Here is a 72,089-nt window from a genome sequence, read left to right on the forward strand (position 1 = left end):
TCTAGCACAGTGCTTGCTAATCATACAAGACAGCACCAATAAATATGTTTTGATCACTTGCCATGGCTGAATAATAGTCTGTCATACATATATGTCACAATTTGCTAATCCATTCACCCATTGATGGATATTTGGTTTGCTTCCACATTTTGGCAATTGTGAACAATGCTGCTATGAACAGTGTGCGTATGTACCCAAGCCTGCTCTTGCTGAGTGAAGCCACTATATTCTGGGGCACCACAGCTTCCACCTCTCAGCATTGTTGTTGCCCTACTGGGCACTCCCACTGATGACCTTGATGGCATCAAGTTTGTGTGGTTCGCCTTTTGTGTTGTTCTTCAGAATGCTGCCTGTTCCTCAATTTCTTACAAAATTTTCAAAGGAAGCAGCCCTTTCTTTGTTACCTTCCTCCCTCCACTAGTCTTCAGTGAGCCCAACAAGGTAAGGCACGAGACTAATACAATGTTTTACTTAGAACTGCTCCTCCTTTCTAAGGCCAAGACATTTTTTCTCTTTTTATAAGAGACAGGGTCTAGCTCTGTCACCCAGGCTAGAGTACAGTGGTGTGATCCCAGCCCGCTGCAGCCTGGAACTAGCCTCAAGTAATCATTCTACCTTAGCCTCCCAAGTAGATGGCACTACAGGTGCATACTGCCATGCCTGGCCAAAGGACCAAGACTCTCTTACAGACCAGTCTGCTCCCTTATTCTTTCAGAGGATGAGTCATTTTCCAGAAAAATCTCAGTCTTCATATACTACCAGAAGTCAGTTTGCCAACCATTCCCATTTATTATAATTCTTAGCCTCAAGCTAGAACTCTAACTACATAGAGATAAAAAGGTTCACAATTAAGTCTTCAGTGAATTCACCAATGGTACACCTTGATTTGAGATTATTTGACTGTAGCTAATACGTGTGTATTTATTTATTCAGGAATGTTTATTCATTGTGGTGATTTTAAAATATGTACAGAAATTTGAGATTTTTCTCTACAAAAGGTAGAGCTTCATTTCCCTTCTGTTGTATATGGGCTAGACTTAGTGACTTGTTTCTGATGAATAGTATACGATGCAAATGATAGTGTGACTTCTGAGCTAAGTCATAAAAGACACTGTGGCTTCTTTCTAGCTCTCCCTCTTATACTTCTTGCTCTAGGGGAAACCAGTAAGCCACTATGCCCTGAAGAAGCCTGCAGAGAGGCCCATATGGGGAGGAACTGAGGCCTCATGCCAACAATCAGCAAGGAACCAAGGCCTTCGGCTGACGGCCACGTGAGTGAGCCATCTCAGAATCTATCCTCTAGCCTCAGTCTTGACGCCTTTGGATGGTGGCAGCCCAGCCAACATCGTGACTGCAACCTCACCCTGAGCTAGGACCACCGAGCTAAGCCCTGAATTCCTGACCCACACCAATTGTCAAATAATTTCTTAAGCTGCTAACAAATCAGAGTGATGTGTTCCACAGAAATATATAATTATTATATTTTTTGTTTCTTCAGGTGGTTTTGTTTAGTGAGTGAGCTGGACTTTGTAGGGCACATACATAACACTATTCTTTCTCACCTTTTCCCCTGTAACTTGTTTGCTCTATTTGTTCTTTGTTATCCTGGGATGAAGTAGTAGGCATGTTGCTTAGTTTTTTTCCGAATATTCTTAGATATGACAAAGTCCATTTTAATCTAAAAGTCTTATAATTTCTATCATTAATTTAAGCTTCACCCCTCTGCCAGGTTAGATCTATTTTAGGCCAGGAAGCCTGTGGTTGGAAGGAAGTTGGCACACCTATTTGTTCTCCATCTCACTTTATTCTCTTTCCCCCAGTCACTAGCCTACGTCTGATACTTCCATGGGTAGAGGGTAGAGGAAGGAGGCCTTGAAACAAGTGGGAAAGGTCTTACTTGACTGGTTTAGTTGTAACCTGGCATTTGTGCCTTCTGGGAATGGTACAATGGTATACTAGAATTTGCTTGTACTGACTCACAGCTGATAGTTAAATTATTAGGAATTTTGCAAGGTGGTTGTTAAATCTAGCCATCGTTAAATTATACATAAACTTATAATTAAATAAATTAAGCACAAAGGTAATAAATATGCATTACCTCCTAATTATTTAACTACATTTTACTATTATCTATGTTCTTGTCTTGAGTTTATGTATATTAACATCTATTATACCTTCATAGTGTAAATATCCCATAATGGTGTCCTACTGTACATATTTTTCAACTCCATGTCCAGTGACATCACATTGGTAGCTTGAAGGTGGCCGTAGTGGGAGTCAGGAAACATGGAATCATACCATGGAAGTCAGAAACACTACAAATCTGGGATCTTTTCCTGGATATCTGGTTGTTAAATGTTTACCAGTACACCAAATGCAGATTTATATTCTCATGCAATGCTTCTCCAGGGAAATATGTTTCCTGTAGTTCCCTTGCCACGGGTCCTGCCTTGTTTACCCAGCCACTTACAAATTCTCTGTTAGGGCTAAGGCATTCCTCTAGGTAGCCCTAGTATATAGAATGCCTTATAAGAAACCCAATATAGCTCCTTCCAATGGGATCCACTTCTGGCCCATGAGAAATTCATCTTCATTTGCCCCGATGGGAAGTATAGGCTATTCCCAAATTCCCCTTTCCTTATCTGGCTGTCAGAGCAGCAAGTCTCCTGCTCCTGCTGTATGCTCTCACCCCCACCCCTGGTACCAGCCTTGGTGTTTCTTAAATATGCCAAGATTTTTGATGCTCTCTCAAAGTGCCCACCTTCTCCCTTGTTTGCCTTGAGAAGAGAAGTACACCATCCAAATGAGTGGAGTGCTGATGGCAAAACCAGTTAGGGATACTCTCTTTGTAAGTCCCACACAGTCAACTACCTCACCTTATACCATGACTGTCTTTGCTCCCTATTGTTTGTTCGGTACTTTGGGGGCCTCTGCTCAAAGCAGGAAACAACAGGAAGAGTACCATCTAACAACCTATTACACATATCATGGCCTCAGTCTATTTTTTCAAATTTTTTATCTTGGGGCTTAAGGCAGCCCAGGATATTCACGGGCCACATGGGCTGGGGAAGTGTTGTGTGTCCAGGGAATATGAGGCTGAGGCTGGGTTGTTCACTTAGTGGCTAAAAGCAGATATGAGCTCAGGTTTTGGTGCAAATGATTAAGAAAGAGCCACGGTCATACTGGGTGAGTGTTATCAGTTATCAGGAGCAAAGGACAAGACAAACATGGGAGATGAGTAAACCCGTTAGAAGCTGAGGAGGTCAAGATCACATTGGGAAGGGGGTGTGGCAGTCATGAGCTTCTCATTACTACGCTCTAGTCTGCTGGCATTGGCCACTCAGCAGACAGGGGGCATGGTAAGCTGTTTGAAAGCACAAGGTGGGCATGGACAGTGCCATTTTAAATTGCTCAGGAGCCAATAAGATGAGCCTTTTACTTTTTAAATCAAATTCCCTACTAATTGTACCTCCAACAATAAAAAAGGAAGTGACACTCAAGTGAGATCATTTTCAAAATAAGCACCAATTTGGTGTCCAGCATGGGACAGAGAGAGTGCTAAGAGGATACCAGAGAAGTGCAATTAGATTTGGTATCTCTAGTTTAACAAATACCTGCCCTAATTAGATAACCAGTTTTGTCTATAACATGATTTCCTTGAGGGCAGGCTCCATACCTTTTGCAGTACTCCCACAATACCTCCACACTGGTAGATACCAAGTGGATACTCAATGATATCTGATTTACTAAAAGCTTTTTTTTTCTTATTTAAAACCTTTATGATTGCATCACATACAAATTAAAAATACAAACTCTCTTGCCTAGTTTCCAAAGCACACTTTAATCTCACCAGAACTCACCTGACCTGTCCTATTTCCCACTGCTTCTCTACATATGTGCTGTGCTCTGCCAAACCAGTTTTATACTTACTTCTGAACACACCTTTTTCTCTTGGTCATAACATTTGCATTCAGAAAAAAATTTCCCTCCCTTATCGAAATCCTACCCATCATTAAAATCAAGCTCAGATTCCACCTCTTTTAAAATCTTCTTTGTCAGTATCTACCTGAAGAGATCATTCCCTCACACTTTGGTCTATGCTCTCAAAGACATGGCAATGAGTGACCATCAAACACTGCCTAGGGAATGCCTATTCCATGGATGTTTGAAACTTGTATTCAAATTTCTGCAAATATCCTACTCCTGTAAGTTGCCAGTAAACCCCTTGAAATCTAGGACTTGATTGTACATAACAACCCTTGATACCTTAGATATCTCAGAAGCTCCCAAAGTTTATGACTTCCATGATAGCATATGATTTATCACATAAAATGTAGTAAAGTTCAAATTCAAAAGAGGTTTCTTATATACAATAATTTTTTTTAATTGTGAGCTTCAATCCATTTAACCACATCTTAGAAGCAAATCAAATCAACAAACATTTATCAAGCTGACCATGTGCCCAGTATTCTGGTAAGTACTGCAGAGAATATGATATACAGTAAACTCTTGTGAGAGTCTGAGTATACTAATGAACAATGGCCAGAGCATATATAAAAACAGAACTCTGATCTACAACCTCTGCACCTACTAGTATCAACCTCAAATGGTCATGATTTGGTCAATACACTGCTTAGTTTTTATCCCATTTCCAACTTAGGATCAACCAAAGAAAGCCAAATATGTACCCCAAACCAACCACATAGGATACCTTGCTTCCAGCAAACCTGCCTCCAGCTTCTCTCCAGGTCAACAACATGAAATCAGCACACACCTGAAGTCTTTTCTCCTTTCCACTATAAAGAATTTATATTCCCCTGCCTGCTGTTGAGTATCCACAAGTGATGGTGGCTGACTGCCTTGCTATAATAAGCTTTGAATAATCTTTGCTTGTTCTCATGTGGGTGTTCTTCACTTATTTCCACTCTTGGAATTTACATTATTATTATAGGTGGTTTCAATTACTAATTTAGAGACTCCAAAGACTTATGATATTGCCATTTGTCATTTTACTAGGGCTTGAATTTGAAATGTAGTCTTTGAGACCAGCATCTGGGAGAGTTAGCTAGTGACTGCCCTATACAACACACAAGTTTGCTTTCACATCCATACTGTGGCATATGTACTTTACCGGGAAATTATATTCTCTAGAGTACATTTCGGGAGAATCTTTTGAAGATGTCAGACTTAATACCTGATGAATGTTAAGGATCTATTATGGAAAGATTTCAAAAGAATGACTGACTTTGAAGAGTAAAAAAGAAAATTAGTAACATTAAAAGATCAAGTCTATGAGACTAAAAAAATAGTGCTACAAACTGACAGAAATGGAAACTCAAGAAAGGAATTAGGTATAAGGAAAAGATCAAGAGAGAAAGCAGGATGTTCAAGTTCATTCAGCAAATACTGATTGCCAAATCTGTGCTAGGCACTATTCTATTAATAGATGTTGGGAATAATAGTGAAGAACAAAACAGACCAAAATCCCTGCTCTTATAGAACTTATATTTTGAAAATGTACAGTTGAGATTTGATGAGGAGAGAAAGGTAATACATGTTTATAAGACTTATGCATATTGAAATAAGAAAGACTTTGAAGTTACTGAAGATTCAGCCTTGGGCAAGATATATACACAGGGACACAAAAAAAGGAATGTCTGACATGGTCAGGATGGTACCACACACAGAAAACCCACCAAGGGCTATTGTTACAGAGCAGTCTGGCGGAATTTCCCTCAAAGAGACCAGAGGAAAAATGCTAATGGAAGATTTAAACTGTTTTGACACTACTTGAAACAGTTTCCTCAGAATTACTTTATCTATCACAAGAATATCTGCAGCATTATCCGTTAGCAGATGGTCTGGAAACAGGTGGTAATAATGGTAACTAACATTTACACACATTTACAAAGTGCTATCATTGCATTATTTTTATTGAGAAACCCATATTTATATTATTATGGGCACAGCAGAGATTAGAATAATCCTTAAGACTACATGACAAATTATAGTCAATAAGAATTAGAACCCAGATTTGCTGACTCTTAGATCTTGAGAGATTTATAATGCTATTATTTTTTCAGACTATGTATCATATATGTACCACAAAAAATTCTTAAGCATATTATTAGCCTGACACCCTAAAGAATGTTGATAAAAGAATAAACTGGTAATGGAATAATTTGATTAATGTCTCAACCAAATTTCCCCCAAGTAGCAACACCAAGTAGATGGTTAGGATTTTTCTACTCTGCGCAATAGGTTTCTGAATGATTTGTTAGCGGTGCTTGACGTCGATAGTTTATTAGACACTGATTTGATCAATTAAAAAATGTTCCTTGGTATTATTTTACTAGTCATTAAAGGGCTACATCGTGACTATAGGAGTAAGAAAATGTAATTTCTTCACACCGTCTAAAGTGATAAACATGCACTTTTGGTAGACAACTCCAGTAAAATTACAGAACCCTTTAGTTTCGTTTTTATTTTCTAAATACAAATCAGGATGACAAGCCTTCTTTCTAATGGAATATTCAAGATATTTAAGGAAAATACCTATAGTTTAATAATTGACAACCCATTTTTAGAGTTCTGACTACATGCCATAAATTGATCTAAGCCCTTCACATATGTAAGCTTATGTAATCTTGGCATACACACAAAAAACCAGAAGAGGCAGGTACTATCTTATCATCTCCTTTTCTAGATAAGGAAACTCAATACGTATTAGGTGAGGGTCAGGGAAGTGAAGTACTCTGCCTAGGACACAGCTTGTAACCCCAAGAGCAGGGATCTAGTTTATTTATTTATGTTTTTGATACAAAGTCTTACTCTGTTGTCCAGGCTGGAGTGCCCTCCCGTCAGACTAGCTCACAGCAACCTCACACTCCTGGGCTCAAGCAATCCTCCAGTCTCAGTCTCCCGAGTAGCTGGGATTACAGGCACACGCAACCACGCCCGGCTAATATTTTCTATATTTAGTTGCCCGGCTCATTTTTTTCTATTTTTTAGTAGAGACGGGGTCTTGCTCTTGCTCAGTCTGGTCTGGAGGTCCTGACCTCAAGCGATTCTCCACCTGTCTCTCAGAGTGCTAGGATTACAGGCGTGCGCGACCACGCCCCGCCTGGGATCTAGTTTATTTACAAAATGCTCCCAGAGTCAAAAGTGCCCAAACTACTTTGCCTTCGGTCCTCTCCTCGAGAAAGAATATCGAAAGTTTCCTCTCCGAACTTTGTAAGAAACGGAGCTGCTAGCTTTCGTTCCAGGCAGTCCATCTGGGAGGTTTGGCTACCTCTTGTCCTTCGCTCTGCCCCAAACACCCCGCTCACTTCCCTCTTCTCCCTCCACCTCGTGCTGCTTCCCTCCCTCCTATCTCCACTGCTCTTTCGCATTACCGCGTTATCTGCTTGCTCGGTGCCCAGCGTTTCGCGCTAGTCCACTCCGCCAGGCCAAAGCACGCCGGAGACGCGCCCAGGCACAGTACCCCGTCGCGTCGCCGTGACGTAATCCGCGCGCCGCCGCCGCCTACGGGTCGGAGGGCGGGACGGCAGGGCTGGCCGGCCGGGGGCGGGGCCGGGGCCAGGGCCGAGCTCCGGGCCTCCGCGGCCATCGCTGTCTGAGCGGTGCCTTCCCCTCGTCCGCTCCCCGCCCCCCTGGGCCGAGTGGAGTTGGGTGGTGTCGGTGGCCTCACCCTGTGGGGCACGGCAGCTTCAGGAGCTGGGCTTCCAGCGCGGCGCGATGGCTCCGTGAGGCCGAGGCCGCGGCCGTGGCGCTGGGCGGCTGCGGGGCCTGGCCGGTTCTGCTCATGGTGCCGCCACGACGCCATCGCGGGGCAGGAAGGCCAGGTAGGCTGGCACGGAAGGGCCCCGAAATCACCCGGAGCCCGGACCGGGACAGAGTGCCCACCAGCAGCCCCACCGCCAGCCCTTGGTGGCAGTCGAAGTTCCCGGACCGAGACGGGGACGGTCTCAAGGGGCGGAGTGAGCGGGAGGCTGACAGAGGCGTCGGAGCCCGGTGCAGACTCGGGCAATTGAGGAAGCTGCCCGTGCGCCGTCGCTTCGGCTTTATCTCCCTGGCGAGGCGTCACTGACTTCAGCTTTTTTTCCTCCCTCTAAAAAAGGAGGCGGATGCCTTTTAACAGCTGTGTGTTCACTCCCCTTGTGAATTACTCTTTCGATCTAAAATAACTCGATGCAGTGACAGGGTCGGGTGGGGGAGAGTGGAGGATTCTTTTCCTTTACCACGTGAGCAGATTGGAAAGGTGCCCTCAAGACCCACAACAAATCGCTGCCTCTCAAATAACAAAATTCCACTCGAGGAGATCAGGGACAGAAAAGACACTTTTAGAAACAGGCGTGTGTCTAGACACTGTCCCTGGGGTGGATACCTCTGGAGGGAGAGGAGAATGGAGTTCTGTATTTGTGAAACCCGGAGAAGCTGTTTTCCAGTAATTAACTATTATTAAATATGCCGTATGTTGAATATAGTTTCCCCCCCACCCCCTGTACTGTGTCCCTCTCTGAGTATTAATCTGAAGTGCGCAATGGATAACATGAAAGTCTCGAGAAAGGTGTCAATTATATTTAACACATTCTGATATTTTCTTTCATTTACTTTCAGTTTGAAGGTGAAGAGTGAAAAAATGTAATGAATCTTACCTCGAGTTGTTGATGTTTTCAGAAGCATCATTTTGTGGTTGTTTTTAGGTGTGCTGAGTTCCTCACCTCCTTTTAGACTGGGATCTGCCAAGTTTTCAGGCATTGCTCTTGAAGATCTCAGAAAGGCCCTTAACACAAGGTAAATTCCACACTTTTATATACTGTGTAACTTTCATACTGAACGTTAGCTAACAAATGTCAGATGTTTCTCTTACACTTCTTTTCTCATTTTTATATGGTTATCTTTTTAAAAAGATTCTCTAATGTGATCTGTATTTTCTAAAAAACAGACTGCAAATGGTGTGTGTATTTATCATGAACCGAATGAATTCCCAGAACAGTGGTTTCACTCAGCGCAGGCGAATGACTCTTGGGATTGTTATTCTCCTACTTGTTGATGTGATATGGGTTGCCTCCTCAGAACTTACTTCGGTATGTACCTCTTATCCACGAATGATATTGTACTATAGTACTAGTATTACTGTTAACCTGTAGTATGTCTAGCCATTACTAACTGATGCTTACTAAAAGCAGTACTTTAAATATTGTTAAATTATGTTTTGTTTGGTTTTGTCTTTCAATTCTTTTTTATTTTATTTCAAGAAAATATGAAAGTATGAACATTTTGGTTACATTTTATATCCTTGCCTCTCTCTAGCTAGGGCTGGAGGTATGCCCTTCACCTCCACAATGCTCACCATATTCATCTGATGTGGGTCTACCCCCCCAACCCGGGAATCCCTGGTGAACACCACCACCCTTTGAGCACCATGGTGTTAATCAGTCAGTACCATGATTTTGAATTAGTGTCACTTTAAGTTAAAACTGAAAGGATGCTCTTTGTTGTCATTGTATAGTTTTCTTGTATCTTTTTAGGGAGGATTACTTAGACTATGTACATGTTTTCTTAATATTTGAAAGTGTTTTGGCTTTTTTTCTAAATTCAGTTTCTTTCTGTAAATATTATTTTGTAGTGAAACAACTATCTAGAATGGGCAAAACAATCTGTCATCATTTAGTAGAAAGTAAGAGTGCATTTAGACAAATGAGTAATAGTAATAAGAGTTTTCATGTACTGGTCATTATGATGTCCATTTCTGGATACAGGCACATTTGTATGTGTGCCGACTCAACCTTTATTATGAAGTGCATGGTATACAATGATAATCTTCAGTTAAATTTTGTCTATTGATGACCTATTGATAATAATGTGATATTTTGATTCACAAGCTAGTTTTTCTTTCCACTTGTATACTTTATTCTGTTTGGTCAGTGATCCCTGTTAAAAGACAGAAATGACTGCCTTTCAGCTTATATGTTGCAATCTTAAGGCAAATGTACAGAAGGAAACTAGCACTTATAAAATGAATTTAAATGTCAAAAGAAGTAGTTTGATACTGCAGGTCTTCTCATATTATAGCTAAGTAAATAGTTGACACTGACATTGTATCCTATGAATAAATAGTTCTTTAGCCTTTCCAAAATTAGGCTCTGGAATACAATAGGTCATTTATTAAATTCTTTGGTATATTCTTTTAGATTAACATTTTGTAGTTTTACCTCAAAGAAATCTCTTTGATTTTGACATGGAACTAAACCTGTATTTTAAATTTTCTTTTCTTTTTTATTTTTCTTTTTGAGACGGAGTGTCACTCTGTCACCTGGGTTAGAGTACAGTGGCATCATCATAGCTCACTACAACCTCAAACTCCTAGGCTCAAATGATCCTCCTGCATCAGCCTCCCAAGTAACTGCGACTATAGGTGTGTGCCACTGTGCCAGGCTGATTTTTCAATTTTTGTAGAGATGGGGTCTCACTCTTGCTCAGGCTGGTGTTGAGCTCTTGAGCTCAAGTAATTCTCCAGCTTTGGCCTCCGAGAGTGCTAGGATTATAGGCATGAGCCACCACACCTGGCCTTATTTTAGTTTTAAATAAATAGATTGTTTTTTTTATTTATCAAGTAATAAAATTTAGGACATTAGCTGTTCCACACAGTGTATTCATATTTCAAAACTATAGGTTGTTCACCATATACATATATACACACACACACAATTTTATTTGTCAATTAAAAATAAATTTTAAAATTCTCATCTTCCATATTAGATAGAAAGTTTATAGATAATGCTTAAAAAATTTATGAATAAAAGAAATAGCATTTTAAGGATATCATTTAGAAATATGAAGGCAAATACTCAAGGAAATATTAAAAGAGTAAAAGCTGGGGATAGGAACGGGGAGGGTGAGAAAGGACAGGGCAAGGTACAGTGTTTTTCATTGTAAGTCTTATAGTATTATTTGATTTCTTAAACCATATGAATGTATTACATTGATGAAAATAAAAATTACTTTAAGACAAATAAGGTTTAGGATAAAAGAGCACCCAATTACATTATAATTTAGCAATCCATATCTAAGCAAGGTAAAAAGAAAACCAACTTGTTATTTGTGGTAATCATTTCACAGTATATACATATATTAATCACCACATTGTACATGGTAAATATACTCAGTTTTTGTCAGTTATACTTCACTATAGCTGGGGAAAAACAACTTGTCTTTATTTTTAAAAAGTAAAATATTTTAATTAGCCAGGAGTGGTGGTGTGCGTTTGTAGTCCCAGCAGCAATTTGGGAGGCTGAGGTAGGAAGATTACTTGAGCCCAGGAGTTTGAGGTTGCTGTGAACTAGGCTGATGTCACAGCACTCTAGCCCAGGTGACAGAGCAAGACTCTGTCTCAAAAAGAAAAAAAAAGTAAAATCTTTAATGAGAGGGTATATTATAATTTCATTATCCAAGAGCATATATAATGTGTCTGGTTCTTCAGCCAGATATGCTCATCAGACTTTTGATGTATTATGTATTTCAAAAAGAAAATCAATCTTTTTATTAGGGAAATTTTCTAATATATACAAAGTGAAGAGAATGGTGTAATGAATCTCCGTGTATCTGTTACTTACCTTTAACAATTATCAAATTTTGCTGATCTTGTCAACCCCTCCCCTAAACTTTTTTTTCCTGGAGTATTTTAAAGCTATGTCATATGTCATTTCACTCATAATTTCTTTCCTATTCACTTTGAACTGAAAACAACTTTTAATTTTTAAACATAATCCTTATGCCATTATTATATCTAACAAAATTAACTGTAATTCTAAGATCATCTGTTATCCAGTCTGTATTGAAATTTCCCCAGGTGTATCAAGGACATCTGGTTTTTTTTAAAAAGATTTGTTAGGATCTATTGCATTTGTTATATCTTTTAAGCCACTGTTATTCCTTAACTGTATTCCTTCTTTTTTTTTTTTTTCTTTTCATGTCATTGTTTTGTTGGAGAAACTTAGTCACACATTCTAGATTTACCTGATGGCTTCCTTGGGATATCATTTAACTTGTTCTTCTTTCTTTCTTATTTCTTGTAAATGGTAATTTGGTGTAAAGTCTTGATTTAGGTTTAGTTTTCAGGAAATACCCTGGTAGTACTGAGTACTTCCTATGTCATCTCAATATGAGGCATGTACTGGCTGCAAGTCTCACTTTGGGTGAAGCCAATTTAAGTACTATAAAGTTCTTCATCAACCTTTAGATAATGTTGAATATCCATGTGATTACTACCCTGATAGTGTATTCATTAGGGGTTAAAAAATGTTGATTTTTCTAAGGGTCATTCCTTCTGTGTTTATTAGCTGAAATTCTTTAAGGAGAACTTTTCTATAACTACTGTTTGGTCATCCTGAAGCATGGTTCATGTAAAGGTTGGCTAAAATTTGGATTTTCTTTTTCTTTATTTATTTTAGAATGGAGTTGCCTAGCAACTTCTGGTAGTAACCACTGAGAGAACATTTTTGAATATCATAATAAATTCATGAATTTTTATATATTTGATATATTTCAAACCATTGCAGTTATTATTCCTTGTAATGCTTAAACTCTTCTGTCATTGACTAGTGAGAGGCCCTTCAAATGGGCTCTAGGGTCCTTTTACTGTGACCTCATTAATCTTTAACATCTTATTTGCTTTCCAGCACAAGATGTCCCAGGCTCATCTTGTATATTATATTTCCTTCCCCATAACTGGATTTGGCCATTTTCTTCTAGGAGCCATTGTTTCTTTTAGTGTAAAATGGTATAGACTTTTCCCTTCCAAGTGAACTTTTAAAGAGTTAAAAATCCTGTAGTAGCTTTATTTTGGAGGTAAGTAGTAAGATTTAAGGTCATCTCATACTTGTCTATGTAACTTTTTCCTCTACAGTATGTTTTTACTCAGTACAACAAACCATTCTTCAGCACCTTTGCAAAAACATCTATGTTCGTTCTGTACCTTTTGGGTTTTATTATTTGGAAGCCATGGAGGCAACAGTGCACAAGAGGATTTCGAGGAAAGCATGCTGCTTTTGTAAGTTTTTAATTTTAAGTGTTTGTTGGGAAGAGGGTATATTTTTTCAGAGTTTAAAGATGTATTAATTTCTTTAAGGACAGTCAAGTTTGAAGTTGTTCAGTTAAGGGAATGAAGATGATATAAGAAAAACATTTTGTCCAAAATTTTAAATTTATTCTTCTGATCAACTTGGTATCAAAATATTTTGTGAGAATTCAAAAGCACATAATCACTTTCTTTGCCTTACCCTGTGACATCCTCTGAGTTGTTAAGAATTTTTGAATTAGCCCAAATCAAATAATGTAGAGAAGGAGATGAAAGTAAGGAATAGAAAGAATATCTAGAGTCTTTGTCATTTGCAGATTGGATAAGTATCATCAAATTAGTTGCTAAGTTGATTGTAGAAACAAAATAATTCAAAGTTTTATATGAAAATGAAAGCATATTTCAGGACATGTTTCAGATGCTTGGCTAATCAAATTATATTTTTTCATTGATGTATTAGGTTATTAAGTATGAAATGTCTGATTTCCTTAAGCATTAAGTTTGACAGTTGATATTTCTGACATTTCGTTTTGACACTTTTTATTGTGAAGATACATCCTCAGTCTTTCAAATACACAGTTTGGCTTTTGATTATCTTTCAAATTCATTTTTAGAGCAATTTTTGTGAAACCACTGGTAAGTCCAAAAAATTCATGTTATTTTCAAATATGAGTTCCATCATGAAACCAGTGCAGTGTAGGTATCAACAAAGTGTTTGGGAAGGATGTGGCTAATGAACGCACAGTACATTAATGGTTTGAGAAGTTCTGTTTTGGTGATTTTAATCCGAAAATAAGCCACTTGGGTGACCTGAGACCAAGGTGAATAATGATGAACTGAAAGCAATAGTGGAAGCGAATCTATCTCAAGCTACATGTGAATTAGCAGCAAGATTTGACATTACTATTTTAATAATATTCGACCATTTGAAACAAATCAGCAAGGTAAAGAAGTTGGATAGATGGGTACTGCGTGAATTAAATGAGCGTCAGAAGAGAAATCATCTCGAAGCTTGCTGTTCTTTGCTGTCAAGACATAAAGGTGAACTATTTCGATACCCCTCCTTGTTACATGTGATGAAAAATGGATTCTTTTTGACAATCACAAGCATTCAGTACAATGGCTGGATAAAGATGAAGTGCTGAAACACTGTTTAAAACCGAATATTCATCAACAAAAGCTAATGGTGTCAGTTTGGTGGTCTAGCACTGGTATTATCCACTACAGCTTCATGAAACCTGGCCAGTCAATTAGATAGTCCCCAACCTTTTTGGCACCAGGGACCGGTTTCATGGAAGACAATTTTTCCCAGATCCAGCATGGTGGGGTAGGGTATTGTGGGTGGCGGGGAGGTGGTGTGGAGCTCAGGTGGTGATACTCAGCCCATTTCCTAACAGGCCCCAAACTGGTACTGGACCGTGGATTGGGTGTTGAGAATTGTAGAATTACAGTAGATGTCTACTGCAACCAGTTGGATGAAATGATAAGGATGTTTGCAATTAAGTAGCTGAGATTGGTCAATAGAGACAGGCCAGTCCTTTTGCAAGATATTATGAATATCTTTCCATGTGAATAAATAAAATTATCATCATATTTGTCCTATTTTATTTAACTAACCCTTGATAGATTGTTTCTACTTTTAATTTTTATATAAGTAAATAGGAATATCGTTATACTCATCTGTAGTTATTTACTTAAATTCTGAAAAGCATGATATTATATAAAAGAGTAATTTTTTTAAAGTTTTTGATTATTACTGCTAAATTACCATCTGCAATGGTTACACTAATTCGTATCTCTGTTAGCAATATGATTAAACACTTATTAAACAATAAATGTTATGATTAAATCCTTACCCAAATCCCAACATTTGGCAAGTTGATAGGTATTTAATTTGCATTTCTTAAATTACTTTTTCATATATTCATTGGATAATAGAATTCTTTTGTATATTGTCTATGTCTTGTCCATTTTTCTACATTGACTCCCTCTTTTTGTTATTGATATATAAAGGTTCTTTCATAGCATGGGCTCTACTATTTGAATCTTGTTCTATCTCTTGCCAATTTTGTGATCTTGGACAAGTTATTTAAACTCTTCAGATTTTCAGCAGAGGTAATGTGATAGGCTAGCTGTTGGTATGAAATGAAATCATACTTATGTAGCATTAGCACAGTGGTTCTCAAAGTGTGGTTTAGGCCCTGAGATCCATTCAGAAGGTTCTTGAGATCAAAACTATTTTCAGGATAATACTGAGATGTTACTTGCCTTTTTAAGTAACTCACTTACCCATTCTTTCCTTACTTATCTGAAATGTTACAATAGTGTTGTAAAAAGGGCATATGCTTTGACATTAGACTAATTTGGGTTTTAATCCCAGCTCTCAGGATTAAGAAATCTCTTAGCCTCTATTTCCTCATCAATAAAATAAAGATAATAATACCTACTTTACATTGTTGAATACTTTGCATTAGCTGCTGCTATTGTTATAAATAATAGTTATATTCTTATAGATTGACTCTGGAGTTTTGGTTTTATTCTTTTGAGTTACATCTGACTAGTCTTATGAGTTTAATTTAATTTTATGTTCCATTATCTGTATTTAGTTTGCAGATGCTGAAGGCTACTTTGCTGCTTGCACAACAGATACAACTATGAATAGTTCTTTGGTAAGTGCTTCTTTTCTTGTCAGGAATGGAGCAGGTGGAGTTGAGCCATGGCAGAAAGAACTGAAACATCTTTGATGACCCCACAACTGTATGATGATACAGATATAGCTCAATATTGGTTGCCGACTATGAGAATTGTAATTTGGTACTTTCTTCTTTTGGATACCTGGGGCCTAGTGGTAACCAATTTAGCTACCTCTGAGAAAAGAGGGAGGGGAAAACTGGTTAAGGAGAGAAAATAGTAAAGGACAATCCTTTGTTTCTTAACAACTCTTTCACTTCAGACACATTATTATTATCATTAAAAAACAAATGTTTTTGTTTGGCACTGAGAATATATAAGCAAATTGTTCTTTTCTTTCCACAGATTTTTTAGAGTACCTAATATGTGTTAAGCACTTGTAGGCTCTAGAAATACAGTTATGTTCTAGTATACTGTGTGTGTGTGTGTGTGTGTGTGTGTGTGTGTGTGTGTGTGTTTGAGAGGGGGCAGGTAATAAGCAAACAAATAATTAACATATTCACTTATTTTAAGTATTTATAATCTAGTTGGAGAGATGATATCTAGAAATCTGTCATTTTTAGACATCACTAAGCCATCTCTTTAAAATGTAATTTTAATGACAATTCTTTTCCTTCCTTCCTTCCACGTTATCTTAGAAAAATTTTAAACTTACTGTAAAATTTAATATCAACTGTGAAGCATTCACTTGTGACCTTATTGACAGTACAGTTTTTTGTTTGTCTGGTTTTTAGGACTACGATTGCATGTAGGGTAGGCTACTAGGTACTACAGTTTCTTTTCTCTGGGATCTTAAGCATTGACAAGATAGTTTAATGTTATTTATTATTTGTCTCTGTCAGTGTGGAAGGCATAGTTGAGATGGCAGCTTACTCTTCTGACTATTCTTCTACTAATTGTTGCTATTATCTATAAGATGGATATGTCAAATTGCTATAGGCCAGATGCTGTAATGAAAAGTTCAATATAACAGAGAGACTATGTATATTTCTGGACTTATTGTCTGTTCATTTACTGAATATTTATTATTGGAAGAATTCTATACTAGGAGTTAAAACACTAATCAAAGAAATAAAACAATTTTTTTCTCTTACTTTTAAAGAAACAGCCTAGTTGGAGATTTGTGCCTTAAATATAGATCATCTGAAAACATTTGCAAAAGCAGTTGAGGAATTTAGCACTACCTAAAAATAAGGACTTTTGGAGAATGGTTAGACAAACCTGGCTTTGATTCTTTTATCTACCACTTGGTTATTTTATGTCTCAACTTCTAGAAAAGTTCTTTAAAATAGCTATTTTATAAAGTTACTGTGAGGACTAATGAAAAATGTATGTTTAACTGCTCTGAACTTGGTACCTAGTACATAGTAAGAACTGATATGTGGCAGCTATTTTTGTTGTTGTTGTTATTATCTATTAATCGTGCAAACGTTTTCAAGAATTTTAGTTTTTTGTTGAATATTCTATGACAAGAGGTAACAATTCAGTAAATATAAATACATGTTATATACCATCTGTTCATCATCTACCTTCCCCGTTAAATTATGTGATCATTGAGGGAGAGACTTTGACTTTATTCACCCTTTTATCCCTAGGACCTAGAACAGTGCTTGACATAGTAGGAGCTTATTATGTATTTGTAAAAAGAATGAATGAAAAGAAATGGGAGATAATCTATTAGCTGAGAGACAATCTGTTAGCTAAGAGAGAGATCTGTTTTTATTATATTTAAATATTAGATATCATAATGTGCCAATGCTATTATATTATATTTCTAAACTTTAAACTGATTCTTTTCTATTATTGTGCCTGTGTAGATCAGTAGAGTTTCCTTTTTAAGTCTTGAAAATGCTTTTGGGAATCTTAATGTTGTTTACATATGGTGTTCAACAACTGTGTTTTTCAGAATATCTGTGTCTACATACTAACTATTTAAATGTTAGCCAGTACATTAGCTTTTATACTTCCTGTTTATATTTATTTCTATTACATTCCAGAGTGAACCTCTGTATGTTCCTGTGAAATTTCATGATCTTCCAAGTGAAAAACCTGAGGGCACAAACATCGATACTGAAAAAAGTGAGCAAAACTTAAAATTCCATAACTTAAAAATGGCTGGAAAATAATTTAGCTTTATTCAAGCTATCTCAAAACTTAGTGATTATGTGGGTTGACTGGAATCATATGATAGTTTTTCTGTTCCATGAGGTGTTGGCTCGGCCTGTAGTCTTCTGGAAATTTGATGGTATTGTGAATCTGATATAATTATTTTTATATTAATTCAACTGGAAATAATTTCCAAATTCCAGAAATCTCTATGGTATAAAATATATATATATAATATATGTAAGATGTATATTTTATATATATATAATCTCTATGGTATGAAATATGTATATATACAATATATATGTATTTTTACAACATCTTCTTAACAATATCCTCTTAAACATGCCCTCAAAGACCCTAATAGCAGTTACAGAAGTTTTGCTGGTTCTGTGAATTTAGTGAAGAATGCCAACTTCAACATTATTTATTTATTTATTCATAGTATTTATTCATACTTTCTCTTGCAAAGAATTGACCTGTAGAGGAATGTTCTGCATGCTTGCCCAGGAAAATAATTCTAATAAATTGTGTATCCATGAGGAAAAATCCAAATAAAGTTTAATTAGAAATACTAAAATAATAATTATACCAAAATCCTGAACTAGGCAGTTGTGTATATGCAGTACACAATTGTAGAAGCCTTGTTTGAATATTGGTCTCATTTTAAACCCTTTAAAACATTTTTTTCCTGTTAACTCTTGAGTGAGCAAAGCTGCCCCAGGTAATAATATAACTCTGGTTTTCTTTGACTGCCTTACTCTGATCATAAATGAATTGAATAATATGCATTTATCAATAAATTAAAACTTGTGACTTTTGTTGGAGGGGACACATTTAATGGTTTTGTACCATGCTTTTCCTTTTAAGCTCCCAAAAAGTCTCGAGTAAGGTTCAGTAATATCATGGAGATTCGACAGCTTCCATCAAGCCATGCGTTGGAAGCGAAGTTGTCCCGTATGTCACATCCTACTGTGAAAGAACAAGAATCCATACTGAAAACTGTGGGGAAACTGACAGCAACTCAAGTAGCAAAAATTAGCTTTTTTTTTTGCTTTGTGGTAGGTCTTCTCTTTATAATATGTTTGGAGCTTGAATTTTAAGACAGTAAATATACCAATAATATAGTATCAAAGTGTGAACTGATTAGATTGTTTAATTGTAACTTTAACCTCTGCTATCTGGCATCATTGGGACGTTAGAGTATCAAAGTTAGTAAATGCTTGTCATAACTTAAGGAGTTAGAACTCACTAAGTGCTATAACACTCGATTATTCATATATATATATACAAATATATACCTGCATGCACATAATTTGGGAAGTTCTTAAGAATTTGGCATTGCCTCAGGGTCAGAATTATGAACAGAATTATTTTACTCTGATCCAAGTGCTAGTAAATATCCAAATAAGAGTTTACTATATGCATTGATTTCTCCAAATAGGTGTTTTTGCAGTTTTATATTAAATTCGTGTGAATGAAGTCAAGTATTATTTTAGCAAATACTCATAGTAAATATTTGTACAGAACTTCTTGTAGTGTTGTTGTGGCTTCTTCATTATTTTAATACAGGAACTGAAAAATGTGCTTAAGATTACACATAGAATAATGATAGAGTAAATGAAGTATTGTTATTTTGGGTTAAGCTGGGATTAGAGACTTGTCTGAGTTAGTTTGAACTCTAAAGTGTAGAATTTAAAAAATGAATGTCAATGCTATTTTAGGTATTTGAAGTAGCCTAATCTAAGATTGTTTAATATGGGCCTTTAAGGTTCAGATTTATACCAAGCATCTTAAAACATTATATAATGCAGTGCTAATGTCAGTATTGTTAGCCTGATTATAAGGTTTTTTTACTTCATGATTTTGCCTCTCATATTCATCGAATAGCCCATTCTTCTCCATCTCCTGGTGGAGAACTTTAGTTCTCTCCCCCTTTAGTGATAACTTAATGAATATATTCTGCTATGCACATTGAAAGGAAACCTTTGGGAGTTGTAATATGATAATTACATATGTAATAAAAGTAGTTTAAAGGCTCATATATTTGGATTATGTTATTAGTTGTGACTTCTGTTTGCTTGTTTTAAATGAATGGTAAGGCAGGACTCAAATTTATTAGCTATATGCTACCCAGTTTTCAAAGGAAACGTGTAAGAAAAGCATCTATAGTTGGCCGCTGAACAATTGCGGGGTGGGGCACCAATGCCCATGCAGTCAAAAATCCATGTATAACTTTTGACCCCTCCAAAATAATAATTAAGCTACTACCTTACTGGTGATCAGAAGCCTTACTGATAACATAAACAGTTGATTAACACATATTTTGTATTTATATGTATTATATACTGTATTCTTATAATAAAGTAAGCTAGATAAAATGTTATTAAGAAAATCATAAGGAAAAGAAAATATATTTACTGTTCATTAAGTGGAAGTGATCATAAAGGTCTTCATCATCATCTTCACTTTAAGTAGGCTGAGGAAGAAGAGGGGTTGGTCTTGCTGTCTCAGGGTGGTAGAGGTAGAAGAATATTTATGTATAAGTGGTTCCACGCATTTCAAACTCATGTTGTTCGATGACCAACTGTATATGGTAAAAGTTAAAAGAAGGGTGAAAAGATAAGAGCCAGATGAAATAGGTAATGGGGTGGGAGCTGGCCATGGCATGTGATCATTATATCAGGAACTTAAGTTTAAAAGAAGAAAGCTACTTCAGGTGAGCACACAACTCATCTGTAGGCAAAATGGCAGGAGGGCAAAAAGGAGAACCTAGGTGACATAGCTTATTGTCTGTGAAAAGGAAGTAACTCCTTTCTTTGGATAAAGCAAACTTCTTCCTAACTTAAAACTCTGAGAGAGAGCCGGGCGCGGTGGCTCACGCCTGTAATCCTAGCACTCTGGGAGGCTGAGGCGGGCGGATTGCTCGAGGTCAAGAGTTCGAAACCAGCCTGAGCAAGAGCGAGACCCCGTCTCTACTATAAATAGAAAGAAATTAATTGGCCAACTAATATATATATAAAAATTAGCCGGGCATGGTGGCGCATGCCTGTAGTCCCAGCTACTCGGGAGGCTGAGGCAGCAGGATTGCTTGAGCCCAGGAGTTTGAGGTTACTGTGAGCTAGGCTGACGCCACGGCACTCACTCTAGCCTGTGCAACAAAGCGAGACTCTGTTTCAAAAAAAAAAAAAAAAAAAAACTCTGAGAGAGATGTGTTACATAAGTTCTTATGTAATTAAGCACTATTCTTTATAGCAGGTTTATAAATATGTGCAGATAATAGCCTTTTTAAGATGTATTTTTGAAATTATAATATATTAATACATAACATAAAATTGACTATTTTGACCATTTTTAAGCATACAGTTAGTGGCATGAAGTACATTCACATTGTCATATGACTATCACCCCATCCATCCCCAGAAGTTTTTTCATTTTGCAAAATAGAAACTCTATCTATTAAATAGTAACTCCCTATTCCCCTCTCTCCTAGTGCCTGGCAACCACTGTTCTATTTTCTGTTGCTATGAATTTTACTCTAAGTACCTCATATGAGTGGAATCATACAGTATTTATTCTTTTGAGACGGGCTTATTTCACTTAGCATAATGTCCTCCAAGTTCATCCATGTTATAGCATATGTCAGAATTTCTTTCCTTTTGAAGGCTGAATAATATTTCATTATACGGATATGCCACATTTTGTTTATTCATTCCTCTGTTGTTAGATATTTGGGTTACTTCCACTGTTAATAGCCTTTGAAAAAAGATCAGCCCGAAATACATTGTGAAAGCAGAAAGCTATGTTAGTCTTTGGTAAAGGCTTTTCTATGGCAAGTCAGAGCAGCATAGTCCAGTCAGCCCCCCTGTATCTATGGGTTTCACATCTGTGGATTCAGCCAACTGCAGATTGAAAATATTTTTAAAAAATAAAAAATAACAATACAACAATAAATATGAATTGAAAAACAATACAGCATAACTGCATAGCATTTACATTGTATTAGGTATGGCAAGTAATTTAGAGATGATTTAATGCCTACAGGAGGATGTGCGTAGGTTATATGCAAATACTATGCCATTTATATCCTTATAAAATAAGGATACTTGAGTATCTGTGGATTTTGTTATCCCAGGGATGGTGGGGTCCTGGAATAGTTTTTGTGGATACCAAGGGACAACCAGCTTTTTGGAAACCTGACAAATAGAGTGTTAAACTTAGATAAGGCCAAGAGCAGTGCTGTTCAATAGAAGCATAACATGAGCCTCGAATACAGGCTACACATGTAGTTTTTTTTTTTTTTTTTTTTTTTTTTTTTTTTGAGACAGAGTCTCACTTTGTTGCCCAGGCTAGAGTGAGTGCCGTGGCATCAGCCTAGCTCACAGCAACCTCAAACTCCTGGGCTCAAGCGATCCTCCTGCCTCAGCCTCCCGAGTAGCTGGGACTACAGGCATTCGCCACCATGCCCGGCTGATTTATATATATATATATATTAGTTGACCAATTAATTTCTTTCTATTTTTATGGTAGAGACGGGGTCTCGCTCAGGCTGGTTTTGAACTCCTGACCTTGAGCAATCCGCCCGCCTCGGCCTCCCAGAGTGCTAGGATTACAGGCGTGAGCCACCGCGCCCGGCCTACACATGTAGTTTTAAATTTCCTAGTGAAAATATTTAAAAAGCAAAAATAAACAGGTAATACTATACTTGTATTTAACCTACTATATGCAAAATATCATTTCAGTGTATCATGAAGATAAAAATTATTAATGAAATAGTTTACATTTTTTTAATACTAAAATCTTCTACATCCAGTGTATATTATACTTAAAACACATTTTAATCCAGACTAGCCAATTTTAGTTACTCAGTAGCCACATGTGGCTAGTATCTAATATATTGGACAGTGTAGGTTAAAGGAGTTAATGATTACTATATTTGCCAGTATTCTTTGTATATCTTTTGCCTTATTAGGATTAATGGTGTTTTTTTTTTTTCTGTAAAATATAATTTAGGTGAAAGTGGCTTTATCAAGAATATCTTTTTTGTTGTTGTTGTTGTTTTTGAGACAGCATCTCACTTTGTTACCCAGGCTGGAGTGCAGTGGCCCAGTCATAGCTCACTGTAATTTCAAATTCCTAGGCTTAAGCAATCCTTTTTCCTCAGCCTCCTGAGTAGCTGAGACTACACACACACACACACACACACACACACACACACACATGCCACCATGTTCGACTAATTTTTAAAGTTTTTGTAGAGTTGGAGTCTCACTGTATTGCCCAGGTTGGTTTCAAACTCTTGGCTTCAAGCAATCCTCTTGCCTCAGCCTCCCAAAATGCTAGGATTACAGGTCACTGTGCCCAGCCAAGAATACCTCTTATTATATATACAAAGAAAATGAAATCAGTATCTTGAAGAGTTGTCTGTCCATTTATTGCACAAAATTCACAATAGCCAAGACACTTATGGGAACAACATAAGTGTCAGATGGATAAAGAAAATGTGGTTTATATATACAATGTAATATTAGACATAAAAAGAGAAGAAAATTTTGCCATTTGCAATAACATGGATGAACCTGGAAGATATTATGCTAAGTGAGATAAGCCAGACACAAAAAGACAAATACTCACAAATATGATCTCACTTATAGGTGAATCAAAAAAGTTGAACTCATAGAAACAGAGAACAGAATGGTAGTTGACAGGGCTAGGGGGTGGGGAAATGGAGAGGTGTTGGTCAAAGGGTACAAACTTTCAGTTACAGGATGAATAAGTTCTGGGGACTAATGCATAGCATGGTGACTATACATAATAATACTGTGTTGTTTACTTGAAATTTCATAAGACAGCAGATTTTTAAGTGTCTTCACCCCCTCACACACACACAATGGTAACTGGGGGTGATGATGGATGTACTAAATAATTTGTAGTAATCAGTACATAGCATACACACACACACACATATATATATCTCAAATCATCATGTACACCTGACATATATAATTTTTGTCAATTAAATGTATTTTTAAAAAGAATATCTTTTGTGATAATTTAAAAATGAATTACTACTCATGAAACAATGAAATATTAATTATTTGATATCATTATTAATGTGGTTGTCCTCAACTCTAAAATAATGAAGGGAGATGTATGGATAATTTTTACTGGAGGATAATTGAGATGGGTCTTCTTTTGCGATAAAGGCTTTTTGGAAACAAGCTAGAGAATGGAGTTTGGGGAGAGGTAGTGAATAGGAAGGTCATTTTGGAAAGAGTTCATAGCTAATGAAGAATTCTTAAGGTCTTTGAATGCCTGTTACCTAAGTGATCTATTTTTATTTCTTTACCTTGCATTATTAACAGGGACCAGTGAGATTGTTTGAAAATGACCCCAATATTTAACTATTAAAGTAGTAAGAGAAGTAGGTCAATAAAGCTAACTATTACCCTATTAGTATTATCTGTTTGGAGAAAGTCTTCAAAAGATAATTAAGGGCAGAGTTTGCCTCTTTTCTAGCACTTCAACTACAGGCAGATTGTGGCTGCTATTGCCATATATGTTTGATATTACCCATTTCACCAGTTGTTATCATTTAGATAGGCAAGCAAAGTCATCTAGGAAGTCAGAGGATTGCAAATGGAATCAGAATCATGTTGCCACAGTCTTACTCTGGCTTAGCTTTGAGTATGATATTGGCCGACTGGAGACCACTAGACCCTCAGCTGCCGTCTGCTGCCTTCTGGTAGTGCTCCATGATCATGTGTCCATGCTGCTGCTTTGCAATGTAAATGCTAATAATCATACTATGCACTTAGCTATGAGAGAGATATGAGAGAGATCGAGAGGTGTCCCTCTTAATAGAGACCAGTCATTGTTCAGTGGAATAACTCTTTTAGTCAATCTATGTAAGTAATAGAGATACCAAAAATGATCAGACTAGCAGTTAGTTTACTTTTAATTCACCCAGGAGTCCACTTTTTAGTATATACTTTCGTGACATGTATGTGCATATGCACCAGGTAGCATGTACTAGAATGAGAATGTTCGTAGCAGCATTATTTGAAATAGTAAAAAGTGTTCATCTACAAAAATAATGGATGAATTATCAGTGAAAATAAACGAACTTTGGATACACACATGCCAGCCTTTTCAACAGAAATCTTATTTCTTATTCCCTAAATAAAGTAGGCACACAATTGGAAATATAAGAAAATCCTAACTGGATGAGCAGAAGAGAAGAAGGAAAAAAAAAAGTCCTCATAGCTGGAAAACTTCCTTCACTGTATCCAAAGTTATAAGAACTCACTGGGTTGTGTCTCTAAACTGAGAATCAGAAAAATAATCATAATCAGTAAATTCACAATTTTCATAGGAGATTTCTAAATTTCCAAAGCGATATAGCCTTTTATCTATCAGTCTGGCTAGCTAACTAGTTCCATCCATCACCATGAACATCATCTGATTTAACAGAGTCCTCATTATGCTAGATTCATCTGTATATATTTTAGTGTTTGAGAATCTTCCCAAAGTTAAATTTGATTATAGATAAACTTAAGAGTGTCATCAGTACTTGGATAAAGCAAATTTTACTTGATTTTATATTCATTTTTTAAAAAACCTGAATGCTAATAATTAACCAACTATTGTTAAAATTTTTAAGGGAAATTGAGTAGCAAGATCTTAGGTCTGATTATAAATATTTGTCCTTTTTGGGAGCTTGTGATTTTTTTCAGCTCAAAACAGTTTTTAAAACCTCTTGTGATGATAGTGTTTAGAAGAAAAACAAAAAAGGGGACTATTAATTGTAATGATAGATGTAAACCTGTTTTTCAATAAGGGTTCACTTTGTTTTCTTTCTCTTTAGTGGTTTTTGGCAAATTTGTCATATCAAGAAGCACTTTCAGACACACAAGTTGCTATAGTTAATATTTTGTCTTCAACTTCTGGTAAGACATTTGTCTTCAAAATCTGCATTATATGTCTATCTGTGTATTTCCGCTCTATATGTATGTACATGTACAAACATGTTTATCTTATTATAACTTAGTGTAGTAAGTTACATTAGTTCTAATGTACATTAGCCTATTATAACTGCCTTTTAATCTTTATAAAGTCATGTTCCACATAACGATGTTTTGGTCAATGGTAAACTTCATATACCATGGTGGTCTCATAAGATTATAATATTATATTTTTATTGTAACTTTTCTGTTTAGATACATAAATATTTACTATCACATTATAGTTGCCTACAGTATTCAGTACAGTAACATGCTGTACAGGTTTGTAGCCTAGGAGCAATAGGTCATACCATATAGCTTAGGTGTAGTGTAGGCTATACCATCTGGGTTAGTGAAAGTACACTCTATGATGGCTGCTGCACAAGGGCGACATATCTAACAACACATTTCTCAGAATTTATCCCTGTCGTTAAGCATGACTGTAGTTTCATGTCTTAGCCCATGCTATTTATGTTCCTTCAAATACTTCATAGTATTTTTTATATAATAATATATTAAAGTTTTATAGGCTAGCTCTTTGTATTATAGTTGTCTTTCCCTTCACATATCCTTTCCAAAGATCTTTTTCTAGACCCTTTGGCTAAATGTAATTGCTTATTTCAGAACTGTAATTTGCCCTATGATAGGTGTTTTATATTTAAGATTAAATCACTTTCCAAGTCTGGAAAATAAAAGAAGTATTTTTGAAGCTATAAAAATAACTTTAGTACACAGGCTTTATTATGATGAGGTCAGAATGTTACTCTGAATTCTCGATTTAACTCATTAGTTTAAAATAAACAGGACTATACTTGACTTGTAAATAAATATGGTTTAGTTTAGAAGCTGTTTTTATGAATGAACTTTGAACATTTCAGCCTAGGTAACTACAGTCTTATTCTTAGTTGTTTAAGAATGACAAAGAGTAGTTTAAAGGTTAGGTATATAATTTACTTATTTAACACATTAACTGCCATGTGAGTTGTATTTAACTTATGCTAGTTTTGAACTGGGGTCTCATGAAGCAAAACTTGCAGTTGGTTAATGAAAATCTTACTTGTTGATGTTCTTATTGTTAAAATTAATATTGACAATTTACTTCTAAAAATATGGATTAAATGAATAGAGGTCAATAACAAATTTTTCATTAAATTAGAAAGGATCATTTTGTTTTTAAAGCTTTCATTCTCTTTTCAGAATAAAACACCATAGCCCCAAGGAAAATTTTTTTTTCTAGTGTGGCAGTCAATGTGTTAAACAATGAAGCTGGTAGTAAACAGCGTTGACAGTATTTAATCTCAATTACCCTTTTTTGTCCTTTTCTCCCTATAGGACTTTTTACCTTAATCCTTGCTGCAGTGTTTCCAAGTAACAGTGGAGATAGATTTACCCTTTCTAAACTATTAGCTGTAATTTTAAGGTAAGAATGCAGCATAATAGCTAGTTTACTCTGCTTGAAAATATGATGTTAAATTTCTGGTACTTGTACAGGATAGTTTATATTATAAAAGCAAAGGAAGATGAGGATACAAGAAGGTTTTAAATGGACATTATGCTACTCAACCCTGCAACACATTCTGAACTAGTTTTCTGAACCTTCCTGGATAGGGTAACCAGATGGAAGGAACCCAAGGCAGCTTTGGTTCTTATTCATGTGTCTGTTGACTCCTTAAGTATTGTACTGATGTTCACATTTTATTTAATGTGGCAGCTTAGTCCTCATAATCTCCCAAGTTTTTATTTCCTTTGTCTAAGACAAATTCCCCCTTTTGTTGTGATTTTGATTTCTCCTTCTCCTACTTTTACTAGAAATGTGACATTCAGTCTTCTCTAATTATCTAAGTCTCAGGTGATCTTTCAGTAATTTTTTGCATAATTCATTGGACAGTTTTACACTACTGCATAACATCAGTATTGTTGATAACTATATTTAAATCTTTTATTTTTATTTAACTAGTGTATGTTTGTCCTGTCTTCTCTATTGGATTATAAACACTTAAAGGCCAAAGCCTTATTTTTGATTGGTGTCACCAAAGCCCTAGCTTTGGCTTTGCCCAAAGACAGTACTCAAAAAAGATGTTTGGTTTGATAAAGCTGTTATTTTTGTGAGAGAAAATCGGAGAAAGTAGCAGAATGATTTAATGGAGAGAGTTGTGTTTCTTAACTATCGGAGCTGGGATTGAATAAGAGCTGTGCTATTTTCTCCTAGGTAGTTCATTGCCTTAAACTCTGAGGGTGTTTCCTAGTTGAGTAAATGATAATATGTACTTTGCAGCTCTGTTTTAAAGTTTGGGGGTAATATATATAAAGTGACTGTCATAAAGACTGGTGCTTGGCAATCACATAAAATTGGTGGCCCTTATTATTACATGTTTGTCTTTTTTAACTATACGGGTAAATTAACCATGGTAGTTTCAGTAGATAGTCTGGATGACCCAACTAATTTACCATTTAAACTTTATGGCCACTAGAGATTTATTCTTTTGCACAGTTGGCTAACGTTTTAGCCAAGCAAATTTTTGCATTAGGGAAATATATTTGTACTGGGGAAGTAAACGAGGTTTTACTTAACTTTGTTGAAAATATGTGCTAACTTCTAACCTTTCTTTGTAATATTTTAATAAAGACTTGATAAAGAAGGAAATGGACATAAAATATTGAACTTGCAAGTGTTTTGACAAAGAACATTACTCTTTTTCATTAAAGTAGGTCTAGAATAGAGGTTGGCAAACTAAGGTAGGCCAGCTGCTGGGTTTTGTAAATAAAATTTTATTGGAACACAGCCATTCTCATTTATTTGCAAATTGTTTGTGGCTGTTTTAGCACTACAGAGGCAGAATTGAATTGCAACAGAGACCATATGGCCTACAGGTTTAAAATATTTACTCTCTGTCCCTTCAACAAAAAGTATTACTTAGAAACTTTTTGTATATGTTCTTGAGAATTATATATTAACGTTGTTTAATACTTTGTTTTCAATTGCTTTTACAATGAAATTGAATATCTGAGGACATAAAAAGAATTTGACTTAGCAACAATCTTGAAAGAAATCTCCTAAGAAATCTCATTTCATTAATTGAGAGACAAAAAAGAGTGTGGCCTCAAGCCAAACAACCTAGAATTCAATCCTGCTTGCATCATTACTGGTTTTGAGATCTTGGGCAAGTTTCTTACTTTTCTGTGCCAATTTCCTCATCTGTAAATTGGGGATAATAATAGGATTTGTCTCATAGAAGTGTTAGGAGGATTAAATGAGTACTTCTAAAGTACTTGGAACAATGTCTGTTATACAACAGGTGCTTAATATATTTAGCCATTATTATCATCATCTAAGTGAGAACAAAATCCCTAGTTTCTAGTATGTTGTGGGTACTCAGTGAATAATAGCTGAATCTGAATTTGAACAATGATTAGTGCACAAAATTGTGATGATTCAATTGAAAGGTAGAAATATTTAATATAACGAATTTATTTGACTTGTGATGACATAATTCCATAAGGAGAAAAATATTCTTTTCCATATTCTCCCATTGCCACCCTGATCTTCTGATCAGTAGGGTAGAGTGGTTAGACTGATTTTTTAAAATTAGCAATATTTCTTCTACTTGAAAAAATTTATAGAATTTACAAGGTACATAGAAATAGACAATGTAAGGTCACTGGGAAAAGGACTGTTTTGTCCACTGCTGTAACATAGTGCTGTAACATAGTGTAATCATATTAAATGCTCAGTAAATAATGAGTGAGTGAGTGACCTCTCTGCATCCTTAATTCAGTCTTATTTTTATCTACTAACATCATAGGACTAGTGAAATTATTTAAGTATGTAAAGATAGTTTTACTGTTAATTTAGATTTTGCCAGTAAACAAGAGTAGTGCCATTGCTACGTTTATATAGGTTTAACATATTTATATTTCCAAAAGAAAGATCGGAAGAAGGATGACAAGTTGGTACATTTGTTCCTAACTGAAAGGAAGTAGATAGCAAAGCACATGAGAACACTGGACTCTGGGGCCAGGCTGTGTGCATTTCAGTCACAGCCATGTGATCTTGGTGAAGTTACTTCATGTCTTTGTGCATTGTTAGTTTTTGTATGTAAAAGGGGAATGGCAATAATAATACTTCCTTATAAGGTAATACTGTGTATTTTTTGAGGATTAAATGAGTTAATATAACACTATATTATATTGATAATATTATTAGCTGTTATCAATGAAATCACAAAATTATTTGACTGTTTTACCCAAAGCTGAGATTGGTCTTAATTGTTGGGTTTGGAGCTGAGAGAGAGACACATGAAGCCTCATGTGGAGCAAAATGCTGTTTATTTTGAGCATCTGGGTACAGATAGGTGGAGGCCAAAAGAACGACCACCACCCGGGAGGGGAAAGCCTTGGGTTTTATAGAGGGTATTTTGGGGGGGAGTGAGCGACACCTGCAGAGATGGGGAAGGGTAGTTTCGTCCTTATCAGGGGGGATAGAAATGCTGGCATCGCTGCAGCTCTCTGTGGTCAGAGTTAGATTTATAACCTTCGGACTCTCCAGACTCCTGTGGCTATTATTTCATGGGCTTTATGATCACTAGTTAAGTTTTCCATTAACCTCATTACATCCTATACATACTTTTTGGGTTCCCACCTAGAACAAACCTAACATTGATAACTTGTAAATAATTTTTATCTTTATGATTAGCCTTTTACAGAATTGATTATTTTGCTCAACAGTAATTACTATTATTCTTATAGCATTGGAGGTGTTGTACTGGTAAACCTGTCAGGGTCTGAAAAATCCGCTGGAAGAGATACAATAGGTAAGTACCTGACTCTGCATTCTCTCTTTTAGAGTATACAAGAAATTTTTGTGCGTATTGTTTATATGCGTGTGAGTGGGTGCGCGCACACACACACACACACACACACACACACACACACACACACATCAAGTGGGCACTAACAGCCTTTTTAAAAACTTTTTCTTTGGAAATAATGTAAAAAAAAATTCATAGTTTACAGAATTCTCACATAGTTTTTACCAGATTCTACAAATGTTAACAACTTATATAACTACAATACAGTTATAAAAATCAGGAATTAACATTGATTATAATACTGTAGTCTATAGAGCCTTTTCAAACTTTGGCATGTTTTTTTTAACTAATTTTTTTTTTTGGTCCAGGATAACTCCTTAATTCCCTTTAATCTGGAACTATTCCTCAGTCTTTTTTGTCTTTTATGACCTTGACACTTTTGTAGGATACTGTCCAGTTGTTTTGTAGAATGTTCGTCAATTTGGGTTTGTCTGACATTTCCTTATGGTTAAACTGAGGTGGGGCATTTTTCTTAAACATTTCATGGAAGTGGAAGTGTTTTCTGATTCATGCATCATACCAGAAGGTATATAATACTGATTTGTTCTATTACTAGCTATGTTAATTTAAAGATGGTGTCTGCCAGGTTGCTCCAGTGTGAAGTTACTAATTTTCCCTTTAATACTTTGAGACTATACAAATTTCCTGTTGCTATTAGATTTTAACCCACAAATTTTATCTTTCAATGTTGATTATTGCCTGAAACAGTTACTACTATGGTGAACACTTAGTTTTGATCCATGGCTTAGATTTTACAAAAATAATCAGAACCCAGCTTAATGGTTTTTCTTTGTATGCTTCTTTAAATATTTGAAATTTATTGAATAGAACAATGCTTTCTAAATTATTCCTCATCACTGCCCGGTGAGCTATGCCTTGAACATAGTTTCCCTTTCTCACCCCAAGCAGCTTTGTGTATATGAAACACACACTCTCTCTCTTTTTATGTGTGAGTGTGTGTGTGTGTGTATACATATATTATATATGTATATATATTGTATGTTGAAAGATTTTGTTGATAGGCTTTTGTTATTTTGCTTTTTAAAAAAGCTTGAGGCCAGGCGTGGTGGCTCACTCCTGTAATCCTAGCACTCTGGGAGGCTGAGGCAGATCGCTCAAGGTCAGGAGTTCAAAACCAGCCTGAGCAAGAGCGAGACACCGTCTCTACTAAAAATAGAAAGACATTAATTGGCCAACTAAAAATATATAGAAAAAAAAATTAGCCAGGCATGGTGACGTGTGCCTGTAGTCCCAGCTACTCAGGAGGTTGAGGCAGTAGGATCGCTGGAGCCCAGGAGTGTGAGGTTGCTGTGAGCTAGGTCAATGCCACAGCGCTCTAGCCTGGGCAACAGAGTGAGACTCTGACTCAAAAAAATAAAAATAAAAAAAGCTTGAAAATAATAAAATAGATTTAATCAAACATTGGTCTTTTGAATAATTAATTAAAGTATTTAGTATGATCACTTGGCAGGAGAACATTATGTAGCTGTCTTAAAAGACTTAAATGTTTTTGAGAGTGAGTTCATAAAGAAAATCAGTATTTATTATTCATATACTATGAGCTCTGCATTTTGTTAGATATTTTGGAACCCTAAAAAGTATAACTAATGTGTTTGCAGTTTTCAAGGAGTTCTTGGTGTGAAACAATATGAGATTTACAAAATCAAGCCACTATAGGTTAAAATAATACCATATTTAACCTTAGTATAATTGGCTAAAGCAGATGACAAGTAGGGTGGGAATTCAGCCAAGTAGAAAGGATACTTTGTTAAAGCTGTGGGACTTTAACAGAGCCTTGAAGATAGGGGTGGTATTGGAATATATGTTAAGAATGATAAATGGGGATAAGAAAAACAGTATAAGTAACAGCATAGTAATGAAAGAAGCATTTGTTAAGTTGGACAGTGCCAGGTGTCAAAATTGTTTAGGTAGGGAAAAATACGAAGCATATATTTCAAAATTAAAAGCAGTGTTACTTATGAGTTTTGTTATTGTAACATGTATAGGTTTGGTTAGGGCATTGAGGTGAATGCTTTGCTATTTATTTGTTAACACATTAAACTCCTTTGTATACTCCTGGAAGACATAGATGGGGTTATTATATATCTCATTATATAGCTTTATATCATTATAAAGATTATTTATATCATTGTATATCTTTTTTATTTATTTATTTTTTTTTTGAGGCAGAGTCTTGCTGTGTTGCCCGGGCTAGAGTGCTGTGGTGTCAGCCTAGCTCACAGCAGCCTCAAATTCCTGGGCTCAAGTGAGCCTCAGCCTCAGCCTCCAGAATACCTGAAACTATAGATGTTCATCAGTATGCCCGGCTAATTTTTTCTATTTTTAGTAAAAACTGAGTCTTGCTCTTGCTGAGGCTGGTTTCAAATTCTTGACCTAAAGTGATCTTCCTACCTCGGCCTCCCAGAGTCCTAAGATTACAAGCATGAACCACCACGCCTGGCCTATATCTTTTCATTTTTGTATACTCATTTCTTGCAGTAGTATCTGACACATTATTAGATTTTAAGTGTATATTGAATGAGTTAATGAATGGATGCTTTAACCATGTTGTTTTTTACAGGTTCCATTTGGTCTCTTGTTGGAGCCATGCTCTATGCTGTCTATATCGTTATGATAAAGAGAAAAGTAGACAGAGAAGACAAGTTGGATATTCCAATGTTCTTTGGTAAGAGTATATTTAACTTGTGAGGCTTTTTACTCTAAATGATTAACTTTGGGGTTTGATTTTGTTTTTTGGAGGTAATCAATAGGGAAGCCTTTTTCCTCCTGCATATGATTCTTTAAAACTGTTTAAAGATTATAAAGTCCAGTCTCAATGTTTTTCTCTTACTTTGTCCTGCATTTTTGTGTATCTATGAGGGTATACTCCTAGAAACTTCTCACACCTTTTTCATGTTATTGTCTTCAGCCTGTGAACAGGTATTTTCCTCATTGACATGACAAAGTTATACTATTATAAGCCTGTGAAAGTTTACCTGTTGTATTATACATTTTGCCATTTTTGAATTGTTGGAAGCATAGGTTTGGGGGAACTGCCCCAAAATGATATGTATAATACTGTTCTAGACTATGTCCTTATTTTCATTAAAACTTGTGGACCATTTAAATGCTTTCCATTTGCATTTTATCTTTAAGACTCAGAATCTTTTATAACATAGATTCTCAAATTACCCAATTATAGTTTTTGGCATCAATTCTTAGGTTTTGCTAAATGAAATACCTAATATGATTTATAAATTCTACTTTGCCTAAAAATCAGCTCAGTAAAGAATTTATGGTATCTGTAGGATTACAAAAGAAGTACACATTGATAAGATATCTTCCTAAAGATATCTGATTATAAACAGATAAAGAAGCCTGGTGCTGAGAGTTCAAAGTGCAGGTTACAGGGATTCAGGAGGTTTATCTCATACTTATCTGAAATATGAGGAAATTAGACTAGATGAATGGCTTCCAAACCTTGATTTAGGGAATACAGAGGGTCCTTGGAAGACTGGGAAGAAGTAGAGTTGCATGCATGGGTCTGGTTCATGGACTCCCTTGATGTTTCAGCTGGAACAGCTCTACTTTGTTGGGCTTTTTGCATTATAATTTAATTTGTAGAAAAGGTTTTCCACTAAAAATAGTTTGAATACCCACACCTAAAGATTAACAAAAATAAAATGTTTGAAAAGCCACCAGACTGAGTGATTGCTTCAGTGCCTTTTAAGTATAGAATTTAAGAAATATATGCTTCAACAATGAAGATAATTTTAATGATGCTTATTTTAGAGTCATAGAAAATTCCATTTGCAACATAATGAAGTGCTAATGGATTTTTGAATATTAGAGGTAAATGGTTAGGTCAGTGGCACTTTTCTTTTAGTGGCAAACTAGGAAGAAAAATTGCTTAATTTACTCTTATTAAGAGAGTGCACATAAACATGTAATTTGTTCTGTTCATATGCAATGTGATATGTAAAGCAATATTGATCTACTCTGGGTTTTATATGGGATTTGGAGAAGAAGAAGTTAGGATTGGGATATGGGGGGGTTCTTGAGGCAAGGGAGTATCAGCAGAGGCATAATAAGGAACAGTGAATAGATCTGAATGATTGTGCCAGGATTTCACTTTCGGGAAGAACAGGAAGGTATGTGGTACTAGATTCTGGGGGCTCTGGGGAATAGGTGAAGTCATTTGGACTTTCTGTCTTTAGGTCAAAGCTGGCTAATTAATCTATGTGGAATTTCATAGAATCATCACTACGGGGCCAGAAAATAGATTTAGTTCTTGATAATGCCAAATTTTGTTGTCTTAGTTAGAATAACTTTTTAATGTTATTTAAGCCTTTTAAGTCCTTAGTCCTTTTTGTTTGTGTCCTTTTGGTTTTTTTTATCACTAGATGTCCTAAGTTGGGTTCCCTAAAGCAGGATATGAGATAGGGATTGGTGTGGGTGGTTTATTGGTTCTCTGAAGGAAAAACTTGTAAGGGAGTAAAGGAAGCAGGATGGAGAAGGAGAAAGAAGCAGGTAGCAGACAGAGAACAGGTAATATGTCTAGGCACTCCTCTGAGTTGTCCTGGCCCATTAGGGCTTGAGCCTGGTCCTTGGCCCATTAGGGCTTGAGCCATGAGCGCTGGCCTTATGAATCCTCCATCAGTTAGTTGTGGGCCGCAGAGGGTGTGGGGTGGTGAGGGTGGGAACTTTCTGGAGAAGACAGATTTGTTTGTTCTCCAAACACAGTTCTTCAGAGAAGGGGGTGGGGGCAGCTGTGAGTCTTTAGCAGCAGATGGAGAGTGGGTGCTCCTGCCTTGTTAAGAAGATTTTAACTAGACATCCTAAATATTGGTTTGTTATTTAGGTGACATAGCAAGTATAAAATATATGTCTACTGTAATTTAATGTTTTTAAAGAAAGCTCTATAGTTACCTCATGGATCTCCTAGTAGATTTGTGATGTTAAACTGTATAGAAAGTGCAACAAAAATTACTATGCAACTGTAATCTTTTTTCTTTATAGTCTTTACATTCACATGTACGTAGTCATTTATAAACTTAATTTCTATAATAATAACAGCTAACTTCTATTAAGTGCTTAACTATGTGCCTGCCAGGTAGTATGATACGTTTTATAAGTGTTTTCCTCTAATCATCTGAACGACCTAATTAAATATTATTTTATATTTATAGATTGGAAAACTGAGGCTTAAAAGAGTTTCTGCATCTTCTACATCTTATAAGGTGTACACTACTAGTGCATTGTAGAGCTGGGATTGACCCAGGACAGTCAGACTATAGAGCATACACCTTTTAACCACTACAGGATAGCTTTCCTTTATGAGTAATCAGCCTGTACTTAGTTCATATGTTGAATAACTATTTGTGCATATATGTTATCTTACTAACTAGCTAGAGCTCTTAGAAGGCAGAGAATTTTATTTTCTTTGGAATCTTCCTCCATTATTCCTAGCATAGTATAGGTATTTTGAATATAAATGAGTTGAATCAGAGAGCAAACCATCTCTTTCCTCAAAATAATTTAGGCCAAATATACAAATGCATACATCACAGCTCCTTCTTTAAGTTCTAGGATACTGTATTATTATTAGCTACGGTTAATGACCCTTCTTGCTGAATTTTCTTAAGTGATTTATTCTACAGTAGTTGCTTTTGTATAGTGCAGACAATTGAACCTTGACTCAGTGATCACCAGTTGCTTGATGCAGTTTTTTCTGGCATTGAGCTAAATTCACTGAACTGACTTGAAAACAAACCAATAGAAGTTCTAGTTACAGAAATTTGTAGGAGCCTTTTGTGCAAAATTTAATGTTTTCTAATTATAGAGTTAATAAGGTTGGGAAATTGAAATAAATGACAATTTTAACTTTTGTCTCTTTTATACACATTCAGGTTTTGTAGGTCTGTTTAATCTGCTGCTCCTATGGCCAGGTTTTTTTTTACTTCATTATACTGGATTTGAGGACTTTGAGTTTCCCAATAAAGTAGTATTAATGTGCATTATCATTAATGGCCTTATTGGAACAGTTCTCTCAGAGTTCCTGTGGTTGTGGTATGTATTATTTATTTTCTTATTAGTTATTAGTTTATTATTATTTATTAGTTTATTAGTTATTAGTTTATTAGTTATTGACTTTTGGATGGTTTAAGCATTTATATTTCTTCTGTACACTGATGGCCCCTCCTGTGCACCCTTTACCACACACACCCACACACATAGACTCACTCTCTCTCTCTCACAATTGAACACATTAAAGTATTTTTAGGAAGTAGAGTGTTATGCAAATAAAAGTAGTCATTATCTAATGGACATCCAGACTTAGGAGATGTGTGTGAGAAGTATGAATGCTTGAGTTCTAAGTGAGAATCTAGGGAACTTTGCTTATTTAAAATGCTTTGGACTATCTGGTTGGTTGTTCATAAGCTTTCATAGGTTGTTCATAGGCTCACCCTTTCATGTGGGTGAGACAGCTATGTAAATCATAAACTGATTAATTTGAGTTGTTAACATACTTTGATATGTTATAATGTCAAATATATTGGTATGAGATAATAAGGTTAAAATAATTTAAAAATGGTATCATGTATGGGGTTTGAGAAATCTTTTAAATATAGAGCTTTATATTGAGTCCATCTAATAGAAACTTAAAAAGAAATACAAATTATACTTAAACTCCTAAATGAATTTTATTACATAGTAATTGAGACTATTAACTAGTTTTCCCTTGCAAAAGACTGCAACAGAAATAGACTTTTTCATGAAGTCTTCCTCAGTGCTCTGCCTGTGTTCCTCCCCAACTCCCTGTCCAGTGAAGGAAATATCTCTATTTCTTGATCTTCCATATTTACTCCCTTTGGTGTAGTACTTAAAGATTTACTTTGTATTGTAATAATTTACATACTTATCTAAACTCCTTTGCTGATCTAAATCTCTTTGATATCAATCCACTTATTCATTTTTTCATTACATATATTTTAGATGCTCAATTTTTTTAACCTGAAATATTAACTGATGACAAAAGGAGTCAGCCATCAGCTAACCTGGGAAAAGCTGGATTAAGTCAAACAGGTTTTCTAATTCTACCTCTCAGATTTTTATTATAATACTTTGCATGGTCAATATCTAAGAATATATGCTATATTTGACCCTTGAATCCTCTTTTCACAGAGCAGCTCATGAGCAGTAGGAATCACTAGTATTTGAGTTTCCTTTACCTCATCAGTGAAGACTAATTGTCCAAGCCCCAGTGAATACTTCTGGTGACACTTTATCAAGAGCCCATTTTATTGCAAGACAGCGTTAAGTTCTGACACATATACTGAGCTAGAATTTACTCGCCTATAACTTCACTTCCATGGATCTGTAGTCCTAATATATACATTATGTTTTTTTTTATCTTGGCTGATGATTAATTTTCTTCATATATACCCAAATTATTAGTCTTTGTAAGTGGATTGTCTGTGTTTGGTAGAATATTTTCCTTTAACTAAACAAAATTATATGCAGGTTGATATTTCAAAATTTCATACCAACATTGATAGTTCAAGGTGGAAAGAGAGTGAAGAGCTCAGCTTTTGGTTAGAACAATTGTTTGAAAAGTATAAAACAACAAAGAAATAATTCTTTAAAAATATCTGGTTCCTTCTTTTCTATACTAAGCCAATCAAAAGAATAATACACTATATTCGTTTTTATGAGAGTGAGATGTTTTTGCTTTGGAGGCAAAGTTGCATGTTGGTTTATCACTTTCTTAAAGTCTATGTGTAAGATATTGTCCTATTATTTTAACAATGCTATTTTCTTTGTTAGCTAAGTATCATTATAAAACAATAAGAACTCTATTGAACAGTTTCTTTAAAAAAAATAATGAAATGGACATTATACATCCAAAGTTGAATCCTATTTGTAAACAGATCTTGAAAATAATATAAAATATTTTGAACTTTTAATACCTACATATTTATATTTTAATATTTGAAGATAAACTTTGAGAATTATCTTAATATATTTATTATTTTTTATGTCTTAGTCCATCCTGAGTTCTTATTACTGCTCCTGATCTCTCAAGCCTATATTGTAGTTTCAAAAGTCTATTGTTCAGTATTTTTCTTTGGTTCTTTTATTTTTTTAATACAGAAATGCATATTTTGTCTTTTGTTTTATTTTAGGGGCTGCTTTCTTACCTCATCATTGATAGGCACACTTGCACTAAGCCTTACAATACCTCTTTCCATAATAGCTGACATGTGTATGCAAAAGGTAAGGCAAACTGTTTATTAGACACTTTAGGTATATTGTTAAAATAGAGCAAATGAAAATAAAGGGATATGACTAAATTATAAGGGATACAAACATGAATGATATTTGATGTCTTCTATCTGAAGGTGCTTTACTACCTAGAAATACAAAAAGTACCAAAGCAATGGATAATCTCCATTTTTAGCTTTTCATTTTTTTTCTAAATTTTTAAGTTAAGGGCATTATCTTTATATGTAGTTCTGTAGTTTTTCAGCTGATTTTGTTTCAGATGTTCTTTGGTAAGTCAGTGATATAGAATAGGGGATACATTTTATCATATAAGTAATAGTATTTTGGCTTCTAAGATAAACTCTTATCATCAGAGGTTTCTTAACACTACACTGATACTAGAGAGATGAACACCACATGAATGATGCTGTTTCTCAGTGAACGTTCATCTCTGTCTCAACTCTGCAGAGCAGGTGTCCTTTTTGTCTTCTATGCAGTCCTCCTGATCTGGATGCAGAGATTCTTGTGATGAATATTTGCAATGATAACATCACAAAAAAGAGAATTGAGGTGTCTCTGCCAGCAGCCTAGAAGGGAGGAGCCTCAGTGCTCCTAGAGGTAGCATGGATTTGCCATTGGCCAATGCTAAAAGATGGAGGGGGGTAGCCAATTATCACACCTTTCAGCATTTATAAGCTTTTAACTACAAGTACTAAGTAACACACTTGTGAGCGTGTGTGTGTGTGTGTTTTGGTTTAATATAACTTGAAGAGGGAAATAAATACTCCAAAGCCCGAAGGCTTACAATGTGTACAAATAGTCATATTTTTAAAGTTGTTTTTCTTTAGGTCTTTGCATTTTTTTAAGATGAAGGAAAAATACTCTCAGTGATATGTATTCTCTATAAAACAATTCTGTGCTGATATTTAACTTTGTTTTATAGCTCAGTAAATTCTTACTTATTTGTCATGGTTAAAAATGGAGATCTTCTCCTTAATTGAGAATTAAGTATCTTACATACCATGCATTTTCAAAGAATGTGAATATTATAAAATACACATAATACCAAAGTTACACATCACTAAATTCTTTTATAGATTTAAATAATATCCAGATCCTTCCCTGTCTCTGGGTTGTAATCCTGAACATGAACCAAAATGGTTGTAGTAAAACTGGGGAAGTGCTGCTTATTAGAAGATTTTGGTAGACTGCTGTATAAATCACCTTTACCATACTGGTATTTTAAAAACATAAGCTTTTGTATAGTGAAAAATAAATTGAAGGTCAATTTTAGGAAATTTTCTTTTTTTGAGACAGAGTCTTACTCTGTTGCCCGGACTAGAGTGCCATGGCGTCAGCCTAGCTCACAGCAACCTCAAACTCCTGGGCTCAAGCGATCCTCTTGCCTCAGCCTCCCGAGTAGCTAGGACTACAGGCATGTGCCACCATGCCTGCCTAATTTTTTCTATATATTTTTAGTTGGCCAATTAATTTCTTTCTATTTTTAGTAGAGGCGAGTTCTTACTCTTGTTCAGGCTGGCTTCGAACTCCTGACCTTGAGCGATCTTCCCACTTTGGCCTACCAGAGTGCTAGGATTACAGGCGTGAGCCACCATGCCTGGCAAATTTTAGGAGATTTTTAAGAGAACTGTCACAGGGGACCTTACTTTGTTAAATGATAATATAATTTGTTTAATGAACTATTTTAAGATGAAGGGGAATGTATGTACATGTAGCTAATTAGAAAAACATAACCAAATAGTCTTTTCTTGACTGTCTTCACATGTAGAACTGGACAATGAGGTAAATGAGTAGGCTGGGCTTTGGTGAGTGTTGAGCATAAGGAGATTCCTTCTGGAAAAAGTAGCAGGGTGTGCCCAGAACTGAAACATGATAGGATAAATCTTCCACTTTCATGGGTTTTCTTGGTTCTATTAGCCAACCATATTTATGGATAGCTTCCGAAATTTTAGCCATTGTTAACATTGTGCTTGAAACAAATTGGCTATTTTAATCTATTTATAATTGTTTTACATAATAGGAAGCTTCTGTGATCAAATTCAGATTTATATTCATTTGTATTCAAGAATTAGAAAAAAAAATTTTTGTTTATGTAGGCAATTTTCTTTGTTTTAATAAATGTCTTTATTTCTTTTATTTGCATAGTTTGTTGGAAATCAAATTAGAAGTTTTTTTATTACAAGGCAATACGTAAATATCTACATTGTTGAAAATGAATTTTGCCTTTAAAAGTCTTCTAAGATTCTATCTACTTTTATAAAGTTTACTTTTATTCATTTATGAAATAAGATTTTTAGTTGAATGAAATCATTCTATCAACTATATCTACATTTTTAATTCTCATGCATAATTTTTTAATATGTCTTCTGATTTGGGTGATTTAAATGCATCATGATTTTTCTAGATTATTAAATATTCTGGTAAATATTCCAAGAATATGTTAAAAATATCTCCATAATTTGATTAATTAAATGAAGGCTTTTTTTGTTTTGTTTTTCTTAATGACTGCTCTTTCCTGGCTGTTCTTAGGCTGACTCTGCCACTGTGTGTGTGTGTACCATACAAATAGGGCATGTATGTTAAAAATCATCAGTTATTATTCTTGTGTTGTGTGTTTTGAATTTCCTCTTAAAAGATATCATTCTTACAAAACCCCTTTACTCTGACTAATGGTGCTATGAAATGGAATAGTATATGTTTTCCACCAGAGGGAGTCTTGCCTATGATTCCAAACCTCTTTTATTTATTTATTTTTTAAACTCTCAGAATAAACATGGTTCTCCTCCCCTATTTTAAAGGTAGGAGTTACTATTTTCATCATTATTTTAAAAGCAGACCTCCAGGGTGTTGCACCTAAGTCTCAATAGTTGATCAGTGCAGTCTTCTTTGACAATTGTTTTTGATCTTTAGTTGAATCTAGATTGTAAAGGTAAATGGAAAGGGAAGAATTATTTTTGTTAATGGTAACTTAATGGTATCTCCTTATTTTTTATTTTCTTGACGACTCTAATAAATGACAGATTGGAGGATCAGACTTGGTGACATTGGAGGGCTCGGCACTGTTGAGGCTTGTCTTGTTGCATGTCTTCTCTGGCTAACACTCCTTAGTAAAAGTATTCCTATATATTTTCTTTGTTTTAAAGATCATTAATTCATTTCAAACTTTTTTCATTTGTTACTAAATAATAAGCTAGTTTTGAATGTCATGGTTAGCATTTGTTGCAATTGTTAATAAAAGGTTTGCAAAAGTTGCACTTAAGGATTTCATTTGTTTTTAGTACTGTCTTAACTCTAACATAATACATCATAGCACACGTATAATTTATTTTTTTAAGTGTGCATTTTCAAAGATGACTTCAGTAACTGAGGGAAAGGGATGCACTTGAGAAAAGGCAGTAAACAGTAAAGAAGAAACGGGCAACTTGGTGTGCAATGTGGTATTCATAGTGGGTATTTCTGCATGGTGTACTATGCCTAATAAAAGGGGGGCATTCCTTCTTGGCTTTCCTAAGGCTGTTTTCCAAGCAAGAAGTATTGTTGTTGGTAATTTTGGTAAGTGGAATTGTAAGTTGAAGTCCTAAATCCAAATTTAAAAATAATCTACTTAATAATACATTATCCATGGTTACTGTTGTATTTTTAGTGTTTTAACTTATTCCTGCTAGTTTTCACAAATGGAAAATTTATGTTAAAGGGGAAAATTGCCTTAATAATTGTGGGTTTCTTCTTCCCCTATCTTTTATTTTTAGGTGCAGTTTTCTTGGTTATTTTTTGCAGGCGCTATCCCGGTATTTTTTTCATTTTTTATTGCAACTCTCTTATGCCATTATAATAATTGGGATCCTGTGATGGTGGGAATCAGAAGAATTTTTGCCTTTATATGCAGAAAACATCGAATTCAGAGGTAAGTTTAATTCCAATACAGATATCAAAAAAATAATGTTTGTTAAATAAAGAAAGAATCATATCATGCTGGCCTAGTTTTTAGAGATTTTATGAGTAATTATTGAAAGAATATAATTTATCTATATGTTATGCCAGATAAAAATAAAATAATTTGTTCAGATCCTTTAGGTAATAAGATAGTTTCTTCCTCAGTACTTTTTAGAAAAAATGTTTTGATTCACAGGTAAAACCAAAATGCTTACTATTTTGCCATAATGAATTTTTTTTTTTTTGAGATAGAGTCTCACTTGTTGCTCAGGCTAGAGTGCCGTGGCATCAGCCTAGCTCACAGCAACCTCAATCTTCTGGGCTCAAGCGATCCTCTTGCCTCAGCCTCCCGAGTAGCTGGAACTACAGGCATGCACCACCATGTCCGGCTAATTTTTTGTGTATATATTTTTAGTTGGTCAATTAATTTCTTTCTATTTTTAGTAGAGACGGGGTCTCGCTCAGGCTGGTTTTGAACTCCTGACCTCGAGCAATCCGCCCGCCTCGGCCTCTCAGAGTTTATGAGAGGTGGCTCACACCTAGAATTATAGGCGTGAGCCACCACGCCCGGCCTATTTTGCCATAATGAATTTAAATGAAGATTTTTATTGGTTTGAACATAATTCATAATAGAATATGATAGCACTGCCTAAAATTTTGTTTTGATTTTTTTCTTTCTTTCTTTTTTTTTTGAATCAGAGTCTCGCTCTATTGTCCGAGCTAGATTGCCATGGCATCATCCTAACTCAAAGCAACCTCAAACTCCTGGACTTAAGCAATCCTTCTGCCTTAGCCTCCCAAGTAGCTGGGACTACACACATGCACCACCATGCCCCGCTAATTTTTTCTATGTATTTTTAGTTGTCCAGATAATTTCTTTCTATTTTTAATAGAGACGGGGTCTTGCTCTTTTTTAGGCTAGTCTCGAACTCCTGACCTCCAGCGATCTTCCCACCTTGGCCCCCAAGAGTCCTAGGATTACAGGCGTAAGGCACCGGGCCTGGCCTGATTTCTTTCTTTTTAAGAAAAAATTCTATTTTACTCTAAAAAGAATTTGGGACAAGTTCTTGGGAAATTTTATCCTAGTCTTGGTTCTGCCTCTAACTCGTATTCTGACCTCACATCTTGAGCCAGTGGAGTTGATAATGTTTAAGGTTCCCTTTTAGCTGTAAAACTTTAACTGTTGTTTTTCTTTCTTAAGAGTTCCAGAAGACAGCGAACAGTGTGAGAGTCTCATTCCTATGCACGGTGTTTCTCAGGAGGATGGAGCTAGTTAGCTGTTGTCTGTAGCCCAGGTGTGTATGTGAGTTGGCATTAATATTGAATGTGGTTCTTATTCTTGTAATATTCAAACGTGGGATTGATTTTCCATAATTAGTTGTTTGAGAGGCAGTGCAGCCTACAGGTTAAGGGAATAGCCTCTGGAGGCAAACTGGGCTCCAATTCCAGCTTCTTCATGTACTAGCTGTGTGACCTTATGTAGGGTTCTTAACTTTTTTATGCTTCAGTTTTCTTATTTGTGAAATGGGATTGCAGTAGAACCTCCCTCATAAGGTTATTACAAATATTAAATACTTGGCAAGTTTAAGTATATACAGTGGTGCCTGACTCAAATTAAATTAGATCAGTAAGTTTTAACTCTTATTTTTATTCATGCTAAGGGTCATCATTTTATTTAATGAGATACTTTAGAAAAATATTTTTTCTCTGATTATAAAAGTAAGAGTAAATGTAATATTTTGGTGTATATCTGGTTCTTTTCTGTGTGTGTGTTTTACATAAGTGACACAATGTATATCCTGATTCTCTGACTGCTTTGTCACTTAGCAATGTTTCAGGAACATTTTTTCATCTTTTAGGTTTTAAGAAATACTGTCTTTTATATTTCTTAGATGACAGAAAGAGTGCATGATATTTAATGTTTTACTGAAAGAGTACTTGAAATAAATCCAGTGCATATCTTTGGCATATAGAAAAATGATTGTTTATTTTGAATGAGAGATTACTATAAATTACTAGAATTCTGGAGATTCAGGTCCCTTTCTTCTGAGATATCTTTGGGCAATTTATGTTGAAATGTTTCCTAATCAAAACTAGGTTTCCCTTCCTCAAGTAGAACATTGTACAACTCCTGTCAACTCCTAACACTCATTGGTTTTGAAGCTTAAGTGTCATTATCTTCTTGGTAAATTTGCCTCTAACCTAAGGCTAATTGTCTTAGTTTTTGTGTTTTTCTTTGGTGGGTTGTTTTTTAATCTAGTTTTACTATTTTGATGGTTATACATGCCCACGGTTTGAATTCTAGTTCTCAAGACTTCTTGTTCAACCCAGTTATCCCACCCCACGCTGCCCGCACTGCATCCTGCTGTCATTCTTTTCCCACTCTGAGGAAATCACTTTAAACTCTTAGCTGATTCTTTTGATACTTACCTTCCTGTCTTTAAGTATCATGTTTATGACTTTTGTTTCTTGAGTTTTCAGTTGTAGGTATCTACAATTGACTTTTCTACTGAGGTTGATGAAGATAGATTATTTTCAAGTTTATTTTTCCTCTGTTCCCATCCCACATGCCTGCCCCCCAGGCCCCTATCAATCCTACATCTTCCTCCTCCCTGTGTAGTTATTGCATAATTTTGAGTATATGGAAATGAGATGGAGAAGAGGCACTTGACCAACTGTGAAAAGTAAAGGGAAGACATCTGAGTATCTAGCTGCTTCTATAGACTTTGTACCAGTCTTCCTGTCTTTCTTCATCCCTCCTTACAAAGATAAATATGGTCCTATTTCTCCATTGCTAGCTAAGAGTTGGCTGCCATTTTCTGTCTCACAGCTCGTCTCTTTGTCCATTGGTTTATTTTTTTTAAGGAAAAATCCCTTGATTGTCTTTTTAGTGAGGAGGGGAAGCAGTGGAACTATATAGGTGTTTATTTGCCATTTTTAAATTTAAAAAAAAACATAAACATAATTATAGTAAGTCCTTAATGTCATTGATAGGTTCTTAGGAACTGCAGCTTTAGGCAAAATGCTATACAACAGTTCCTCAAATAATTTTTTTTTTCTTTTTGAGACAGAGTCTCACTCTGTTGTGCAGGCTAGAGTGCTGTGGCGTCAGCCTTGCTCACAGCAACCTCCAACTCCTGGGCTGAAGCAATCTTCCTGCCTCAACCTCCTGAGTAGCTGGGACTACAGGCATGTGCCACCATGCCTAGCTAATTTTTTATGTATAGTTTTAGTTGTCCAGCTAATTTCTTTCTATTTTTTTAGTAGAGAGGGGATCTTGCTCTTGCTCAGGGTGGTCTTGAACTCCTGACCTTGAGCGATCATCCTGCCTTGGCCTCCCAGAGTGCTAGGATTACAGGTATGAGCCACCACGCCTGGCCTCAAATAATTTTTTTTTTGTTATAACATTGATGAGGACAAAAGGTGGTTTTCTTGTCAATTTGCTTAAAGTTGTAGTTTCCAAGAACTATTGACAATGTTAAGTAAAGACTTATTATATTCTGTAAAGATTTTTTTTTTTTGAGACAGAGTCTCGCTTGTTACCCAGACTAGAGTGAGTGCTGTGGCGTCAGCCTAGGTCACAGCAACCTCAAACTCCTGGGCTCAAGTGATCCTGCTGCCTCAGCCTCCTGTGTAGCTGGGACTACAGGCATGTGCCACCATGCCCGGCTAATTTTTCTATATATATTAATTGGCCAATTAATTTCTTTCTATTTATAGTAGAGATGGGGTCTTGCTCTTGCTCAGGCTGGTTTCGAACTCCTGACCTCAAGCAATCCACCCGCCTAGGCCTCCCAGAGTGCTAGGATCACAGGCATGAGCCACCGCGCCTGGCCATATTCTGTAAAGATTTTAAATGCTGTAAATGCTTTTATAAAAATGCTTTATACATTATTTTTCCTTGGTATGCTGTGCATGAATTCCATACTTACACTAAAGCCCACCCGACCCAGGCAAGGTTACAATATTTTTGGAAGTGAGAGCTGGATAAAGGGGAGACAATGAAGACTAAAGAAGATGCATCACAACAGAGCAGTGTAGAGTAGAACAGGTTGAGCAGGAGTCTTTGTCTCTGCAGGAGTGATGGTGGATGATACCAGGAGTAAAACTAACCGCTCATACATAATCTGTAAGTTGTACTGGATGTCAGCCTTTGACATTGCTATAGAAGTCACTTTCATGAGTTCTTAGTACCGACTTGAGTATCCAGTTATTAAGTGCATATACAGTGTATGACAGATATTTCAACATTAAGATAATTTGCTTTTTAAAATCTGAACTGTAGGAAATTATAATCTAATCATGTTTTTATATTTTTTTGTTTTATTTTTAGCTTGATAATGGAACATTATACAGCGAAGAGACAATCTCTGGCAAGTTTTTGTAGAAAAATGTTTCAGTGCCTAGTCTGAAAAATAACAGTTTCAGTTCTTTGAAACTCTAAAATGTATTTTTCTCATATCTGTTTTCTTCATTTTCATAATGAAGTACTTTGCTATGTAGCTGTGTACATATCACTACAATTATAGGAAGTTCCAGTCCATAGTCCATCTAAAGGACCAATCTGCCTTATCATATCTCAAGGAATTCAGCTGATGAAATCATTTGAACTAATCAAGGAATGAATCCTAATGTTCTGGAGACTTTATTTTCACATATTTGTTAAATGCTGGACTATATTATGAAAATATTTTTAAGAAATCATGTAAGTATTCATAGACCAGTATTTCTGACAGGTAAAATGCTAAAATAAGCTGCCTGTAATAGGTACGGATTATATTTTTGAGTTTTGTAGAATGTTGCAAATTAACCACCTAGAAAAATGTTTAATTTATGCAACAAGTATGTTCATGCAAATTTGGTAGGACTTTAAAAAGAATAAATATTTGAGAAACGATCTGGTTCACTTACACTACATATACTGTATTGTCCTTTCATAGCATTAGGTGCCTTGTATTTTAAATCTGTGACAAACCATGATAAATTTTTAAAGAAGTATTATTATAAAATGAAGAATTGTGTATTTCTAAAGGCTATATTGCTGTAAATTTAATTGATAAAGCTCTGTTTAGAGTTTTGAAGAAATATTGTCTCTTCAATTAAGAAATTTTCATAATGGAATGATTTAAATTGAAGTGATAATGAGTATTATTAAAATAAAATTTTTATATGTGTATCTGTGTTATAGATATATCAAGTAATTTCTAATTTTTTTCACATATAAATGTGCCAGATTACCCTAGAACTAGATGCTGCTGCTTTAAATAACTTTAGTTTTTCTAAATAAATTTTTGATAGTTAAAATAACAAAGAAGAAAGGTAATAAGGAATTCTACTTAAAAAATTACATTTGAAAAAAAATTACATTTGAATTTTTCCTCTACCAAGATTAAATTAAATGTAAAATACTCCTAATTGCAACTCCTAAACATAGGCCTTACAGGTACTTATTATGCAACTGCTCCTGGACTCTATTTGCTATAAACGTCAGTGAACATATGTCCCAGGATTCACTGGCTTCTGACTAAGCAGAATCCATTCCCTTTTCAAGTTTTGTGAGAGTAGTTTAGTTCTGTTTAAAATCACTTAACAAATCTGATTTTTAAAAATTCCTTTGCAGTGTTCAGCTTCATTTTGTCCTATTCACGTTCTTAAAATTGCTTTGGTGTTATCATGAGTCTAAAATGAAGTTTACCATCTTTCTGCTTAGTCATGAGAACTTCTATATTAATTTAAAAAATTATGATATTAAATTTAAAAAATAGCTGTCTTCTCATTTGTTATCACCAATAATTCTTAAGCTAAAAATGTTGATTTTATTATACTTTTTGACCTTTTTTGCTTCATAGGGTGGGCTCAAGAATGTGGATTTCTAAGGAATTATCTTTTAAAACAAACTTAATGAAGTAACACTTGAATTACTCAAGGACTAATTTTGGTTAAAGTTTATTATCTAGATACTCTACTTTCTATTTTTGCTGCTTGACAGTTCACAAAAACCTTCAGCAATTTACAGGGTAAAATAGTTGAAGCAGTGGAAGTGAAACTTAAATTTTAAATTACTCTGTAAATATGGTAGGAAAAGAGGTTGAACTCGGAACTTTTTTGTTGTTCGTGTGTTCTTTGCTTATATCAATACACATCACACGTGGTCACTCAGGATTCTCAAAATAGTAAGCCTTGGTTGTAACATGCTGGGTAGATCTCAGCAGGTCTTCTTCCACTAGCACTAGACTGTTTTTTTTTTTTTTAAATCAAAGAACAACTTCTTTAGAAAGAAGCACCGATAAATTGGTTAGCTGAAAGTATGAGTAACTGCTCCTTTGCTTGCCCACCTCTCTTTTTCTCTCAGGTTATATTATCTGAATAATTGTTGTGTTCAAATACTATAGCCAAGGTGAGTGAGCAATTGAAGACTTCCTTTCTGCATCTTTGTACTTAAGAGTTTATCGTCTCAAAAAATTAAAGTTTTGCCGGGTTGCTTCAATTCAGTGGATTACTCAGAAACTAGGTAACAAGTCCCTGGGATCCTGGAGACCGCACTGCAGGCCTTTGCAAATGCTGGGGAGAGGTTCCATTCAAGTGACTGCCAGTGTCCTTCCTCTGCATTGAAACATTGTTGGCCAGTAATTATATTTTTCTGAATCTGAAAACACAAATAGGGACTTCTCATATCTTGTGTTCAGTCTTCTACTTTTCTTCCCATATATAATTTAAATCCCATTATTGTATAATGTTTCAAATTATGACCTTGATTGAAGGAGGTCTATTTTGTCAGAAAGTCTTTTTATTAGATGAACATCAGAATCTCAGTCACAACAAAGCTGAAAAATGAGGCAATCTTAAAAGCTTAAAAATGAGGCAATCTTGAATGCTTTTGAGATGAATGCTTTTTGGAGCTTAGAAAAGCCATTAGTTGTGTGCAATGCACCTATACTTACTCCTTTAAATAAATTTTGATTTTTTTATTGAGATATTGGCTTCTGTCAGCCTGACTTAATTAATTCCTTACATTAAACTGATTATCCCCTAGCAGCTGACGAATAAAGTTCATTGTTTCTGTAGAAGTGAGCTCACAAGGTTAAATGTGAATGTTCTGAAAGGTATACAACATTGTTTCAGGAAGAATGCTAATGCCCACTTTAAAATCAATCATGCAGAGCCACTTTGGGGTTGCAAGGTATGACTCCTCTGCTTTAAAGCCAAGTTTTTTCATCAGGCACAATGGTAAGGCCTGCAACGCTAATTTTCAGTGTGCTGGTTGAAGAAATAAAATGTATTTAAAGAAAGATAAAGGAAGAATTAATTAGAAAATAATATTTTTTTCACAATTGTATTAGCAAATGTTATTTTCATTTTAAGTAGTTGTTGTTAGAATCCTGCTTTGTTTCTCCCTACTCTCCTTTTGAAATATTCTCTTTTACTAAATAATATTTTAGGAGGAATTCACAGAAATAAGAGATGACTATTATCTGTGACATCCGCAGATTTAACTTTATAGCTTCTACATTGTGCACTGATTTTTTAATGGTGATATAGCATTTATTAGATGTTCAATTTACAGAATTTGAAGTCAGAGTTCTACTTTAATATATCTGCCTTGTCCCAAAAATCCCATTGAGATCAATTGAGATCCATTTTTTACATAGACTTGCAATTTTTAGACACAGTATTACTTTTTTTATGGTACCAGCATCATTTGCCTGTATGAGACTTAATTATACAGTGTTTCATAGGTGCACCAGATGTACACAGGAAATTTTCCTTTAAATATTAAGAGCCTTTAATAAACTGGGGTCAGAAGGGGAGTTCATTATAAATTACAAGCAAGTAATGGCCATAGGCAACTTGCTGTTATTTTAATATGAAACTTTTTATTTTGCCATCAGGAATAAACATTGTATGATTATTGAAATCTTTATAATGTTAACTCTTATTAAATTATTTTCATTCTGATTTTTTGCTTGTCTAAAAAAAATTGTGGTTTGTATGTCTTAAAAACTAAGTATCACTTGAATGTTTACATTTAAAAAACGACGCTTTCCAATTCAATTTCCTACATTCAATCCACATTAACTATTAGAATGTTAAACAATGAAATTATTGACATATAAAAAGTAATTGGTACTCTCTGGTTAGGCATATTTGCTGAAATGTTAATCTGAAATGGCAACATCTCCAATGACCCCATTTTGAATTTGTGGTGACACAAATGTGATTATATATATGTATATATTTTTGGCATTATCAGATAATGGAAACTATGCATGTCCAGCAAGTCCACTCCCAGTATATATCCTAGAAAAATTGGTGCACATGTGCCCTCAGAAATGTATACAAGAATGTTCATAGCAGCCATGTTTGGAACACTAAAACAAGTGCAAACTGGAATATAGTGCGATGTAAATGAGGTTAGAGTACTATAAAGCAACAACCTAGTGGAATCTTATAAACTGAAATAAAAATTGTCCAAATTTGAGCTGAGATAACTTTTTTGTATGATGTAATTCACAATCTTCTATTGGAAAAAAGAATGCTTCATCAATTATATGATAAAATGTAATAGGATTAAGACCTGTTCTGGAAAACCATACATTTATCCATATGATCATATTCACCCAGAGGATCATTTTAGTTAAAATCATTTTTAGTTAAGATGATTGGTTAGTGACTTTTAACTATTCATTTACTGTGTATCTAGTCCAACAATAACTATGTAATTAGTATTTTTTCCTATAAAATGTCCTAACCAAAAAATGAATTATTGAATTGGTCTCCTAGAGGTCTTTTCCCTTGCAGTAAATTGAAATAAAACATTGACACATGTTCTTTTCTGTACTTCTCAACAAGTTGCTTTAAACAAAACAGAATGTTTTTTTTTTTTTTTAATTATTTTTTTATTTTGGCATATTATGGGGGTACAGATTTTAAGGTTTCAATAAATGCCCATTTCCCCCCCTCCCCCCAAAAGTCTGAGTCTCCATCATGACCATCCCCCAGATGGTGCACATCTCACTCACTATGTATGTATATACCCGCCCCCCTCCCCCCTCCCACCTCCCCAATACCCTATTACTGTAGCACCTATGTGTCCACTTAGGTGCTACTCAGTTAATACCAGTTTGCTGGAGAATATATCTGGTGTTTGTTTTTCCAATCTTGGTATACTTCACTTAGTAGTATGGGTTCCAGCTCTAACCAGGAAAATATAAGGTGTGCTATATCACCATTGTTTCTTAGAGCTGAATAGTACTCCATGGTATACATATACCACATTTTATTAATCCATTCTTGGATTGATGGGCACTTGGGCTGTTTCCACAGCCTTGCAATTATGAATTGTGCTGCTATAAACATTCGAGTGCAGGTGTCTTTTTTGTAGAGTGTCACTGGATCATTTGGGTAGATGCCCAGCAATGGGATTGCTGGATCAAATGGTAGATTCAGTTGTATCGCTTTAAGGTATCTCCATATTGCTTTCCACAGAGGTTGAACTAGTTTGCAGTCCCACCAGCAGTGTAGGAGTGTTCCTCTCTCTCCGCAACCACGCCAGCATTTATTGTTTGGAGATTTTTTGATAAAGGCCATTCTCACAGGGGTTAAGTGATATCTCATTGTGGTTTTGATTTGCATTTCCCTGATGATTAGAGATGTTGAGCATTTCTTCATATGTTTGTTGGCCATTCTTCTGTCTTCTTTAGAAAAATTTCTGTTCAAGTCCTTTGCCCACTTTTTAATGGGGTTATTTGATTTTTTCTTCCTAATTTTCGTGAGTTCTAAGTCCCATCAACATTCTTCACAGATATAGAAAAAATAATTTTACGCTTCGTATGGAACCAAAGAAGACCCCGAATATCAAGAGCAATTCTAGGCAACAAAAACAAAATGGGAGGCATTAATATGCCAGATATCAAACTATACTACAAAGCTGTAGTAATTAAAACAATATGGTATTGGCACAAAAACAGGAATATAGACCAGTGGAACCGATGTGAGAATCCTGATATAAAACCATCCTCATATAGCCATCTCATCTTTGACAAAGCAGACAAAAACATACGCTGGGGAAAAGAATCCCTTTTCAATAAATGGTGCTGGGAAAACTGGATAGCCACCTGTAGAAGGCTAAAACAGGACCCACACCTTTCACCTCTCACAAAAACCAACTCACGCTGGATAACAGACTTAAACCTAAGATATGAAACTATTAGAACTCTAGAGGAAAAAGTTGGAAACACTCTCCTAGACATCGGCCTGGGCAAAGAGTTTATGAAGAAGTCCCCAAAGGCAATCACAGCAGCAACAAAAATAAATAAATGGGACATGATCAAACTACAAAGCTTCTGCACAGCCAAAGAAATAGTCATGAAAGTAAATAGACAACCTACAGAATGGGAGAAAATTTTTGCATCCTATGCATCCGATAAGGGACTGAAAACAGAATGTTGAGTGAAAAAAGCAGGAACAGAAAAACAGAGTATGACTGCATTTTTGCCAATGAGAGAAATTAGATTTGTTCGTTTAGGAATCCAACATAAAGAGAAAAGGAAAGTGAGAAAATGATTACCACCAAAGTCAGGTTAGTGTCTGGCCCTAATTGGCCAGAGAAGGCATTGCAGCCAGGAAGGGGCAGCAATGTGTGTGCTGACAACGTCCTAGAGTCTGGTTACCCACAAGGCCTTTGGTAAGGGCACTGCATATTCAGAACCTTTTAGCTGCAAAAAAGTTAAAAACTTTCCCCAAAATAAATAGCATAAAAGCTAAATAAAGATTCATACAAAGTGAAGAAAATAAACTGGAACAGAGCAGTGACTCCAACAAATAATGCCTCTTAGAAAGGAAAGAGCTGATAAGAAAAATCCATTGTTTCTTATTATTTTTTATTTATTTATTTTTTCAACATATTATGGGGGTACGAATGTTAAGGTTATGTATATTGCCCTTGTCTCCCCCGCCTCGAGTCAGAGCTTCAAGCGTGTCCATCCCCTAGTTGGTGCGCATTGCATTCATTATATATGTATATACCCATGCCCCCCCACCTGCCCAACACCCGATAAATATTATTCCTATATGTCCACTTAGGTGTTGATCAGTTAATACCAATTTTCTGGTGAGTATATGTGGTGCTTATTTTTCCATTCTTGGGATACTTCACTTAATAGAATGGGTTCCAGCTCTATCCAGGAAAATACAAGATGTGCCATATCACCATTGTTTCTTATAGCTGAATAGTACTCCATGGTATACATATACCACATTTTATTAATCCACTCATGTATTGATGGGCACTTCAGTTGTTTCCACATCTTTGCAATTGTGAATTGTGCTGCTCATTGTTTCTTATTAAATAAGGACTTAGCTGGGTGTGGTGGCAAGCGCTTGTAGTCCCATCCCAGCTACTCGGGAGGCTGAGGCAGGAGGTCACTTGAGCCCAGGAATTGAAGGCTGCAGTGAGCTATGATCACACCAATGCACTCCAGACTGGGCCACAGAACATGACCCCATCTCTAAATAAAAAGACAAGGCCAGGCGTGGTGGCTCATGCCTGTAATCCTAGCACTCTGGGAGGCTGAGGTGTGAGGATCGCTCTTGGTCAGGAGTTCAAGACCAGCCTGAGCAAGAGCAAGACCGTGTCTCTACTAAAAATAGAAAGGAATTAGCTGGACTACTGAAAGTATATATAAAAAATTAGCCGGGCGTGGTGGCTCATGCCTGTAGTCCCAGCTACTCGGGAAGCTGAGGCAGGAGGATTGCTTGAGCCCAAGAGTTTTGAGTTGCTGTGAGCTAGGCTGACGCCATGGCACTCTAGCCCTGGCAACAGAGTGAGACTCTTGTCTCAAAAAAAAAAAAAAAAACAAAAAGTGATATTTTTGAGTTAGGGATTTGGGGTAGAGAAGCACCCAGATGAAGGTCTTTCATGATATTTTAAATGTGGAGAAGTAAAATTTCCAAACTAGAACTTTGAACAAGTTACTTCATGAAATTTTTAGTTTTTAATTTAATTTTACATGTGATTTCTTTCTTAAGAGCTACTTTTATTAACTTCCACTCAGATCCTTGTATGCTAAGCATTCAGTATTTCTCTACTTGATTTTCCTATACCTAGTTTTAATTATGTTAGTTATAGTAAAAGCAGTCATGTGAGAGTATCCATTAATTTCAATGGGTCCTTACTAGGCAGGCAGAAGACTTCTTTCTAAGACTCTTATTTTTGACACTAGGTGAAAACAATTCTTTAGATTCTTATTGCTAGTATTTGATTACTTGGAATAGTTTTCACATTTATTTTTCTCATGAAAAAATCCAGTGTCAATCAGACCATGTAACATCCAAAGCAAAATTTTGTTGAAGGCTTCTTTGTCTTAATTATTCTAGAATATAATACACTAAGTTCCTTTGACCTTTATAGTAGCATAGTGTAAATTATATATTTTTTTAAATATGCATGCTCCCAAGTAAAGTCAAAGTTTAACATGCATCTGTATCACCTGGAGGGCTTGTTAAAAAATAGATTACTGGGCCTCCCCCTAGAATTTCTGATTCTGTAGGTCTGGGGTGGGGGGAGGCGGGGAATTGACATTTCTAACAAATGTGTCAGGACCACACTTTGCTAATTATTACTCTAGGAAGAACATTAACTTTGAAGTTGGATGCCTTCTGTTCCCCGTTAGTTAATTTATTTGGGAGAAATTATTTAATCCTATAGATCTATGTTTCTTTAGCTGTGAAACAGAGGTTAATGCAACCTGCCTGGGACTGTGAGAAATACGAAAATATAGTTAAAGTACCCTACGTAAAGTCCCAGCATGCCTGGGTGCTTGAAAAATACCGATTTCCTGGGTCTGGCCTCCCCTCACTGTTCTCAGCTGTGAATTGAGAAACTAACCTCAGTATCTTCTAAGATTCCTCTGTGCTGTAAAATTTTGGGACTCTAGAAGTTCTCTAGTTCAAGAGACAATGCCAAAGACCTTACGTGCATTTAGTGCTTTATAAAGAGCGGTAATAACAGTGATGCCGCATCTGCTTATAGTGTAGTTTGGCTTTTTTTAGGGTGTAGCATCTGGACTCTTTGATAAGTTTTCAGTCAGATTTATAAAGCGGCATTTAAGAAGTTATATTCAAGTACAACTTGAATCCATGGCAGTTTTATGGAGGCTGAGTACATCAGGTAAACAGGGTAACTTAATTAAGTTACTGGCTTTTTTAATGTCTCCACTTCATTGCCTCCTAGTGACCTAATGCATGTTCAAAATACATAGTTTTCATTACCTGTTTGATGTTCAGGCAGCATCAAACAGCTGTGAAACAAATGCAAACTAAAATTATAAGCATATGATTTAATATATTAATATCATAAACATATAATTATCCAGTATTTAAAAATTGTCACCAGGGTATTCACTATTGTGGATTTATAATCTCAAAAATTGAGGATGCTAAAAGTAACAGACTAAAATACTAGTAGATTTTCTCATCTTTTAATTCCATTTTGTTAGAAAAAGAAAATAATCACAACTAGGGTTCTTTTGTCTTTCCCCAGCCATCTAGACTGCTCCACTATAATGTGGGGAAGAGTACATACAATGAAGAGTCTACATAACTGGTTGATTGGGGCTTGGAGAAATGTGGAACTTAAGTAAAAGCACTTTCATCCATCCAGAATGGTCTCTTTAAGCCACCGACTGCAGGTACCTGCAGGATGAGCACGGGTGGCATGGGACAAAGGACTTTTCCCATATGTTGGATACTGCAGTCGAATTTGAAATACCTATTTTCCAAAACCTGAGCAGAGAGAGGCTAGAAAGAATGCAGACAGGACATTGGAAATGCTAATTCCATTTATTAGCATAACTTGAAATATCTGATAATGGTTTAAAAAGTCAATTAAATGCCAGGATACATTGTAGGGTAAAAGTTCAAGGTTCAACTAGTATAATCTAAAGTGGGTCATAATATTCAAATTAGTTAGACAACAGTACTTGTGTGGGACCAGGTTTATTTAGTTCGCCTTTGTAGTCATCCTAGTAAATCCTTGTAAAGCTTTGTTTTATATGCAATTTTATAGTATATTCTTAATCTCCTTTGGCTAGTAAATTAAAGCTAAAGTCTTCAAATGCAGCATACTGGGATTTGTGTACTTATATAAGACAAGAGTGCATCATTCTGATCAAGTTGCAGCATTTTAATTTTATCTAATAGGTCTGTATTTGAGTAATCAGCTATGTGCAAATATTAAGTCAACTTAATTACCAGACCCAAAAGGCCAGAGGTAATCAAAGAGTACTTGAAGATGAAATGTTTATGATGAATTATGTGAACAGTGTTTTAGAAATATTTTTCTTGGTGTGAGTAATTTCCTACAGATTTTTATCTCAATTTTGTTATAAAACTTTATACTTTTATCCTTCCATCTATTTAATATAATGGATATTTTCAGATTCTGGATATTTAAAATGTAAACACAATTATAATATCATTTATAATTACTATAATACTTATGTTACTAGTTATGATTTAGGGCCCAAACTATTCTGGCTTTGGATACAATTTGAAACATTGCTTATTTTATACTATATAATTTGGAAAACCTTATTTTATGTATTATGGATAACCCAATGTAAGATATGTAAATTATTTTAATGCACTATTTGTATAAAATCATTTCTATATTCTATTTATAATATATATTTTTTAGTTCAGTAAAAGTACATAAAAATTTCAGATCTATCCTTATGCAAACAAGTATTTGATCTCTGAAGTTTTCTTTTATTAAGACATATTCACTTATTCTTTTATTTATTAATTTATTCTCAATCTTGGAGATGTGTCTCAGGTATTAGATAAAGCAGATCTTCCTGTGGAAGACAGCACTCAGCTTTGGGAGACCAAATATTATGAGTTGCATCTTGTGCAGGTTAAGGTCTAAAGCCAGCATAAAAGATGAAATTTTCGAATAATCAAGTTACTCTTGGGAAGGGTCCATGTAGGAGATCTACATTCCATCTCATGATAAGGTTCTTCCAGTGAGTGTTTCTTTCTGAGTTGGAATAGCTCATGATCTTGAATTTTACAGCAATCAGGTTTCCATCAAGAAAACAAAAACTACCCAGATTTTAAACAGGAAATTTAAAACCAAAGTGATTGCTCAGGTATTGAAAGAGCTGAGAGGACAAGCAAAAAGACTGAGGCAACCGAGAAATTAGGAAGAAGAGAAAGCCGGTGCTACCCCCAGGCTGGTGGGGCAGGGGGAGGGGTGAGCACAGGGCTCAAGGCCAGGGTCATCCAGAGGAAGCAGAAAGGTCACAAGGGAGCTCAGGAGCCAGTAGGATGCTGCTGCTGGAGGCAGAGAAGGAGGGAAGAAATGTTCTGGCTGTGCTTTTCTTTCTGCCGCTGACTCCCGCTGGCAGGAGCTCACTGGAAGGCAGCAGGCACGGGAGCCTCCGGGTAGCAACTCCCCTGACTCGCAGCAGAGCAGTGGAAAATGTCAGGTCAAGCAGGCCCAGAACTGCACAGGCACTAAGTAACTGGCTTGCTTTGGGGGACTATAGTGTATGGACAACACTTGCCTTTAAACAACAAAGTCACAGCATGTGATGATGCCAGAGTACAAGAAATACTCTAGAGCCAAGATCAGTTTTATCCATCTCAAGTCCATTCCAGAAAGTGGAATTTGGGGAAGTCACCTGCCCTGGACTTGTATTTCTCGCTCCTGTCCCTAATACTGTTCCATTTACTCCCCACCTTCCTCCTTTCCTTTTCCTCCTCCCCACAGACTGCGCTAAAGGGAAGTGAGAAAGAGTATTGCCTCTTTAAAACCAAACAAATGTAAAACATGAAATATGTTTTTTAGCGAGTAAAAACATAAGAACTAAAGCATTCAGGGTAGTGTATTCACAGAAGTGTTGGGAAAGAGAAAGTAAGAACGGTAATGTCTTAATTTCTTTCTTAAATGACTCATGAAAGACTGAATAGAACCTTAAGGAGATAACGTTCTTCAAGCCTTGCCCTGACCACTTGAAATTTCTTTTTCCATGCATTAATTATTTTGAAAAGCCACGTAGTCATTTGTCAATCTTAACCTTTGGAGATAAAAATTCAAAACCAGTCTTCTTATCATAGCATCAGTTTTATATTATTTTACAAGGGTCCCTAGAGAGTAGTAGTAGAACTAGGGTGACCAAGTGTCCAGATTTGCTAAAGCAGTCCCAGTTTACATCTGTTGTCCTGGTATAATCATTAATAATGCCCCTTTCACTTTCAAAAGTGGCACAGTTTAGACAATAAATTATCTGAGACTCTAATATATGCCTTGCTTCCTGACAACTAGGCTGCTGATAAAACCATTTTCTGACTCCGTATCCGGTCTTCTTTACCCTAGACTTGAGTGCTTCCTTCAAGGAAGCAGTGTTGCCCAACAGTTAATATTGGGTCTTTTGATTAGAATGTTAGAGTCATACCTTGAAACCATTCTCCTCCTGGATTGGAATTTACACAGGTGCTAGGGTACATCATGGAGGAAATGAAGAACTGGGTTAATCTGGCTTGCCTTATTGGCCCAAATTTTCCTTCCAAAGGCCACAGACCAGTTATTAGTATCAGGAAACAAAAGTTCACAAACAAATATTTAGTTTTAAATTGGCATTAAGGAGAACCATCTAGAATCAAATCTAGCCACATAAACGCAAATCACCCAGAAAGTTATAGGGGACCTAAGATATACAATGGGTGCTGCTTTCATAAAGATTAAGGAAAAGCCTTGACAGGTAAGTTGCTGTGCTTTCAAACAAACAAAAAAATAGCAGGCTACCATGCTGTTGTTAAAACAGATGACCAATTGTTATACCATCTCTAAGCATTTTGCATCATTCTGGAATCAAGAAGACAAGTCCTAAAAAAAAAAAAAAATGATGTGACTTTAGTGGGTGAATTTTCAAATTTCTTTAACGAGTGAGCAGTTGTCACTTGTTGCTAAAATATTCTGGAAACATTTCTGGTGTATGCTCCAAAAGAATCCAAATAGTTGGGCCTAAGGAGGGAATGATAAATTACATAGCACCGGCAAAGAGCCTCACAAGTTATATACTCACTGAACATCGTGGAGAATGTGACCAGTGCTTTAAAAACCATCAATTATTGAAGTTCTAGAAATGTGATGGAAAGAAAAAGAAGACTGGCCTTGTCCAACAGCATCAGTCTGGGCTGCACTAAACCCAATCTGAAAAAATCAAGAAGTTCAATCAAGACTGCATTGAAACACTTCAACGATCAAAATGAGACGATATTAATGAGGCATTTTCTATTGAGTACATTCAATTCAGAACTAGTTAATCCTATATTCTTGAATAATATTTGCAAACCAAACTCTCATTGGGAAACATCAGGCCTCCTCCCTGTAGCACTGTGTACTTCTGTGTTCTATAACCTGAGTCTTCAACTCATAATTTTTGTCTTGACACTCATTTTTTAATAAATTATTCATGTCATCAAAGTACACATCTTTTTAAGTACACATCTTTTTAATATTCAGTGTGATCATACGGACAGCACTTTTTATGTTCAGTATGATGATATGCACAAAGCACTGAAGTATGATGGTTATATTCGAAGCACCTATGTGATTTTTTGAGCTAAAAGCTGAACTACCTGCCCTTTTCATGGAACACCACTTTTACGTGAAAAAAAAAAAAAAATGCCCGACAAGCTGTGGTTATGCACACTTACATTCCTGGTAGACATTTTCTCAAAAAGAAGCAAAGTGGGCCTGTCAATTCAAGGGGAAAAAACTGACCATTTTCCTTGCCAGTGATAAAATTTGAGCATTTCAAAGAAAACTAGAATTTTGTAAAACTTCTATTTGTTTGTGAGCTTAACAACTTCTCAATGCTTAAAGACTTTTCTGGTGAGATCAATGGTGATTTTTTAAAAAATTTTTATTTCAAAATATTAAGGGGGTACAAATGTTTTTGTTACTAGGCTTGAGTCGGGATTATACAAGTGCCCATCACCCAAATAGTGTTTATTGTACCCGTAAGGTGGGTTCTTCCCCCTTCCCTCCTCCCCCATACCCCCTTCATTGGAAGTCATTAATTGCCAATGACTTTTACTTCCCTCTGTTGACACTCATTTTAGATGGGTGATCTAAGCATACCTTCCTACCTACATGAAACTATTTCTCAATTCAAGTCCTGCTCAATACTGGTGTCCCACAAGAGTAACTTAATGGATATTCCAAAACCAAAATAAAACATAGAAACAAAAGCTGATTCCATGATTGAATGAATTGGGAAACATCAGGCCTCCTCCCTGTAGCACTGTGTGAAATATTTAATATTCTATATAAACAAAGGGGATTTTAAAGAGGATGAGGAGGATTAAAGGGGGACAAGGTCTGATTTGCATTCTTCTTCAAATTTATTTGATCACTGATCCCCCGCCCTACCCTCCATAAGCCTTTGCTCTTTCTTTTGGCTAAACATCTTTCCATAGACGTAGAGACACTTCCATTCCATAGAACATGGTTCAGAAAATGCTGACAAAATGGCTGCCAAAAGGTCAGGAATCTTTACGTATTTTTGCATCATTTTTGAGGTTTTGGTGGAAGAAATGTTTCCCTTCCTGAGATAATGAAGAGGTTGAATAGAGACTGCGTTTTCCTAGGCACACATGGGAGATTCGAAGTGCCCTGGCAAGCAACTTTGTGTCCCTAATATGTACAAAGTACTTTTACCTTCAAGCTTGTAGTAAAATATCACCCAGCATAAGATTGATAAGCAGTTCAAAAATAATGTCTCCTATCCTTTTAAAATTGGATTCAGAAAAACCTGAAGAAGCTTTGCAATTACTGCCAAAATGTCTCCACCGGCACTAGGTTAATAAAGGCAGGAGAGGGTGGAGAGAGGCAGTGCTGGTCACTGAGAAGGACTCTATCTGCTCTGAGGTTTGCAAGGGCAGCTCTTTGCTATTGGGGTTTGGTGAGTGCATTTGTTTTAAAATTAGAATTATATTTTGTTGAATTTTAATCAGAAACATGGAAATACATTTTTCTAAGTGTAAGAATACATGGTATGTTAGCCAATTTGAGCCATAATTGGAAAAATCATTGCCCTCAGCACATGGACTGTAACAGTAGAAGTAATAACTTAAGAGACATATGATGCATTGTTTTTCCTTGGTGAAGTTTTGCCTTAAGACCTGTTGGGTATATTAAGGGAGAGAAAGTGATGAAGGTCAAGACACGCTTATTTTTGCAGATGATGGGGTCAGGGGATAGGAGATTCATTAAACTTTGAATGATATTTCATTCAGTAGGAATCTTTGCTATTTGCTATTAGAAATGACTCTACTTGCATCTTAATTTTGCTTACTCAATGAGAATGTTAAATGTTCTTTAAAATCCACCTTTAAAAACATCATAAATTTAAACAGCAGTTCTCTAATTGAGAGTGCTAATTTAATTCAACAAATATTTGAGTGGAGACCTACTATTTGCAAAGGTTCAGAGAATACAACTGTGGGTAAGATAGTCTTTCATCTCAAGGAGTTTAGGATCTTTCCTTGGGAGGGTGATAAGAAAAATACATGAAAACAATAAAAATGAATTACAGTAATTGCCAAGCAGGGGGTGTTCACAGCCAATAGAAGGGATGAAGAAAGGCTTCACTCAGAAAGTGGTATTTGAGATGGACTTTGAACGTCGAGGTCAAATTTTGAAAAGCAGTGTTGGTAGGCAAGAGAAAGCAAACAACTGCATCGAGTTGGAGAAATTGTGAGTATTTGGGAGAAAGCAAGTAGGCCAGTTTGGCAGGAGTCAGACTAAGTGTTAGGGAGTAAGAGAAAACAGAGTTAGAAAAGCAAACTGAGAAGCACTATGTATCAGCCAGCGTATGCAGCTAAACTGCAGTAACAAAGAACTCTCCAGGCCGGGCGCGGTGGCTCACGCCTGTAATCCTAGCACTCTGGGAGGCCAAGGCGGGCGGATCCTTTGAGCTCAGGAGTTCAAGACTAGCCTGAGCAAGAGAGAGACCCTGTCTCTACTAAAAATAGAAGCAAATTGGCTGGGCATGGTGGCGCATGCCTGTAGTCCCAGCTTCTCGGGAGGTTGAGGCTGGAGGATTGCTTGAGCCCAGGAGTTTGAGGTTGCTGTGAGCTAGGCTGACGTCACGGCACTCTACTCAGGGCAACAGAGTGAGACTCTGTCTCAAAAAAAAAAAAAAAAAAAAAAAAAAAGCCTCTCCAAATCACAGCAACACTGCAAGCTTCTTTCTCCCTTACATGGGCATCCCTGGTGGGTAGCCAGTAGCTCTGCTCCAGGGCATCTTTGTTGCGGACCCAGGCTGAAGAGGTGCTGGGGTCTCATCAGTTCTGGCTGAAGGAAAAGAGAAAACAGCAGAACTGTGCCACAGCTCTGACGGTCGGTGTCCTCTGGAAGGTGTTGCTGTGGCTCACATGTCATTGGCCAAAGCAAGTCACCTGGCCAAGCCTGCCATCGATGGGGAAGGGGAATTGGATCCTCTTACAGGAAAGGACAGAAAATATTTTGAACAATTTACCAAAAGACTTGAATGCCAGCATGAATCTTTTGCACTTAATTCTTTAGAAGCTTAGAAGCCATGGCATGATGGCATGTTCCTGGACAAGCTCATGTGGTTTGGTTAATATATATATATATATATATGTAGGTGATTTTTATATCGTGTGTGTGCACACACACACAATTCTCTAGGGTATTTGCTATAAATGTAGGTTCTAGAATTCCAGAAAGTCTCATTCTGGGGTCCCAGGGATCTGCATTTTTAGCAAGCAGCTGGGTGGAGAGTACATAGATTGTCCACAGACTTCGTTTCCAGGAAGCCTGGATGGAGGAGTGAATGGGGAGAAAGCCAGTGCAGGCGGTGTGGGGCGGCGAGTGAGATGGGAGAAGGGCAGGTTGGTTGTGAATGCACAAGCCCGGGTACAGTAGGTGGCCAGGCCTGAGGCAGAAACACGGAGAGAGGGCAGATAGGACCAGAACTACCAAGAAAAGGAGACTATGGCACAAACAGCCAGGAGACAGGGCAGTGAAAGGAGCAAATCAAACCTCAAGAGTTGAGATTAAGAATACCAGGGGATCTTGATGTTCTCTGAGAAGCAGGAGGCAAGCCTATCAGGTGTAAAACCGATAGATATGAGAGCATGGGGAGAGCAGAGGCAATAAACAGGAAGCAGCAAGAAACGCAATGGTTATTATAAGCAGCTCCTGAAAAAAGCCTCGGTTAAAAATGAGCACATACACCTGTTTTGCATTCGGCCAGCAGGGGGCGCCAGGGTAGCACGTATGCTGAGGGCTGGGCTCAGCCTCCCAGACTGAGCCATGTCTGCTCTGGCGCAGCGGGATTATTAACCCGACCCACGGTGCAGTATTTTGGGCGCTTCATTTATTACTTTTATAGCCCTGAACCTTCATAGAAGGAACTTTTAAGGCTTATTTTTAATTATTAAGGCATCTAGGTTTTTTTTCGAACTGCCAATTCCTATAGTCAAAAAGAAATTAATTCCACAGAGTTTAAGGGAATTATTACCCACTTATTGACTCCACTTGAGGCATAGAGTGGCGATTAGGACAGAGAGAAGGAAAAAAACTCACAGAAGACAAAAGTGCATTTGTAGCATGCTTTCTAGAAGTGAAATTGCTGAGTTCCAGGGAATGGGCGCTGTGCGTTTTGTTAGATGCTGTCCAGAGAGATTGGGCCCATTTTCTTTTGCACTAATAATGCATGAGGGTCTTATTTTTTTTAACAGCTCTTAAAACCCACCATATAAGTAAGCTTTTTAAATATTTGCCATTCTGATAGGGGAAATGTGGAATTTCGGGGTAGTTTTAAGTTGCCAAAGAGGATGGGCACTTTTTCATATTTAAACCCTATTTTCACGTTTTTTTTCTCCTTGAACTGTATGTGCATGTCCTTTGCCAATGGGTCTTTTACTTATTGATTTGTAGGATCTCTTCTTATGAGGGAGATGAAAAGATTCAGTTAATAGAATAGATAAACTGTGCTTTTCAATAGATGTTTAAAATGATGAACGGCCTTCAGAAACCTCCTCCCGTCTCTGATTATTTGATCCACTGATCACATAACTTGTGGACACACGTCTCAAAGTACTGTCTTAAATCACCTTTGGGTAGTTTGCAGTGCAGAAGCGTTTGCCTCAAGAGTGCCAAATTTCTTTTACTTTATACTTCATTTTAATATGGAGAAAAGCCAAAAGTTACATGGTGATGATCAGGTGACTATGGTGGTTGGAACGTTTTTACTGGTCCAAAATTACCAAATGGCAAGTGTTGTGCTCAGATTCCCAGTGCTGACAGTGGAGCACTTTTTTTTTTCCCCAGTGTGTAATCTTTTAAAGCATTTTATGTTTTTTATTGAGGTAAAATATACATATAAAGTTTGCCATCTTTACCTTTTTTTAAGTGTACAGTTCAGTGGTAATAAACACATTTATATATCTTTTTCTTCATCCCTCCCTCCTCCCTCCCCTTCCTGGCTCCTGATAATACTATTCTATTCCCTATCTTTGTGAGATTTGCTTTTTTTTTTTTTTTTAGCTCTCACATGTGAAAACATGCAGTATTTGGTTGCCTGTGCTTGGTTTATTTCATTTAATATAATGGCCTCCAGTTCCATCTGTGTTGCTGTGAATGACAGCATTTCGTTCTTTTTTATGGCTGAATGATATTCCATATATACACACCGTAATTTCTTTGTTCATTCACTCATTGATTGACACTTAGGGTGAGTCCATATTTGGCTATTGTGAATAGTGCTGCAATAAACATGGGAATGAAGATATCCCTATGACATATTCATTTCTTTTCTTATGGATATATACCCAGTAGTGGAATTGCTGGATCATATGGTAGTTCTATTTTTTAGTTTTTTGAAGACTCTCCATACCGGCTGTACTGATTTATATTCCCATTAACAGTGTTCGAGAGTTCCCCTTTCTCCACATCCTCACCAGCATCTGTTATTGCCTGTTTTTTTGATACCAGCCATTTTAACTGGGGTGAGGTGATATCTCATTGTGATTTTGATTTGCTTTTCTCTGATGATTAGTGATGTGGAGCATTTTCTTATGTATCTGTCAGCCATTTCTATGTCTTCTTTTGAGAAATGTCTGTTCAGATCTTTTGCCCATTTTTAATTTTTTTTTTTTTGCTATTGAGTTATTTGAGCTCTTTATATATTCTGGTTATTAATCCCTTGCAGATGAATAGTTAGCAAATATTTTCTCCCCTTCTGTGGGTTTTCTCTTCACTTTGTTGATTGTTTCCTTCACTGTGCAAAACTTTTCAGCTTGCTGTGTGATACCAGTTGTCTATTTTTGCTTTTGCCTGTGCTTTTGAGGTCTTACCCCCCAAAAATCTTTGCCCAGACCAATGTTCTGGAGCATTTCCCCAGTGTCCCTGATATTTTCTTCTAGTAGTTTCATGGTTTCGGGTTTTAGATTTAAGCGTTTAATCCATTTTGATTTGATATTTATGTATGGTGAGAGATGGGGGTCTAGTTTCATTCTTCTGCATAGAGTTATCCAGTTTTCCCAGCAAAAATGGAGCATTTTCAGAGAATGCCCCGGACTTACTGAACTGTTATAAGTGGTCAAGATTCAGTGGGCTCTTGAGTGAGCATAATCATGAAAGCTTCGCCATGCATTCCTTAGTGATGAGATTACATTTGTTTTGTAACAGCTTCATTGAGATATGATTCACATCTTACTTAGTTCACCCATTTAAAGTGTATAGTTCAATGGTTTAAGTGTATTCAGAATTATGCAACCATTCCCGGTCAGTTTTAGAACCTTTTCGTCACTCCCAAAGAAACCTTGCACTTCTTTAATGCTACCCCTCAATTCTCTCATCATCCTCAGCCGTAAGTCAACCACAAATCTCTGTCTGTACAGATTTGCCTATTCAGGGTATTTCATGTAAATGGAATCCAACAATTTATGGTCTTTTGTGATTGGCTTCTTTCACTTAGCATAATGTTTTCAAGGTCTACCCACACTGAGTGTGTATCTGTACTTCATTCCTTTTTATGGCCAAATAATATTCCATTGTACAATTATACCACATTTTGTTTATCCATTCACTGGTTGATGAACATTTGGGTTGCCTTAGCTATTATGAATAGTCCTGCTATGAATATTTGTGTACAAGTTTTTGTAGGGACATGTTTTTATTTCTCTTGGGTGTGTACCTGTGAGTAGAATTGCTGAGCCAAATGGTAACTCATTTTTGAGGAACTGTCCAACTGTTTCCTACAGTGGCTGCACCATTTTACATTTCTACCAGCAATGTATGAGTGTTCCCATTTCTCCACATCCTTACCAACATTTGTTATGTTCTGTTTTTTATGTGCATTTTGCTTCCATTATCACCGTCCTGCTATGTTAAACTGGTATTTCATTGTGATTTTTTGTTTTTGTTTTTGCTCTTGTTTTTATGGTCTATGCTTGTGATGGTCAATCTAATATGTCAACCTGACTGGGCGGTGGGATTCCCAAGGAGTTGGCTAGACATTATTTCTGGGTGTCCAGCTTGGAGATGGCTCATCGTGGACTCAACCCCCATAATCGTGGGAGCCAATCAATACCTTACAATAAACAAGCAAACAAGCAAATCCTACTGTATTTGTTTCTCTGGAAAACCCTGACTAATACAATGTTTAAAAAAAAAACTTTTTTTTTTTACCGTGGTAAAATATGCATCACATAAAAGTTACCATTTTAACAGTTTTAAGGGTATAGTTCAGTGGCATTCACTGCATTCACAATGTTAGTCAGCATTGTGGATTGGGTTTGCATTTCCCTGACGACTAATGACATTGAGCACCTTTTTCCTGTGCTTGCTGGGCATTTGTATGTCTTCTGTGGAGAGCTATCTATTCAAGTTCTTTGCTCATTTTTAAATTAGGTTATTTGTCTTTTTGGTATGAATACATGAACCATTCTTTATGTATTCTGGATATTTGTATCAACTGTAACTGCAGCATTTCAATTTATGGAGGTGACCGATAATACAGGGAGACCAATATCATTGAAAGAAGAATTTTATTACCTACCTTTCCCGAAAGGAGGGGACACGCCACAACACAGGGGCCACAGGGAAGCGCCGGGACGGCCAACAGGCAACAGGCAGGAGTGAGGGGAGGCGTGGGCCAGAGCCTTCGGTGTGGTTTCTGCAGGAAAGGCCTGGCCAGGGAGCGCCAGCAGCTTAGGATGGGCTGGTTTGGATAATTCTGGTGAGTTTGGGCTGTAGGGGTAGTCTCTAGTTGCCTGGTAGCTGTCCCTGGGATGATTTAGGGCAGGGAAAATATTGGCTTGGCGTATGAGAGTTAGATGAGAAGGTGGGTGGGGGCACAGCCTTGGGTCAGCCAGTCCACGCATGGAGGGAGAGTTCCAGGCAAGCTGCCTTGCAGGAGAGGCAAACACTTTGGCTGCCAGTTTGGCCCTGTGGTTAATGGATGCCAAATAGACACACAGAGTCTGAGAAAACACAGAATAATGCTAGAACAAATCCTGAACAGATACATGGTTGGCAAATATATCCTCTTGTTCTGTGGGTTATCTTTTCACTCTTTTGATAGTGTTCTTCCATGCACAAAAGTTTTAAATGCTAATGAAGTTCATTTTTTCTATTTTTTTCTCTTGTTTCATTTTTTTCTATTTTTTTTCTCTCTTTTGGTATCCTATCTAGGAACCCATTGACAAGTTTAAGATCATGAAGATTTATCTCTCTGTATTCTTCTAAGAGTTTTATGGTTTGGGTGTTGCTTTTAGGCCTTTGTTTCATTTTGAGTGAATTTTTTATATGGTGTGAGGTAAGGATATTTCTTTGGTTTAAATTCCATGCGATAAAGTAATAAGCCAAAGCCTGTGAAAAGCAATTTACTGATATCTATTACAAATGCCTATCCCATCCAATTCTACTTCTAGCAATTTATCCTATAGATACATGCAAAAGATATATGTATAAAGTCATTCACTGCAGCATTAGTTTTTATAATAGCAAAGATTGCAAACAACCCACATGTCTCTCAATAGGGGCTTTTCAATAAACTGTGGAACAAATGGAATACTATGAGACTGTGAAAAAAGAGTGATGCCCTATCTACGCTGCTTTGGAAAGCTCTCCAAAAAATATTGTTCAGTGAAATAAAAAGTCAAGGTTTACAACAGAATTTTTGTGTGCACAATATTTGGGACAATAAAAATCTATACGCACATTTCTTTAAAGTTTTATTTTAGACTGACAGTAATCGTATATATTTATGGGGTACAATGTGATATTTTAATAGATGATTACATTATAGAATGAGCAAATAAGGCTAATTAGCATGTCTATCACTTCAAATATTTATCATTTCTTTGTGGTGAGAACATTTAAAATCATCTCTCTTTTAGCTATTTTAAAATGTATGATACCTCATCATCATCAACATCATTATTATTATTAACTGCTGTCACTGTGCGGTGCAATAGAGAATTAGAATTTATTCCTCCCTCCAACAGCAACTTTGTACCTGTTTGCCAAAGTCTCCCCTTTCCCATCCACCCCCCTTTCGGCCTCTGGTGATCATCATTCTACTCTCTCCTTCTGTGAGTTCGACTCTTTTGGATTCCACACGTGCGATCATCTGGCTGTATCATCTGGCACTGGCCTCTCTGTACATGCACTTTTCTGATATGCATGTAAAGAAGCTCTGCAAGGACTCACAAGAAACCAAGAACGGTGCATTCCCACGAAGAGACAGGCACCGAGAGCAGCGGGAGGCAAGCCAGAGACAGTTGTTCCAGTCCAAGTTTGATGTACTGTTGCTTCAAACATGGAAATGTGTGACCAAACAATTGGATAAATACATGTTGACATTTACAAAGAAACTTCTGCAGAAAAAACAAAGGGGGCGTGTGTATACGAAAGCCACATGGTCATGGGGGTTGCACATATTTTGTTCCAGTTGAAACACAGTGTTTCCTTACCTGGTTTTCTCGTGACTACTAACATACCAAACGCAGTCACACCAGCGCTGGTTGAGGTTAGCGCTGGGGGCTGTGGCCGTGAGCAGAGCAGCAGACTGGTCCTCAGGGTGCCGAGCTAATGGCCCTGACCTCGTTCACACAGTAATGAGCAAACGTCACAGGGGAAGGTTTCCACAGCAAGGAGTCTAAACAGAAAGGCTGTTCTAGAACCCCTCTCACTTAAAGAACACAAGCCCGAACCAATGCATGGTTTTGTTGTTTTACCAGTAAGGTTCTTGACACTAAATTACTCACATTTCTGTCTCTAGGCAACGGGATGGAAGTGTCCTTGAAAAGAATATCCTTTGTAGCAAATTCATATCTGTCCCCAAGCCTGGAAAGATCAGACAGAGATGAAAATCTGCCCACTAAAGATCCACTCTAACTGGCTAGTTCGGAGAGCTTTCTCTCCGGCTTTAAAAGTTTCCAAAGTTGTCTCTTGGCATTTTTTTCCCTTCAACCCTTATGAAAACAGTTGCAGTGATAGCCTGTCTTTGCTGAGAGAGCACTCTCCTCTTCAATAAAAAATTCTCCACTGAAAAAAAAATTTATTTTCTCTTTCTGACTCCTGTGGTTAGTCCTGCTGCGGTAGCAACACCGGGGCTCTAGACATGCGAACTTGAGGCAGGAAATCTACAAACCCACAGTGGTCACCATACTCACTTTTAACCCTTTCAGTGTGTGCTAGACGAGAAGGCCTGGGGGCACGTGCAGTTCTGATGCATGTTGGCAAAGGAGGTGGCATTCTCAGAACAAATGTACACTTGGAAGATGGAGGTGCACAGTGTGGAGAAGGAGGTGGGCTTAAACTCCTCTGTCTTCCTCCTCCTTCGAGTATGAACCAAAATTATCTACTCCATAAGTGGGAATCCATGAAGAATCACAGTTCTCAGAGAATTGGTTGGGGAAGTAGGAGAGGGAGAGAAAAGAATATCAGGTACAACAAAATCAGACTTGAAAAAGAGAAAAACTGATTTTAGAACTATAATAAAAAGAAATACACTATAAATACAATAAAATGCCACAGAGTCTTTTTCTAACTCTGGAGAAAAATTCACCTTCCAAAAGACAAACTCTAAAACAAAACTGAGACAGCAAAAAAAGCTCTCAACAAATTAATGGCTTCTGTAGAAGACAGAGGACGAGTGAGTCCAGCTGTAACTAGAAGCTGAAATCATCTAAGCTCGAAATGTTGGCTTTTCATGGCAAGACACCGGGCACCCTCATTCCCCACATGTGGACACAAGCAGGACATGCTGAAGCCCTGGCTTGCTGCTGCTGGGAGTCCCTCTTCTTCTCTGGAGCTGTAGAGCTGTGAGGGACAGCAGAGCCGCCGAGAGGCAGGTAGCAGTGGGAAGCTCCACCGTGAACATTGGGGCTGAGCTTTGGATGGACGGGAGACACACAACCCCACTTGGTGGCTCCTGCCTTGTGATTGGCACAAGACACCGCAGGAATCATTTCCACTTCAACTGGAAGTAGAATCAGACCTTCTAATTTATTGTTTTAAAAATGTCCATTTGTTAAACTTTCCCATTAGATCTTTCCTCATCTCCGTTTCTAGTCTTATACTTTCCTGGTGGTTCCTTATCTGGCAAGCTTTACACTGCCTTCTCCAAAATCATAAATTCTTCACAGCCTTAAAGATTCACCTTTCTTGGACAGGCACAGTGGCTCACACCTGTAATCCCAGTATTTCAGAGAGACCAAGATGGGGGCATCATTTGAGGCCAGAAGTTCAAGGCCAGCCTGGGCAACATAGCAAGATCCCATCTCTACAATATTTTTTAAAAAATAGCTAGGTGTGGTGGCACATATAGTCCTAGTTACACTAGAGGCTGAGGCAGGAGGATGGCATGAGCCCAGGAATTCACTGTTACAGTGAGCTATGATTACACCTCTGCACTCCAGCCTGGGTGACAGGGAGAGAGAACCTGTCTCTTAAAAAAAAAAGATTTACCATCTCTGTAAAGCCTACCCTGGATAATGTTGGACTCAATTATGTGACATGTATTTTGAATTCTCAGTGAATGTCTTAGGCCAGCTCTCCTGGGAAATATACTT

The 72,089-nt window shown here is 36.4% G+C and overlaps 1 protein-coding gene across 1 annotated transcript; it reads left to right on the top strand.

Moving 5' to 3' along the window:
- The first annotated feature begins 7,626 nt into the window (after positions 1-7,626).
- Positions 7,627-49,217, top strand: SLC35F5 (solute carrier family 35 member F5). The gene is made up of 16 exons (XM_012739487.3): positions 7,627-7,844; positions 8,706-8,796; positions 8,948-9,089; positions 12,911-13,054; positions 15,688-15,750; positions 17,770-17,851; positions 18,749-18,939; positions 25,746-25,827; positions 27,214-27,301; positions 30,628-30,692; positions 33,331-33,435; positions 36,659-36,818; positions 38,936-39,026; positions 42,785-42,939; positions 44,170-44,263; positions 47,302-49,217. Exons 1-15 carry the CDS (start codon positions 7,805-7,807, stop codon positions 44,243-44,245), a joined length of 1,575 nt encoding a protein of 524 aa, XP_012594941.1. The 5' UTR covers positions 7,627-7,804; the 3' UTR covers positions 44,246-44,263; positions 47,302-49,217.
- Positions 49,218-72,089: the final 22,872 nt, after the last annotated feature.

The sequence above is a fragment of the Microcebus murinus genome, chromosome 8, assembly GCF_040939455.1.
Source record: "Microcebus murinus isolate Inina chromosome 8, M.murinus_Inina_mat1.0, whole genome shotgun sequence".
Classification (NCBI taxonomy): Eukaryota; Metazoa; Chordata; class Mammalia; order Primates; family Cheirogaleidae; genus Microcebus; species Microcebus murinus.

Excerpts from the sequence above, each read along its gene's own strand:
- SLC35F5 (XM_012739487.3), top strand. The coding sequence starts at position 7,805 with ATGGTGCCGCCACGACGCCATCGCGGGGCAGGAAGGCCAG. Across the intron at positions 27,302-30,627 it reads CTATTAGCTGTAATTTTAAG|CATTGGAGGTGTTGTACTGG; the intron begins GTAAGAATGCAG and ends TTATTCTTATAG. Across the intron at positions 42,940-44,169 it reads AGAAAACATCGAATTCAGAG|AGTTCCAGAAGACAGCGAAC; the intron begins GTAAGTTTAATT and ends TTCTTTCTTAAG.